The 72089-nt window shown below is 34.7% G+C and overlaps 1 long non-coding RNA gene across 2 annotated transcripts; it reads right to left on the bottom strand.

Moving 5' to 3' along the window:
- Window positions 1-34423: 34423 nt before the first annotated feature.
- Window positions 34424-52768, bottom strand: LOC121322786. 2 transcript variants are annotated; one of them, XR_005951091.1, is made up of 5 exons: window positions 52659-52768; window positions 43439-43545; window positions 42712-42825; window positions 36736-36755; window positions 34424-34464 (listed from the first exon to the last, which is right to left on the bottom strand). It is a non-coding gene; the product is annotated as an uncharacterized LOC121322786 (long non-coding RNA). The 2 variants fall into 2 exon arrangements; XR_005951092.1 differs by lacking the exon at window positions 52659-52768 and adding an exon at window positions 44874-45025.
- Between the last annotated feature and the right edge of the window lie 19321 nt (window positions 52769-72089).

Below are 72089 nucleotides of genomic sequence, written 5' to 3'. Positions count from 1 at the left end.
TATATATGTTAGATACAATTTGGGAATGATAACTGGGCTTTACTCAGCTTTCCACCCTCTCTGTGTTATTTGAATTTGGATGGAGAACTATGCTGGAGTCCATTGATCTTTTTAAATGTGCTTTGGGGATATATACACCAAACAAACCAAATAAAGTTTTTTTTTTAATCTTTGTACATCAGTAGGACACTTTGACCTCCCCACAACCACCCTGTTGTGAGTATATTTTTATTACGAAACAAATTACAGCATGAATACAAATCTTTAGGACATTATTCTGTCAGAACCTCATTGCAACATCTTGAGTAAAACTGCATGCTTTCTATATAGATACATACAATCTGAGTCTCTTTTTCACTACTGAACACTGCTGGCTGGGCTAATTTTGTTTCTTTTAGTTGTCAGTATCATAATCTCCAACACAATATTTGAAATATGAGGCCATTTTGGAGGCAGAAGCTTTCTAAAATTACTGGCCTAAAGTGGTACATTTACTTGTACAGTACTTGTACGATACCCCATTCTAAAGAATCATGTTATGTTATAATTAGAAGGGTCTTTTTTGTTTGTTTTTTTCTTGCTTACATGTGATGACAAGATAATAAAATACTTGATGTAGGCTGTCTTCAAGATTTGAGGTTTAAGCCTTCTGGACACATTATATAATTACCTAGACAACCTGTGCAAAATAGATAGTAAATGCCACAATGATTTGGGCCTTATATTTTGGCAAAAATAGTCTTGATGCTGCAGCAATAACAATGGAATTTTGTCTACTGCTGTTTTATCACTTATCTTATTATGATATAAATGTATGTTAATCATAAAACATAAGGAATTTCTCTAATCGGATTATAAGTCATGCAGTTGAACAGTTAAGGGGAATTCTTTAAAAATACAAAATGACACCTGAACTGCTGTTGCGAGCCTGTAAGACTGTACTACTCAATCCACTTCTTGATGCATACTGTAGACAATTCTGTAAACAGAAACACTGCAGGAATTTCCATAAAACCAAGGCTACCAACCAAGGTGATATTGTTAGAGCCAAGCTGTATCCTTTTTTTTTTTTTTTTTTTTTTTTTTTTTTTAAATAAGCTTAAGGAAGCTACTTCTAGAAATAATCATTCTGAACTGCTCCACCTACTTTTCAAAAACAGCTCCAACTTCATCCCGGAATACATTATTATTCTTTTGCTTTGCTTTGAAATCATTAACGAAAACTATCATAACATTTAAATGAGTTTCATTCTTTTTAATAATGGAATATTTTCAGATTGGTGAAAATGCTATTTAGAACTTCCTTGTACAAGATATTTTATTTTATAAAAAAAAAAGTTATGTCGAACTGGATTAAGAAAGACAGTTGCAAGTCAGTGCCTGTCATAAACATTTTAAGGTGACTTTTAAGTATTCGCTATTGGAGAAAGATGGCAGTTGTTGTGTAGTGATAATTTTAAAAGGACCTGAGGCAGAGAATTGAGCCTATTATGCAGCTGACTAGGCACTTGCGCTCTGACTAACTTAAAGGTCCAGTTAGGCGTGGAGTCGACTATTTGATCAATATAATCAGAAAGTCAAGGATCAGGCAGGGGTGTGAACTAAGGAAGTTCAAAAAGTGAGTTCAGTCTTTGATATTAAAATAAATTAGTTTAGATCTACAAGACACTGTAATTGTACCAAACAACATAATTCCATAGACCTTAACTTCTGTACACTTGTTATATTTTTCTGCTTATTCCATAGTAAAACATGATATCTGGTATTACAAATTGATGACACATACATGTATCTTACCACATTGTAACTACAAGGCATTAATATACAGTAGTAGCCTACACATATTGTTATGTAGCTACGGTTTATTTAGCTCCCTTATAAGGCTTATTATAGATGCTGGTTATGTATTTTCCAGATATTTTTGAACAAGTACAGTAAAAGATGGAGTAGATTAATGCATAATTTGTGTTACTGAATATTAAATCTGCTTTGGAACTGAAGCTGAAAAGTTTTAAGGCTCCTATAAATAAACATTGGGAGGTGTGATCGAAGGCAATTGATTATAAACCGGACGTTTTTCAGCTGAACGGAATGATTCATGTTGACTCCACATTTATTCCCTCGTTGTAACAGGTGTAGGCCTGATTTGAGCCGGCTCCACTTAATTAACCAGTTCTTTACAGAATTGATTGCCATATAATAGCAAATAATGATTTCTGCATAAATTAATAACCAGCCATCTGTTCAAGAAAATTGAGAATAAATTCAGATTTTTTTTTTAGACACTGTACTGTTTTATTTCTACATTTTAGTTGGACACCTTAAAATATACATTAGTGAGAATTCAATTTCCCTGCCAGTACACTGTCCAAGTACACTTTAGTGTTTCTCAGTAAGTGTATCATATACCACAGTGTGTGCCACATTGAAGCCCATAGGACTTGAAAGAATGCAACCTGTAACATTGTGCTGTTGTAGTTTGGACCAATGCTTTGTTACAGGACATTTACTTTGACAAACTAAACATAGTCATTATTACTGCTAAAATACTCTCCTAAATATTCATTTAGTCAGAATCTTGAAACTTGCTTTAAACAGAAACTTAAATTTCAAGCAGCCTAAAAGATCATGAAAACAAATATAACCTCAGAACTACAGCTAATTGATTAAGCGATTATTAATCGGAAAATTGCTTTTGTTTTGTGAGCCTCAATTAAAAATGTATGCATCTATTAATTGTGTTTATACATGTGCCTGTTTACACAATTGTTACTTCTTGCTGTTCTCATTGTAGAAATTATTGTGGGTTATTGCCTGTCTGATATCACTTGTTTGATTGCAGCACTAAACTGCTAACTGTCAAACAAACAAAAGTCAGACGAGGAGAGATTATGCGGGTAGTTTCTGATAGTGTATGTGGGAACAAGGCAAGGAAGACATTCGCAGGTGAGAGCCTTATCTTTTCCAATGTTTGTATAAAACCACAAACTTCAAAGTGTTGGCTATGATCAGAAGCAGACAGCCTTATAGTTCAATTATCTTGAACATATATGTTCTGAGTAGTCATTTTAAACAGGTTAATGACCAGCTACTGCAATGCCCATGTTATTTTTCAAATACATATTATTTTATAATGACAATATGTATTAACAACTCAATAGCAGAGGCATTGGTTTCTGTGACAGTATAATTCTCTATTTCAATCTAAAATTAATCTGACATTCAGCCAAGACTGGCCCTTGAGCAGTAGCTACGGTAAGAATGATTGATATGCCTGTTGCTGATACCCTTACTTTTTAAATAGAAAAATAATAAAAGAAAAAACTTTTTTTTTTTTAGAAATTTGATAAATGAAAGAGTTTAGCCAAAAGTGCACTAAGAAGGATGTTGCTCTTTGTTCTGTGCCATTGTTTCATTGTCTGTTGTCATACAAAGCTGGTAATAAAGCTTGTTATCTGCCAAAGCAGGTAGAACACTAATTCATAAATAAAGAGCAACCATTTCCCATCCTTAGTGCAACATCTGTTAGTTCATTAATTAGGTGCAGTAATTCAGGAAAGGCGTCTTTGTAAATCAGGACTTTTCACAGGTTCAGAAGAACAGTAGCAATCTGACAACTATGCATTGGAAGATGTGAAATGCAATAGAAAGGCTACTGCTACTAATAAATATAGTGTACATGTATTCTTTGGAAATAGCACTGAATATTTCTAAAACCACAGGTGAAAAATTGATGAAAAATATCCACAAAATACATGATTATAAGGAGCTATGGGACATTTCTGATTGTCCAGGCAAAATAACATATTTGTCTTTTTAGATACAGTACGTGTCTAATGATCAATTAAAGGAAGAATTATTTTCCCTCTAAAGGCCAGAGTTCTCCCAAGAGATTTTAAGAAGGAAAACAGAGACACATTTGCATTTGATTTAAATGTACATGACTGTACCTGTTCAAATAAAGTTTGAGGATTTGCTAACAATGGGGCTAAAATAAAAAAAACAAACAAACAAAAAAAAAACAATGTCATTTAACAATTAACCTTGAATAAATAAGTAATTAAGCTTACTAAAACAAACTATGTTACAGCTGCTAATTATGTAGTTCCCCAGACTGCAGTATAACAGCACACAAGCTTGCTTTGTTCTGGTAAAAAAAAGTGCAACATCAGGTCTAATTGACCTTTAGGGACCGTTTGGGGGAACTCTGCATAATGCAGATGCTTGAACAAACAAACTGACAATTAAGTTTGGTGTAGAGTGACACTGTTTATAACTAGAGCACACTGACAGATACTTAACCTTAAATTTGTTTAACACCACTAGGGAATTAGCCTCCTTGGACCCTCCTTTGCTTTAACTAAAGAAAGTCATTCCATCAGAGTCGAATACACACAGCAAATACAACAGTAAAGCATCAGCTGAGAGAAATATCATGCAAGTCTGTCATCTCATCTTGTCTAATGCCATGTCTTAAACTCTGTCATCTTGATTATAACTTTAAAGTAGGTCCAATTTAATTGTAGATATCTTACCAGCAGAAAAAAATGTGTATATATATATATATATATATATATATATATATATATATATATATATATATATATATTCTATATAATAATTTGGGTGTTTTCTCAGATCTACAGAACGTTTGCTGTTAGCGACTAGAAGATCTTTAAATTTTAAATATCGACAATACAGATCTTTAAAATTTTAAATATATAAATTTAAGGCAGAACAGATTTCAATATCAAACCCTTATAAACCTATAGACACACATTGGATTGTAGAGCATTGACATATTTTCACATTTTAACAAAAAATAAATTAAAAAAAAACATTAAGCCCCAGGTTTACATCATAAATAATTAAAGCAGTGATCAACACAGTGGAACTGACCCTCGAATCAATGGGATGCATAAATAATCCTGCTTCCTCTAACACCCTTAGTGACGGAGGGGCATTAGCAGTCATGGCCGGGGCATTGTGGTGTTGTAGACATAATATATTACAGCGTGATCTCATTGCTTTACATTTCGAATGGTTCCAAAGCCTTCTGAAACACGTGATACTTGACCTTGCCACCCCTTCACCGGTAGTTGTTTTTTATCCACTTTATTCATTTTTTTAACCTTTTCTCTCCTATCAACAACTTTGGGCATCCCAAGATAACAGCCCATAATGACCCCTTTGACAGCCTATCAATCAGCTAGCAATTACAACACTACAAAGCAGTATAGAGATGGCTTCTGCTTGCTCTTTTTTGTGGAACACACCTATTATATCTGACGGGAAGCCTCTTTTTGTTGTGAGGAGTCTCCAAGGCGAGAGTTCCATGACTCAGACAAGCTGACAACAAACGCAAACACAGCAAAACAAATGCTTCCAACGCCCATCCTGTTCCTATACCAAGCCCCAAGATACATGGAGAGTACTGGGTTTTTTTTTTTGTTGTTGGTTTTTTTTTTTACTGTCCAGCAGAGAAAGCATGTAGTTTGATGTGTGTGTGTGTTTCATATTTTTTAAAGGAATTTGACTAAATGTCTTTATTTAAGGGTTTGTGATTAAACATGTAATGGAAGGTTACTGGTTGGCCTTCATAAACTAATCAAAATTGAGTAATTGCAACAACTTTTTTTTTAAGAGAAATAATCAAACAAATAAATAAATAAATACATATATAGACACATAAATAATTAAATAAATAAACAGATTGACACATAGATAAATACAATGATACACGGCTGCATAACAAAATAAAAATATAAATCTTATAATTAAATACATGTGAAATTAGCTGCTTCTTGGTCATTATTTACATGTAAATAAAAGACCACTTCGACTACTAGTTGGTAGCATTTCGAGCAGATGTCCATAACCAGCTTTAGTAGAGTTCATATTATGTATAGGAAAAATAAGTCCCTAATCCCTAGAGATCAATCATATATCTTTTTCAGGTGGATATATTTGTAGATGATGCTTTAATGCTGTCCTTTTTGTTGCACAGTAGGAGTATGGTGCTGGCTGGAGCTACTCTTTCTCTGTATTCTTTTGGTAGACTAGCAGATAGATTGCATGACATCACTGGCATTGCTGTGAATATAATGCAAAGGTCATTCAGCACATTGATCTGAGGTCCTGATAGAACCTAAAGTATTATGGTCCATTCTTGGAGGGTTTTATACACACTGAGCCATAGAAACCATTTACAAATGCAGTCTTATTGTCTTCCTTTTCAGCTGCAGCAATCACCGGATTTACACTTTGATGTGAAGCTGACCAATAAAGCTCTCAGGAGTTGTGACCTTTATTAGAGGCAGATTAAATCTATACTTGCACTAGAGAGCTAAACTACAGTGCAGCTGAGTTTGTTTACCGCTCACAATTTACAAGACAGCTCAAGCCACTTTCAACAAGCATAACATTGTCATTTCCAAGGGAACAAAGAGATTTCGTTGAAAATGATGGACTGGAGTTTCTATAAGAAGATAATGAAAAAATAGCTAGTCCTTTAATAAAAAAAGCAGTCTGAAACAATACATCAGCTTTGCTGCAGCACTTTGTTAAAGATTTCAGCTTAAAGTATTAGAACCTGTAACTATATTACTGTACTCAACACACAGAAAAAGGAACAAAGAAAGAAAGGGTGTATATATTAGCCTGCATGTAAATAAATTCAAAATTATTCAACAGCAATACAACAGAATTTCAAATAAATTCACAAAAACCATATATTTATGTGGGGAAATGGGTTGACCTTAGATGGGCTCAAATCTTCTGTGAGTAGTTGTGGAATTTTTGTGCCATATCCTCCTTAATAGTCCTTGTATTTACAATATTAACAACTCCATGTTTGGGTAACCCAACCCCCCCCCCCTCCCCCCCCCCCCCCCCCACCCCCCCCACACCCCCCCCCCACCCCCACCCCCCCCACCCACCCCCCCCCCCCCCCCCCCCCCCCCCTCCCCCCCCCCCCCCCCAACCCTAACCCTAACCCTAACCCTAACACCCCCCCCCCCCCTCCCCCCCCCCCCCCCCCCCCCCCCCCCCCCCCCCCCCCCCCCCCCCCCCCCCCCCCCACACATAGATTTTACCACCTTTTAAATCTTCCACAATGGCCAGTTATGCATCAGTTGCCAATTCTTTTCAAATCTAAGCCTCAGTTCTGTCAGCTGTTGAAGAAAATAGGCCCACTCTACTAAAATATCAGGTCCATTGGTTTGATGGTTTATTTTCAGGTCCATTGGTTTGATGGTTTATTTTTGCTTTCTCAAAGAAAAAATCTAATAAACCAGTAAAGTACACTTACAACGAAGTAATGTCATGATACAATAACACTCTCCCGGCTGTTCCGTACTTTAAAAACCTCAAAGCTATACCCACTTAATTCAATAAATACCTTGGGGGAACCCACCTGAGATTACACAGGCTTCCTGTGGAGATCCCATCCACAACCGGCATAGGAAGCATTACTACACAACAAAGAACACTTTGCCCATTTCCTCAAGGAGACACCAACACTAGTGTAGTGCTTACAGCATCTTATTAAAGCTCATACTAAAAGAGAAAATAATCACTTTGATATTTATGTAGCATACTCTTTATTAATCTTAAAGACATGTTACAGAAAGTTTTCTCAGTGACACATTCGTTTTGATAAACCTTAGAAAGTTTTATATATATATATATATATATATATATATATATATATATATATATATATATATATATATATATATATATATATATATATTATTTTAAGAATTTTATTTGGGGGGCGATTTCTTGGCAATTTGACTTTTGTTAGACCAGGCATTTTAGTTCCAAATATGAATAGCTTCTTTTGATGGCCTTTATTGCCAATGATTACCCAAACACATTTATAGCCACAACTCGACATCAATGTATTTCTATTTTTGACATGTTTAAGAAGTGAACAGAATGAATTGGAGTATTGAATTTCAATGTGCTAAGAAAAATATCTGGCTTGAAAAAAAGTCCAGTGAGACGTCGGTCCAGTTAAATGACAGACGGAAGTGCATCGCAACAATAGAGGTTTGCAGTCAGGGTGTTTAGAAAGGAACTGTTTTTCTCTTTTTTTGTTTATCTGCCAAGTATAAAAAAGCATTTCATAGAAATAAAAAGCTACACTCTACTCATCACTAGGATTTAGTAAACTTGAATTTGAAAACCACTGAAAAGGATCCTGGGGTGCTATTCTGACTAGCTGGGCATCACTTCCTGCTTAGTTTAACCATCACTGAAGAAAACTAATACCTTCAGTCTTCAGATAAAATTACAGGAAGCAAGCACAAAATAAACCAGAGAAAAATATTGTATCAAGCATATCTTAAAAATATCCCAGCAGAAATTCTCATTGATATTTACAAATGGTCACAGACAAAGGAGAAAATAAATAACTGTTAAGCTGTGCAGCATTGCTTTTAACAAAACACCAAAATGCAGGATTTTACAATATATATATATATATATATATATATATATATATATATATATATATATATATATATATATATATATATATATATATATATATATATATATATATATATAGTTTTATTATATATTAATATTTTCATGCAATAGCACAGTTTTTGTTGTGTGAGACGAATAGACATTCATATTTCTGAGAACTGGAAACAGAAAGGCTGAAACATTCTTTTTAATTTTGCAATTTTTATTTTAAATATATTGTACCAAGCAAGAATAGCTGTGCTGTACATTAAATTAATGTTAGAAAATGTGCATTTAAAAGCAGCATGTATGTATCAGTAATGTATCTTCAAAATCTTTTACCCAACTATGTAACATATTTCTTTTCCACAGGAGGTAGTTATGACAAATTAGAAGTCTAAAAATGTTCTGATGGTGTAAAGACTCCAGCTGTCACTAGGGAGATACTGATCAGATTTCAGAGCTGCATGGTCCCGTGGCGCCACTAAGAGTTCCATATGGTCATCCAAATGTTTCACCTAAATCTGTTTACAATTTCCAGAGAGTTTCGGCTTTAGAAAACTGCTGCTGTATTTTTTACATTTTTTTTCATTCTCATTTTATCACATATGTGGTCAAAACTAAATTAATAACAGAAAGCTGGTGTGGGCAAAGAAAAAAAACAAAAAAACAGCAAGGATTTTTGTTTTGTTCCACAGCTGCTTAATTTGTGCACAATCACTTACACTGCACTGAATAAAGAAAGGTACGATCGATACATTTTTAATCTTAGTTTTTTACATATCATCTTCCACATTATTACCTAAAAACTCTCACTCCTGTCTTATCCTTCTCCCCTTCTGACTATCAAGTTTCAGTTCATTGAATTTACTACGGGCGTATTTATGCAAACTATGCAGGTATCCTAGAACTGCTTCTGCCCAGGTGTAGAAGACTCAATAGCATAAAGGTGAAGTAGCTTTCTGATGATTAAAATGAAAACAATTCAAACATACAAGCTCAATATCAATTCAATGTCCAGTATTCTGGCAATATCTTGTTAAATTTCAACAGTAAATTAAATACCTATATTCAGCTGTGCTGCTTACAATATGAAACTGATGCCATCTAGTTTACCCAAATCATTTTGTAAGGATGATGAATGTTGATGAAAAAGTAAAAGGTTAAATGCATACAATTTATCCTGCTAGAACTGAACAATACATTTCTGTCTTTGAAAACAGGCAAATTCTTTGCCCCTTGTTTAATAAATGCCTCTTACATGTACTTTGTTGTACTCTTTTCCTTTTATTTCATCAAAAATTCATACATCTCAATTTGCTTCCAATCTAAATGATGAGTTTTGAACTCCATATTTATTAAAAGTCTCTGTCATATATAAATTATTAAATTGGTTTGGTAGAGCTGGAGCACATTGCTTACTAATAACCTCAAAACTTGTTTAATGTTTATGCATGATAAGTATTTATTACATTGTACTTAGGAAATTCAAAATATTGGTATACATTTAGTAATATAAGCAAGGCCAATGTATTACTAGATTTAATATTTTTTAAATTAAGGTAATTCTAAATGTTAACATAATTGAGTGATCTGTATTCTCAGCAATGCTGGAAAAGAATACATCAGACCTATGTCAGAATTATGTAAATTCAGCTGCACTTTCTTATATGAAAGTGGAATTTATAAACCCTAGATTTACTGACTCGTTTTTAATTGAAACTTAGGTACAATAACACAAATATGCTTTCGATGCAAGTTCCAACTACCTCAGCAGCACACTCTCGCATACCATTATCTCTAAATAATAAATACTTCATATGAATAGTTATTCTAGTGTTTTCAGGGTAGATTCTTGTTGCTTTTCTTTTGATGTTTAAACTGAAATAATATAAGAAGGTGGTACAACATATATTGTATGAGGTGGGTCTTTTTTTATTAAAATGTTTTACTTCCATGTATTAGGAAATGTCACCTTAAATGTTCTTTTTACACAAGCGTACACTAAACCTTTAAAAAAAGCTAAATCCTCCTGGTTGTAATTAGCAATATATAAACACTGCCCACATTAATCTAAGCGACTGTGCAGACATTTACAAAGATGGTTGATTATTAAAGAATTAACAGAAGTAGTTTATAATTAAACTGAAGTATGAACTGATGTCATTGACTCAGTAAGAAGGTACAGTTTTTTTATGCCAAAGCACCTGTTGTTTTGGAGAGAAGCAGCTGATATCATTATCTACTCAGCCAGATAGCAGCGGTTCCTGCTGGTTCACGAACTGTCCAAAATCCGACCCAAACCTTGTTTCTAAACAATCCGACTTTGTCGTACATTATCACCTTAGAAGATGGCAATCCTTAATGCACTTCTTCAATTCACATGATCAATGACTGACTATATGCACCTCCAGGGACCAACCTTTTTATATAGCATTAGCTTAATCTAAAGTAGCCACAAATTAAATGAATCCTTTTTTTTTCTGGGAAACAATCCAAACTTTGAGCCCTTTTTTTGAAACATGAGCAAAGGCACATTTCCAGAGAGAAATAACAGTATAGAACTATAAAACTATTCAGAGGAATGCTTTAAAGTAGCTTGTTTTTTGCTCCTTTCAAAGCATTACAATTAGCTTCACCACTTGCATCTTTACAGGGTTAATTTGTTTTTAGAAACATGTTTCTTTTCTTTTCACTTTTTAATTGTGCTCTCTTTATGATAACATTTTAGATATACCCACAGATATTACCAGTTTACTATAGTTTCTGTTTACATTTGTAGTCATAACTTGGATTTGCGATGGTATTGCTATTTTTTTAAAGTATATAACTATTATGTATGTAACATTGGTTTTATTTCTATATTTTGTAATGCATACTAATGGCATGTTATATTTACTGCAGTGTGAGCCTTCTAATGAGAACTTGCTCTCTACTGTTTTTTTTTTTTTTTTTTACCTGGTTAAATTAAGGAACAGAAACTCGGGTGCATTTAATTGATATCTGCGAGGGAGCCTCTACAGTGCCTATCACATTCCCAGACTTACATGCACTGGTTGAGGTTTAGTTTTCATAAACTGTTCAATTATCTCAGTTCCAGTATTTATACTATTTCTGATCAGTTGAGCCCACCCCACTGTTTTGTATGCAATAGGGATTTTTGTAAAGCTGGCATAACATCAGAATTTTCACAGACTATTTCATATCTTGTTTGTAATACCACAGCATTACATAGCAAAAAATGAAAACATTTCAGTTTACACCTGATCTTATGTTCTTGTATACGAGATTATCCTAATTTGGAAGTAATAAAAAAAAAAAACACCATAAATTACTATAAACCTGTTCGCATTAGTCACAGCATTTTGAATGCCATTGAATAAAACATTGTATACAACTGAAAGTCTGCCACACATCACTTGACTTTTTAGTAGAATCAAATATTCAACAGTGGTTTAGTATAAGGCATTAACACAAAAAGGAGCAGATCCTTCTTTTGGAAATGGACCATGGAAAAGGAGGACAGCTAACCTTCATGGGGATAGTTTGCAGCTAATGCCCCATAATATATATCTATATATATATATATATATATATATATATATATATATATATATATATATATATATATGTGTGTGTGTGTGTTCAAGCCATGTGCATTAACGTTACCATAGATATAGAAAGGATTATAGACGGAGTGCATACAATGAAAGAAAATGAGCACATACACAAAAAGAGGCTTCATTTCCTTATATTGCAGTTCCCATGCAGGATCCAAGTCAACTGTTTTATGGCTTCTGAACATGCATTTGTTGATAATTAGATCCAGTAGGGATGCATTTTTCTTGCAGCACACAAAAAAGAGCTCAGATATGTAACTTTTTTTGTGTCAAACCTTTGCATGACATTTATATGTTTCGCGAAAGAGTTTACTCTATGTACAGAAACCTGAGAAGTCAGTTGTGCTGCTTTGCTCGTTATGGAACCCGTTCAAGATGTTTTGTAGCCAGAGGCTGAAGAAATATTGAAATTCACAACCACAAGTCAGACTTATGACTGGTCTAGAATTTATGTTAATGAAGACTATGATTCCGCATATCAGCTCCATCTTACAGTATTTATCAAGTACTCTAAAAGAACAAAATATTAGATTTACTAGCATGACTTCATATAGAGAGCTGGTTCACAATACATAGAACCAGATGTATCAAGGACTTTACACCAAAATGTTTAAATTGCTATATATATATATATATATATTAATATAGTATATATATATATAATAGTTCCATAGGTATATATAATATATATAGTAGGTGTGTGTTTTTTTCTACACACACACAAAAAAAGATCCACGTTTGAATTAAAACTACGTCTCACAAAACTGTTTAGTCCATAGTTAGTATTTTAATTATTATATTTATTTTTAATTTTTTTTTATGAATCTGTAATACATTTTGTTGAACCCAGATCATAACATCTATAACTGGAATATGCTTAAGTTACATGTCTTACAAGATATTAATGCTGCGTTTGAAATAAATGTCACAGTTTCAATATCAATTACAAAGTTATTCTTGTAGTTACTACTCTTTGTATAATGAGTCCCTTGAGCCTTTTTCATCGCAGGAGAATCAACATGTTCCTCACACATGGTCATTGGGATGTGGTTAATTTGAAATCACTTAAACTATCATATCTGTCAAGCACAGTTATTTTATTTTCAATTTACATACAATGTTTAGTATGCATGTTGGTTACAGGGTCAACTGTTGGTTTAGTTCCCCAACATTCAGCTATAAAGCTTTTCATCATTGTCCTTACCTACAGGTAGTCACTGAAAGTTAATAGCTTTCTATCAAATTACATTTCAAACAAAGCCACTGAGTAAAGGTGAAACAGAATAGGATAGTAATTTAATAGCCTGATAGCAATAATGAGAGAGTATAATATTTATATTGGGTATTTTTTTTTATTTTATTTTGTTGCTTTTGTGCTCAAGAGTGCCCTTGTCCCTTATGCTTTTGAATTAAGCTTAACCAACAAAACCCATTCAAAGGGCTGTACTGATATTTGTAAAGTACAGCCCATTGTTCCTGTTTCTGTGCTCGTAACTTAAATATAGTTGTAGTTTTTCATTCTTGATACAGGGGTATAATAAAAAATAAATGAAAATAAAAAATAAACACTATTGCCCCTAAGGTAAGAAAAACAATTGACCATGGAGAATATTATAACCCACCACCGGTCACTTCCCCTGTAACCCTGAATTGTAGTTTATATATTTTGCAGTTGCTTGGTAGACAGTGACAGAAAAGGTGAAGTGACCAAACCATTTTTTAAAAAATAAATAAATAAATGGCCCCATTGAGCCTTTATACAATGAGAGAGGCTCGGTTCTGCATGGAGACAATCCTACACGGCTATCTGGCTCCTAGTTTGACAGACTAATCTCTGAGAGACTGAAGCACATGGTGTAGCTGAGAAAGCCAAATCGATGTGAACATTATTTCAAGGATTTATAGGATTAAGTACCATGTTATTGTCTCTATCTGAGTCCAAACTTGCTATGATAATAACAGTTGTTTCTGGCCATTCGTGTGCTGTCACACAGACTGACAGACAGAAAGACAATTATCCCCTAGATTATGATACACTTAATAAACTGTTAATGTCCTTAGCAGTTTTCATAAGAATTTGACAAGTGTTTTTCTAGATATATGTTACAATTGTTAAGTTACAGATATACAGCCTCTAATTATCCCGAGATTATGATACAGTCAACAACCTAGGCCAGAACCTTCCATAACAATTGAACGAGATCTCTAGACTGTGACTTGCTTTGAAAATCAGACATAATGAAGACATGCATCCCCAGCCAGGAGGGATAAGATAAGAAATAATAAGAGACTTGAAAATATTTCACATTGTCTGCCTTGATTTGGAAAATAGTTGCACAATAAAAGGCATGCAGCTCTCTATTAAGTATAACACTGCATGGATTTGATTTGGAGTAAATCTACATTAACGCACCTAGTCCTTTTAATTTGACAATATGTATATAAAAACAAATATGCTCAGTATACTGACGTTTCTCCACCCGTCTATAGCACTGGTTTAATTATTGTTCCCAAAAAGGTCACATCTTTCGTTCGTCATTTAGTCTTTATTTTAAGAGCCTTTCATCATTGTCTACTTTTCTTGTGTCCAGTGCCAAGCTTGCAGGCATGAAGCTATGTCAGGTTGTGGGTTTAATAAGGGTAATTTATTAGTGTCATCTATGGTGACCTATTTGCATTTTGGAAAGAAAAGGTCACTGATGGAGAGATTTCAAGTTACTGCCACTTTTGTGCAGCCACAGCCTCAGCAGCATTTATTGATGTGACCCATTAAAGTGGCTTGAATCACTTCAGGAGACCTTGTGCTCTGTATAAATGTATACTCTGATTGAAATGATTAATTGGGGTCGGCTACATTGTTAATGCGTTTGTCAGTCATTGCTGACAGTAAATACCCTGAAAGGGTTTTAGGCACACTAATCTATCGACTATATGTAATGGTGTCTTTGGGGTGATATGAACAGGTAGGTCATATTTCAGTTTGTCATTTCTGGTAAGAAAAACATACATTTATTGAAAAATGTCAATAAGATGTTGACTGAAATATAAAACTGAAATAATGTGGTTTCATATTGGGCCAAGGTATTTTGTGGTACTGGGAAAGCAATTTTGTCAAAGTTTATAGGGAGATATGCTAATATTGTGCATATATTAACCATCTAATGTCTAATTTCTGTGAGCATTAGGTTGTACTGTAGTTATATATAACAGTTTCACATTCAGTAGAGATAGTAAAATATTCATATTATTTAAAAATAATATGTCTTTCATATTTATATTACTATCTTTTTTTTTTTTTAATTAATCATTTGAATAACAAACCTCAGGAACAAGTTCCACCCAAACCTATTTACATGGTAAATATATTTAAGGTTAACTTTTTTACTGTTCTAGAATAAAGTATATTTTATTAAACCAGAGACTATCGCATGGAAACAACATGTGAATGCAGTTGTGACCTTTACACATGTAAAAATATTTTATCAGCCACAAAATTACCACCCACCTAACCCAAATGTTATTTGCCTCTAAACCGCTTCCATCAAAATGCTTCTGTGCCCCTGAAAACAACATCAGTCAGGTACTTCTGGTTTCTAACTAAATAGGACAGAAAAGAAAATCCATCTAAATATAACCTTTACTGGGTTGATATATATGATTAGGCATATATAGGTTACTTGCATAAAGAGGTTTAGGGTAACAGGCAAGATGAACTACTACTCAGTGTTTTACTCTGCTGCTTCTCAGTCAAGTCTCTCAGGAAACTGTGTGTATACCAGGTACAGCAGCTCTGTCTATCAGACTGAACTCTAAACTCAGTTCAGTCTCAGTTGAAGACAGCCAGGGAAAAAGGTCAAAGGTTATCTCATAATCTACGACTGGTTAATGGCCTCCAATGGGAGGTCTCAGCCTTTCCAGTGAACACACATAAAAACACATGCTTATTCACACCCTAGGTGGCACTGTTTGATATGCAAAATTCACATAAGAGATGTGAGGGTAAAGTAAATATGTGTAAAAGAGAAACATTGAAACTGTCTATAAAAATGCTAGTGTTATTACAAAAAATGCTAGTGTTATTACCGTGGAAGACACCCTGGTACTTCAATAAATTAAAGGCTGTTTAGATAATTATAATGCCTTTATAAAGCCTTGGTATACACAGTAACTTGCTAAACAAACTAACCAATAAATAGATACTATTTAAGAACCGGTATGCCTCATTTATTGTTTGTTTATTTTTAAACCACAGTTGATGGAATTTACTGCCAAACAACAAAGCATGTAAAAATGATCATTTTCTATGTGTGAAAGAAGACGATTTCTGGACTGCTGCAAAAACCCAGGATTCCAAGCTGACATCAAAGGGAGGAATCCACTGAAACGACAGGAGCAGCTGCTGCATCCGCCTCTAAATTAGGTTGTGACTCAAAGACCGGACTCAGCTGCTAAGCAGCATAAAGACCCAGGAGAAATGCTCTGCAAGAAAAGAGTTAGCTTTCCAACATACACATCAAAGTGAGCACATAGGATACAGTATTAAATACAGAGCCTAAGTATTCGTATGCTGCCTAATTGCATTAGAGTCACATAACTCTTAGAAACCCTTGCTTTGTGTGTCATTTTTCTGTGAAGATTTATGATGTTTATGTTTGTTTTTTGTTTGTTTTTTGTTTAATGTCATTAGGCCCTCAGAGAACTGTGACTGTATTAGAACAGGAATGACAATCCTAAATTATTGACAGACTGAAATGAAACTTTGAACCAACATTTTAGCTTAATAATAATAATAATAATAATAATAATAATAATAATAATAAACACTGCTGTTTGGTAAATATTTGCAGTATATATTTTCAATTGGGATATTAAGGTAACATAATAGTTTTCTTAAAATGTTTACATTTGAAAAGCAATTGGCAGTGAGTTGGCATCACCAATGTTGTATCACTCTGTGTAGGCTTTATACTGATGAAAGCTATTTTCCCAGCAAGAATCCTGCATCGGTGCATTGATGCAGAACAACATGTATTGTAAAAACACCACCCTACCTTTTCTATCAGTATTACTTAGTAAATACATGTCTAAACCCATTAGAATTCCTGACTTTCAATGTTTAATCTTGTCATGTTTTACCCTATGTTCTTTATGAAACCTGTGAAGGCTTCTGATACCGCTGGCTGGCATTAGGCCTTTTGTTTGCTGGGTGAACAGCAAATACTGTGCAGTTAGACATGTGCCTGCTTAAAGGAAGAAGAATGAAAACAACAACAAAAAAAACACTTAAAAAGCTTGTCTTCACCAATGTTCACAAACAAAAACAACATGAAATGTAGGACAACACAGCTCTATAGAAATACGGAACCATAGTCACTGAGAGGACATATTCCTTTTTTGATTAAACAAATTGAGTGAAGGACACACATTTTAAAATGTGAAGATTTTTGGCTAGTCTTCTTGTCACGTTATTCATATGCATGAAATTAATTCTTCAATATAAAATACATATACAGCAGTATGTCTTTCCACCTCATTTAATGTTTTTCCCTTCAATTTGAAATGCAGAGAAACGTGGTTCAACTCACCACTGAAGGGACTGCACAGCTGTGTCCATTTAAAATAGATGGCTACTTACTCCAGGTGAGTTAAATGAGCTCTGGGGTTTACTAGCCAAGAAGAGTAGGTGACAGCTTAGTTTGGAAGGCAGTAAATGCATCTTTTACTGTTTATATTTGTTTTGTGTTCATACATATGACATAGTGAATTGAACAATTAATTTATTACATCTCCCTTTTCAGACCATGCTTTATTTTCCAATTGAGACCATTAGAGGGCATGCAAGAATAACAATAAATCAGTCAAATAACTCAGAATGCTAGTCCTCCATGGTTTTCCCACAGGAGTTAGGATTTAAGTGCCAATTTGCAATATATAAATATAAAAAATGTGTCAATTCCGAAAAAAAAAAAAAAATAGATGTTGCAAACATACTGTTATGCATTAAAAGAGAGTAAGGTATCACATTTAAATCTATATGGTAGGAAATTGCTGACAAAAAAAAAGTAAAAGAAATGGCTTGTTTATTATATATTGAGCAGATATAACTCATTATTTATACATTTTATACCATGTATTGTTTACTGAAATGCAACACCTTACAATCGCACACAATAATCCTTTAGCATGCTTCACCTAACTGGTGTTCATTAACATGATGATTGAGCCTGGATATTGCACAGTTCTTAAGCTACACCAGTTATATTTTTATTGTTTGTTCTATATATTTGTGCAGTTCACAACTAGTGAAAATGAGGGGTGTGCGGAAATTTTGCTTGTAAAGCTACGTCTTAGTTGGTGCTTATCTTGGTGAGAGCCGAGTTCAAATCGGCATGAAGTTTTAACATCTACTCTCATGTAATGGAAATCAACATTTGGTTTCATCCTGCCATACTTCTTTTTAAAGACAAAAATCCACTGTAGAGGCTCACACACACTGTTAGAGACAGTTACGCACTGACAACACATTCTTAGATACTGTATCTAGGATTTGTTTTAACTGTAATGCAAATTCTCCCCTGGTCCAGTGATGAATGATATACTGTACACTGCAATCCATCAATCTTGCAGTTAGCAACAAATTACTAAAACGTACACTTGAGTATTCTAATACAAAAAAAAAAAAAAACACTTTTGACAAATGTTAACTCAGTTCTAACTCTTAGATGGTTTTATAAACTATTCTGTTCCCATATGACATGATAAACATTATGTGCATATAAAATATCCCACATATTGACAGTGAAATCTATAACTAATAAATGCATATGTTACAGCAAACAGTTCATGCTGTTTTTAGATTGGGTCTATACAGTTTGCAAAAACACTGTTCAATATTGCCAACTGTGGCTTTAAATTATGTTAGATCTCCATCTACCAATATAAATATGGTTCTAACTGATATGTTTCTGGAGGCCCACTTAAGCATGGTAATATTGACCAACTGGATTGGTCTCTGTTCCAGATACAGAAAAGAGTGCTTGGTTATAAACAAACCTTGAGAACATTAATAATAATAATAACACTATGTAACACAGTTTTTGTTCCTGGGTAGTAAGTGTTATTTCCTAATTGCTTATACCTCGTTTAGATTTAGAAGTGAGTAGTTTTTCGAGATTTACGATTATACTGTATTTACAGTGTAATCGTAAATCTCGAAAAACTACTCGCTTCTAAATCTTTTGTAGTCATTTTTGTATTACTTTAGTATAAATACATGTTCATTTGGATTCATATGTTGTTTTTTTCTGACTTTGTGTGAACGAAAAGACACACATTTGCCCGTTTTCTCATTGGAAATAGTGATATTTTGAAATATCACTGTCTTGGTCACAAAAGCAAAGTCTGTGGGGAATAATAGCCATTTTCTATACTTTTGAGGCATAAGGAATTAGGAAATAACATTTACTACCCAGGAACAAAAAAAATAAATAAAAAAATTGTTACACAGTGTAATAATAATAATAATAATAATAATAATAATAATAATAATAATAATAATAAAATAAAAAAAAAAAAAAAAAACAACAAAAAAAACCCCTACCTACTGTAGAAATAACCCTTCATTGTGTTTCGATGTGAGGCTGTTATAAATTGTGTTATTAATATTGCTATATTGCTGGGAAGTTATCATCGTGAGCTGAACATCAACCTTGTCTCACATTTTTCTCTGACAGCATTAATGAGAAAGGGCCCCCTGCTTTTTGTCATTTTCCATCTAATTTTTATAGTAGCAATGCAATATACAAAATGATTAGATATTCCTCTTCAGCTAAAGAATCACACAGAACAAATAACGTCATTGGCTGGGTTAATTTAGCCTTTCAAATGTAACGCTTGGCACTACACAAATCTAGATCCATTTCACCTGCCTAAATATTCATGACTCACTTGCCAGCCTGAATGAAACTGATAATGCTTTTGATAGCAATCTAAAGAACTTGATTAACTACAGTCTAATCATCAGTGCTATTGACCTGATTGAAGCCGGTGTTAAGCTTACAGATCACAAATTACCAGACATGATTGCAAGGCCTCAGATTTTAGGTACAATAAAGCGCAACACTCTCTAAAAAGATGCCAATTTTTTAAAGGTAACTTGTTAACCTTTTGATTAATTTCAAGGAAAATACTGGATGGTCCATGGTAATCAGTTTACACAAGAATGTGATGTGCCAATGGTAAAGTGTTATGTTATCCATTAATTGGATTTTTGATTAATCTGCATAAATATTTAACCAAGGCATGACATTTTTATAGGCTGATTGTTCTGTTAAACCATTAAACAGACAGCTACCCATTTACAGACATATGTTTTAAATACACCTATCATTCATTTAAATTACCTGCATTTAGGAAACTAAAGAGATTTTATTTAAGATACAATTATACAATTAACAGTTGTTGACAGCAGGTTAGCACTGGAGAAGTCAAGCCTGAACACGGTGCAGTTCCGTTCCGGTCCTTTTTTTCTCTGTAGGCAGAACCTTGACTTAAGAATTAACTTAAAAATCTTTACCGATTTGTTATGAAAATGCTTACATTTTGCCCCACCAGTCTAATGTCGGTTACTGAGCACCAATGAAGCGATCTATTTTCCCTGGAGAAATCAAATGAATTTTTAAGCCACAAGGAACAAAAAAATCAGTGTCATGTTTCCTACATACCGGTTTTGATGGTACACTCTGAATCAGAGTCTCTGATAACTGGTGAATATTTAAATGTTTGCATTTGCATGCTGGGAGACAGTAATCAAGGGCAACACTGATAGATTTTTCTTTGCAACGCCCCACCTAATTTTGGAAGTAATCTGCCAAAAAGTAACCAAACTGTGTTATTTACTATCATTAATTAAAGAAGTTATTTACAAACCGCTAGCCAACATCACGAAACATTCTCTTGACACAGGGGTTGTACCGAATGGAAAATTGTAAACATAATACCGATCCACAAAAAGGGAAACAAAACCGAACCAGGTAACTACAGACCAAAAAATATTGTGTAAAGTGTTGAATTTTAATCAATGGAAGTAATGTTAAAACTGTACAATGCATTAGTAAGACCTCATCTTGAATATTGTGTTCAGTTCTGGTCACCTCACCACAAAAAGGATATTGCTGCTCTAGAAAGAGTGCAAAGAAGAGCGACCAGAATTATTCCGGATTTAAAAGGCATGTCATATGCAGACAGGTTAAAAGAATTTAATCTATTCAGTCTTGAACAAAGAAGACTACACGGCGACCTGATTCAAGCATTCAAAATTCTAAATGGTATTGTCAATGTCGACCCAAGGGACTTTTTCAACCTGAAAAAAGAAACAAGGACCAGGGGTCACAAATGGAGATTAGACAAAGGGGCATTCAAAACAGAAAATAGGAGGCACTTTTTTACACAGAGAACTGTCAGGGTCTGGAACCAAATCCCCAGTAATGTTGTTGAACTGACACCCTGGGATCCTTCAAGAAGCTGCTTGATGAGATTCCAGGATCAATAAGCTACTAACAACCAATTGTAAGCTAGTAACAAATGGCCTCCACTCGTTTGTAAACTTTCTTATGTTCTTATGTGTTTTTTAAACCAGCCAAAAACTACTACTACTACCACTACAAAAAATAAAACAGGTAAATAATGTTATAAACAATTTACAATACCAGAACCACTGTTTCTTTTTCTCTGATGAGATCAAATGAACTGTGACCAGATAGTCTTAAAAAAATTAATTTAAAAACAAAAACTACTCTATTTGTACTGATGCAATAATTCAATTGGTGACAAATAAAAAAAAATTACTGAGCATTTGTGTGATTTGTAATTTTATTGGATGCAGAGATCCAGAAAGAAAGATGGGGGGGGGGATGTGATATGCTACACAGGGCATCACAGTGATTGACGTTCTACCCTGGTGATGACCTCATAATCGAAAGGAATAGAAAAAGAACATGCACGATAAAAATAGCCAAAAAAATAACCAAATCACCAAAGACCACTTTTACCTGCTAGATTCTTTCAACAAATCAAATGTGGCTGGAAAACCAACAATCTGGCAGCAGTGATCAAGGGGAGTAACATAAAAGTTGCATGTGTGATGCATCACTTATTAAATATTATCTCAAGTTAATGTACAAATACAACTTGAATTTGTATAATTTGTTTGAGAAAAATCTATATTTTAGTTAACGTTCCAGTACTTTCAGATTTAGAACTACACCTCTGCAGGTTAGGACACAGTTAGGTTAGTATGGTTTAGTTTAGATAAGATTTGATATATACAGTTAGTATACCTCATACACAGCCTGTCTGTTTATTACTTTGCAATTTTCTCGACTGATGAATAATATTATACTTGGCACCTAAGCTTATAAGTGTGTTTCCGTGTCTCGAAGTAGGGTTGCTATGCCAAGATAATATTCAAAACAGCAGAATGCAGTATGGATGACATCCTTCAAGTTAGTTTCACAGAATATTATTGAATACTGATTTTTGAAAAACTTTTAATGTTAAAAAGTTAAGGTCAAATAGGCAATGGTAATAATGAACACAAAGAAAAGGCGAAGCAGGCAATTGTAGAAAATAATTCACTGGCTGATATGAAATCATCAGGGGTAAATGGAAACAGGGATGTAAATCAGTGTAGCAGTAACAGATGGGTATTTCCTTATCCCTTCCAGTCTATCTGCTGTAGTTTCTTCAATTACAAAGTTATTGTTCTGTTACAGTACAACTAGTCACCTGTCGCACTGGATGCTTAAATTAATCAAATAAAGAAACTATTTAAAATAAATTCATATATATATATATATATATATATATATATATATATATATATATATATATATATATATAATATATATATATATATATGGTGATGACCCTCAGATATGCTACTTTCCTGCCTTCTTCAAAGAAGCTAGCCTGTAGGGTTACTGCATTCTTCAATTCTATTTGAGTTCAACATGCAGACTGACTGGTCTGGAAAATACAACTGGGATTTATCATGTTATTTTTTTGGAGGAGGAATTATTGCCTTTGCAATATAAGTTCACAGTTGCATAATGCTACCAAATCAAATCCCAGTGTAATCACTGTTGCAAAAATTATTTTCCTTTCACTAAAAATGGGTTTCTCTACACTTACAATCAAACGTTGATTTAAGACATCTTTGCTTGCTACTTTTCTTACTTTTTTCACAAAGAAAATGTTACTATAATTACACTAAATTAATCGCCAAGCATTAGAACAGCATCAAGGCTCGGCCTAGGTCTTCATAAAGAGGTATTAGGAATCACAGTAGAAATATCACATATGATCTTTTTTTTCTTGTCCTCTTTTGATGTTACAGGTTGTTTTTTTTTTCAATTTCTTTGAAAAGCGACAAGCTTTGAAAAATTTTTTTTTACGGCTATATTCGTCAAAAGAAGTATGCATTCTGCTATCCTCACTAGAGAGGATTGTAGAGGCTTTCCAAGCTTCCTTTAATTTCCATTTCCAGATTGGCTCCAATCTACTTGTCAGACAGTAACCTTGCTGCAGCTCCAGCCAGTAGACCACTTGTGCCTTGATTACATCATTAACTATAATCAGAACCATCTCCCCAGGATGATTTGTGCTGTAGTAGGCATCGATTCCTGTGATCTCAGTGCCATCAAGGATGCTCATCATTCACAACATCAATAACCATAATATAAAAACATTGTTTTCTTTAGAAACATATCTTTAATAAACTGCTGTGTTTGACTTGCTTCAATCAAAAATAAGAATGTACTATTACATAAAGCATGCATTTCAAAGCATCTGTTTGTACTAATAAATACTATTAGAATAAATGTTGTTCTAATATGCTGATGACGATCTACATGGGGAATATACAATATCTTAAACTAGGAAAATAACCAAAGGAGTCCTTTTCTCTATTGCCCATATAGATCCATTTTTTCCTCCCCTGCCCCCAAAACATGCATTAATAGCATCTATTCATATAATACCAGCAAAGTAAATATCCATTTTTTCATCCCAATTTTTTTCTTTCCTATGTTACCCTTTCTGACTATAATGTCCATCATCTAGTTCCTGCTGTAACTTTTAAGACAAAGCTTTACTATTATGAATGATCACTCTTGCTTTCCCCTGTTTCTTCTTATCAATTTTGAATGATAATAATAACAACATGGCAAGAACATGGTTCATACTTGACTTCATTCAAATTCAATCCTAGTAAATGCATGTGATTAATTCCTGAAGCTGAATTAGATGTAAACCTTGGAACTGTCAAGGGACTTGCAGGGCTGGTCAGAGTGGTGTTAGTACAACAAAATCTGCTTGGCACATTGGAAGCATTTCTTGCATTCCATATGTTCTTTTGATACTTAAGCACTGTGACTGAATGGCTTTTACTTAGCGGGTTTCTACAATGAAGCACCAGTCAAGCTGAAAGAACTTTTTCAATCAACGTCTCGGTCCAATGCCGGGTCAAGTTTACCTCGTTTATCACTGGTTTTAGGTAGAGCCTCAAATGCAGTCATGTAATGCCATTTAAAAATTCTGTGACCCATATGTTGAAGAAACAGCCCTTATTGCCTAACTAGACTTCTTATATAATATATACCAAACCTACAGAACATGGGGTTAGTGACTACACAAGAGCCTTTGAACAGCCTCTTGGGAGTTCACTTAGTCTGCATAAATAAATGTGTAATTTGTTCAGATATAAAGAAGCATGCCATAGGATGGACTGCATCAAACAACAGAAAACAAAAGCACAGGCTAAATGAGTTGAACATTTGATGTTGCATTTAATTAATAATCTAATTTTCAAAATGACCTACATTTTATTTAAAACATATTTATGCATTTGTGGAGTATGCATGCTTGTACTGAGGGAGTCTATGCAGCTATCTATCTATTTATCTATCTATTCAGTCAAAATAGAGGTAAGTACTGCACTTTGATTGATAGGAAACACATAAACGACTGGACGATTTGAGTATAATAACCACTCAGTTCCTCATACAGCTCTGCATACTGCCCTGGCAGGGTTTTCAGTTAATAGAAAAGACAACAGGTATTTTACTTTCTTACAATTATGTTGTAGGGTTTTAAATGCATACATAGCAATAAAGACTTCACTCGCTTCCCCAGTCCTCAAGACTCAAGTGTTCATTATCACTTAAATACCACGGTTCTGAAGTTAAACCTTGTATTTCCAAAATTCCATCTGACATGTAAGTTTATTTTCAAGTGCACATCTTTTTGCACACAGACAAAGACAATACTATATTTCAGACAGGGTTTGTTTATAAGAGAGCAGAAATGGACCATAACCTCAGCAGTTTTACTACAGGTCATACGAAGGACATCACCAATAGCCTCATGATCCTTGAAGGCCTCCTAGGGTTCCATTGGGCAGAACATGTTTGATCCCACACCTGCTGAGAAGCCTTTACTTAGATACATTGTTTCCCTTAAACTTTTACCAGATTGTGCACTGGGTACGTATTTTAAAGACAACATAGTAACTGTAATGCACAGTCATTCACAGAGGCTCTTGTTAAGCGGCTGACCTACAGCAAAGTCTAAAATCTGTATATGTTCAAAAGCAGCCCCTAAATGCAACAGTAAGCAGCAAATACATTATAAAACAGCCCTCTAATTTAGATCATACATTTAACAAATCAATTTGTGCTATACTAGGTGTTCCTGACTTTTTTTTTTTCCTGACTTATGGCTTGATTAATGTGCCTTTTTGTATTTGGTTGTGTTTAGATTTGGGTCTGACCAAACAAAAGTGACTGAGAAAAAGCATTAACCCAGAAAGGGTTTTATTTTAAAAATATTGTGTTTTACATAAAACAATAATAATAATGACACGTGTTAATATAACATCTATATGTCTATTCATTTCAGCCTCTGCCAACTGATAAAATAAAAGTCTGGACAACAACAATTATTTCCATTTTCTGAAAACTTGTTTTTTCAATTTTTTTTTTTTTAAATCTTGGGTTAAACTGCAGGACGCCAGACCACAGTGGCCTCCAAAAACCATAGAGGAAGCTATCACTCACTGAACAGAAACCTAATATTACATCACACCAGGGACACAGCTGGATTTTTTGCCTCAGGAAGGATCCTTTGCATACAACCTACACATAACAGAGAAATGGGACTTACAACCCTAAAGTGGACAAATGAATTGAGTAAGACAAATAATGGGGCACTGAGTATAAGAAACTCATGTAACTCACCAACTATAGGAACGATGAGTGTCTTTGTCTAGCTCAGATATTACTTGTGCATGTGTGTGTTTATAATTGAAAACAATTGTACAGGGAAATAAATAATCTTCCGTGAAATTTTAATACATGTTAAGCCTGCAGATTATTATTCTTGGCCCATAGTAAATGTGTGCTAAGAAACAACGAATGTTGTGTCTTCCATGTACCTGGTCATGTGGCCAGGTAGTGTATATATTAATATTGCAATATAAATATTCCCAAAAAGACATTGATCCAAAGAGAGATGCTTTTTCGTGTTCTGTTTGATAGCTGGCAGTGGAGAGTAAGCACGCTGCTAGAAGGCCCTGGGCCAGGTCACTACACATCCTTCTTTCTTGCTTCTACTGCACCCATTGGCTTAACACTTCATTGATATACTTCTTTTGTTATTGTTCTGCTATCCTGCACAAACTGTTGTGTGTGCTTGTAGTTTTTGATAGCACTAAGGTGTTTTTAGTTTGATTTTGCTCCTTTAGACTGCAAAATGTAATACATTTAACCACTTGCTGTGTTCAGGTTTGGATGACACTGGGGAATGTGTGCCTTCAATATTCGAAGAGAATGTCACAGACTTGTGGCTCCAGGTGTGTGTACGCTGATAACTACAGTTTTGAAATACTAATGTGCTGTAACTGTTATTGGGTAGTAAGTTTCTGTTTACTAATTTATAAATGTACACTTTCTCTACTTTTCAATCTGATTTGATTTCAATCTGAAATGATAATTTCAGCTAAGATTAGGTCCACCTGTTTTTCAATTCTGAAACCTTGGTTAAATTGTTGAATATGCTATTCTTTATTACACTTGCCTTCTATGATTGATTTCCTGTGCTGTTAAAAATTAACCAACCAGGCATGAAGTGTTAAAAATCATTTACATATTATTATGGGTATTACTTGCATGACTACTTTTAACATGCAGGCATGCAGTGTCAATTTTTCTTGTAGATGCTGCTAATATACAGTTTGCAGTTGAGTGGGATGTAAAGAATCTGTTAGAGCATGTAAAACACATTTCTGATATTATAAAATCAGTGCTACTGTTCATAAAAAAATATTTCTGACACATTTTATATATATATATATATATATATATACACACACACACACACACACACACACACACACACACACACACACACACACACACTACTTATAATAAGTATAATAAAAAGAAAAAGAAGGTTAAAAGAGTACCATTAATAATATTCTAAATTATTATCCAACATTTCAAAAAAAGTTAGGAAGCATTTATGTAAACTTCATAAGTCAGAGAAAATGAAAAAAAAAAATTCTGAAAGCACTGACTGTGGCTTTTAGAAAGGATGCAAAGGTCAAGTAATTTATAAACTGCCAAATAAACCAAAGATGGAATTGTTTTCCTATAACTCACAGAAGAGGTAGTTTTTATATTGGATCATTACCAAGTATTAGATTATTGTGCTGTTATAATTTATTATATAATGGTTTCAGTCAATCAGAGCCAAGTTAGCTATGCATTTATTATACAAGAACAGCGCATATACCTCCACATACTGCTAAATATGTAATTATAGACACATAGTTACAATACAGCATGGTGAAACTTGGCAACTTCAGGAATGGTTTCATTTGGCCACTTTTGGCTCGTGTTTATTAATGCGGGCCACATATAAATATATCCTCAGTATCAGGTGCTGATACTTGATTAATACATATGTAATCCTTAATGAAGTCACTAATGGTTCTATTTATAACCCTTTGATTTTATACTGAATTTATTAAATGGAACCCTCTTTTGTTTTTCATGGTATGGCACTATACCAGTGTAACATGCATGTTGTGTGGTGCACTGCCATTATGGGTTCTGTTCCCTGGCTCTTTTGCATGTGGCTCGCTTGCAGTGAGGGGGTAACTGGTTTGCACCCAGCCCCTGCCCTGTTACACTAGGTTAAAGAAAATTCTCGATTTCAAGTATTCTCTGACACAACATTTGTACTTCTTAGGTTATTTCACATTAGTAGTGTCTTCGGGGTCAGAGAATGGGACTGGCTTCAAGTCAGTGGGAAGCCGCTGGTTTCTTAATGACAAGAAAGGAGGTATGGACGGGTTGGAGAGATATTCACTCTCCAGGTGAAATGACTTTAGGAAACAAACAGAAAGTAGGGCATAATGACTAAGATATAGTATGTATTTAACCTGTTATGGCACTGAATGTAAAAAATGTGTTTTGCTAAAAGTACACATATGAGACCAACGTAGTGAAAGGGAAAAGCATGCCTGGCAGGATTTATGGAATTATTACCCTTTCAAACTGAGGATTATTGGTTTTCAAATATTGTATGGGGAGGATATCTGGTTCCATTCCATGAGAATTACCACTGTGATGTAAATTGAACTGTGTGTGAAGGAAGCCAAAGCCATTCTAGTATGTCCCATATGCAGAGAATAGATAGTGTGGAAATAGTGAAGGGAAGGATGCATGCCATCATCAAGACAATGGGCAATTAGGTGGGGTCATAAGGGGTCATAAGGCTACCACAATCCCTTCAATATGCTCCTTCAAAATGCTAGCTATCTCAATGCTCTGAATGTATGACCATCCTCTTGCCTTTTTTCTTAATTAGTTAATCCTTCACAAATAATTTTCATCTTTACCAGTGAGACTGTTCTTCCAGATTAAGCATGCAGTCTACCCTCATGCAAGTGTAGCTTCTTCCTAAGACTTCATTGTTGTCCTTTTGTCCAGAACTTCTGACTTCCGGTTTTTCATTGCACACGGTGTAAAATCTGTACCGGTGGTGTTTGGGATTGAATAAGAAAGAGGCATTGTGGCAGAGCAAAGCAAAGCTCTGCCCTTTAAATTGGCAGGGATGGGGTTAACTTCCCCTACCTGCCTGGGTTTATTATGTTCAGGTGGCTGGGGTTGATTAGTTGATTAGGTTGATTAAGGATCAATCAGTGCCCAGCCACCTGATATAAAAGGAGGCCTTTGCTTCTCATTTGGAGAGAGGGAGCTGAGGAAGCAGGTTGGGGTTTTTTTGGTTGTTTGGAAAGTTTGAATCCAGTGAAGGCATTGCCCAGTCTGGAAATTGTTATTTTTGCAAGTTTTGCTTTTTGTCTTTCTTTGTGTTTAAATTGCTTTGTTTTGCCCTTGTGCACGTTTATTTTGTGTTTATTTATAATAAAAGTATATTTGTTTGAACTGAAGTCTGTCTCTGGGCCTCTATCCACTCGCCAGCCTGCCACAGGCATATATTACCTTGTCCAATGGCATTAGCATATATACAGTATAAGATTCCAATATCTAACCCATTATACAAATATTTAAAAAAAACACATAAAGACAGTTGTAGAATAACAGGGCAGCATGGAAACCTGAGCCAAGACCATTGTGGATGCACACAGAAACTCCTTGATGGAAAGTCCTTAACAATTGTTCAGGTACCTTGGATTTATTTTGGGTACTTCGCTTGTACATTCTCCCATATTGTAAGTAATCTAAAAGGGTAAAGACATTACCTAATTAGTATATAATGAAACCACGATTGTTCTTGTGCTTGATTATGGAAATGGGCTCACCATATATACAAGTGACGTTCAATATTTCACACTGAAGGATTATCCTCAATGCATTGTTTCTTTTATGTGAGCAGTAGGACTGAGAATTATTAGAACATGGCAAATGTCCACTGAGACAAGAAGTGTTGTTTGCACTTCAAGGAAAAGAGGATTACTGTATAGACACACAGGTATGTTTGCATATGCAACATATGCAAGACACAAGTTAAATCAATGACAGAAACACTAGAGGAAGACGCAGAGTTACAACAAAGAGCTCATCTAAATGCACCATTAGGTCTTTCTTCTCCTTTAGAGCGATGCAGGATGAATAACAGACTGATGATAGTCATATAATCAATGTTGCTTATTCTGAGTAAAATTTATAGGAATGATATTTCCATAACATGGATTTTATATACAAAAAACAATATCAGTCTTGGTAAAGATTTGAGCAAACTGTTTGACTAAACTATGAGCTGTTCAGTTGGAGGCAGTACTAAATACAGTTGCCATGTAAATAATAAAAATGTATATTGTAGTACTGTATGTATAGATGTAGCATGACAATTTACCTACCATATTCCTTCTAATTTAAGACGCCCTCAAGTTTAAGACATAGTCCAAATTTACCACCCTCGTTTTGAGGAAAAAATAAAACATCAAATAAATATGCATTTACAAAGACACAACTTCAATTATGCTGTTTATCGTACAAAACTGACACGAAACAGTGCTGTTGTAAATTAACCACAGAGTTTGGTTTGTTTTTCTCAGCAGTGTCATGTTTGTGCTACTTGTATATTTGGGCAGACATCTTTGTTGTCTTTTCTCGGCAGTCAGTCACGTTGCTGTTTGTGTACTCAGATAGTCACGTCTTTTGTTGACGATTTTAATATAAGCATCACTATATTGTACTCGAATTTAAGACGCAGACTTTTTGAGAAGCAAAAAAATGGTTAAAAAATGTGTTTTAAATTCGAAGGAATACGGTAATTTGTATTATCTTCGCTGAGTTAACTTAAAAAGTGTTTGATGACATAAATTACATTTTTTCAAAAAGGTACGTAAAACATTGAATTGACTTCATTATACTTCAAAGGTACTCTGGATGGGGCACCAGGACAGTATTCATATAATATATAATATAATAATATCATAAATGTCTTTAAAATGTTCTATTTGTAGTATCATTTTAGTATTTTAAAGTCTGTGATGTAATTATCACCGTGTCAACTCTAAAAAATGATGACTCTTAGGGGGTTAGTCTGGTTAAACTTTTTTTTTTTTTTAATGAGTAACACAATGGCAGGAATGACCTCAATAACCTGATGGCTCATTAAAACTGATTTTCCAAGTCCTCAAAACACTTTAATTAGTAGTATTCCACAGTGAGGAGTCAGCGTTACAAGAGGCTGTGACGTGTAATTTGTCAGACTATCTTTCTTTAATTACAAGAAGAAAAGTTATTTTATATACATTTCAACATTAAGTCAATTACATTTTTGCATAAAATAATTGCTGAGAAGAAAAAAAAAAACAAAGTAACAGGTTAATTGAATTAGGCTGGTAACCCCATTCTTCTATTCCTCCCCCCAAACACAAATATTTGTTCATATTGTAAACCAACTATATTCAAAGACTACTATATGTATCCTCCTTTATAAAGAGTTGCAACTGAATAGCATTCCTGCGACAATGGAAGTGATGACCATACTGTCTTATAGCCAGTTACAGTTTGCCTTATAACAGGGGAGCACTAAAAAAAGTATTGTGCTATTTTAAAAACAATTTGAAATATGTTTTTCATTACAATTCAGGGTTATACATCTGCAGCTTGTTTTCTTAGATTGAATGAGCAATGATCTTTGAACAGAGTTGGGTCTATGGGTGGTGATTTCATTCACATGGTCCTGCGTCGCTCTGAGGGAGAAAACAGTCCACAGCTGATAATCACAAAGATAGGAGTCCACTGAACTACACACCATCGATTTATTTACAAATATATGCTTTTTTAACCCTCCTATTATGTTCAGAATTTAGGTACATCTGTTATATATTTCAATTTCAAGTTAATTTAAACAGCCTTAAATTGATTAACTGTTTTTATTTGCAAAGGTTTTACTCTTTTATGCTCTTTTAGTCCAGCAGCTGTGATAAAACTTCTTTGACTGCCAACCTGGGAGCTCCTCATTTTGGAGTGTCTTTACCAGTGAGATGCTGTTGCAATACTGACAGTGAAAATTAGACTCTGCCTGTAGATATACATTGTTTTTTTTTTTTTTTGTTTATAAATATCTCCAGAGATAATAATAATAATAATAATAATAATAATAATAATAATAATAATAATAATAATAATAATAATAATAATAATAACAAATTAAGAAGTTTGTTTTATTCCTGCACACAAATCTACATAGATAAATGCCACGGGTCACAGTGACCTGAAACATCTTATTTGTATACATGACCTGTTCTAAAAAAAAATAAACATCTTAAAGGTTCTGTTTTCTGTTTATAAGTTCATGATCCCAACTTATGAAAAGTCATAAAATACTATACAGAAAATGAAAACAAAAATAGCATTTAAGTTAATTGGAAACTAGAGTAGGGTCAAATAGACCCAAAACCTAATAGGAGGGTTAACATTCTTATTAATGATCAAGTTTTACAAGACAACCCCAATGATTCATTATAGCAGTGAAGTGGTTAATATCACTGAATGCAATAAAAAGGTTTGTGACAGAACTGGTTATATACAGCTATGGCCAACAGTTATGCATAACCTAAAATTTTAGGATTGAGACAAAATTTAAAAAAATAAATAAATAAAACCATATATGAACATAATTTTGATCATTTATTTAACATTATGTAATCAAAGAAACTACAAAATTATATCACAAAAGCCTACCGAAAGCCATAATAGTAGCACAGTATTGCATGTTAGATTTTGAAAAGTCACATTTTTAAATTTTTGTCAGTTTTTTTTTTTTGTTAAGTATATGGAAGACTGCAAAGCGGTGTGTAATTCAATATTTTAATATAACTTTATTCAGTAGATTTCATTCGACTTTATGAAGCAAAATTAATTAATTCTACAGGGTGATGCAACATTTTTGACTATAGCTGTCTATTATACAAAATCTTCATTTTGCATGAATAAATCTAGCATTTTTTGACTTCGACTTGGCACTATTCCAAACAACCCCCACTGGATCATAAAAATAGGCATATGGCACTGAGTTTTTGCTATCTCCATACAATTATCTGTCATTATTTCTTTCAGGTAACATTATGCTCCTTGAGCCACACATTTTATACAACAAATATCCATGGTTATGATGTTTTACTAAACCAATAAAACTTCCTTAAAACAGAAAAACTGTCTAATTTCAACAAAAACTAATCACTTATCTTTGCTATACACTGACAGCAATTTTCTGTCACTGCATCATAGTCAAAACAGCATGCTATGAACTACCCTAAACAGCTTTGAAACAGTAAACTGACACTTTTTGAATATATCTTTTTTTAACAACTTGACAGGATACTTTCAAACACTACTATTTCATCCACACACATGACAGGGCATTGCATTAAAAAGACCTGTTACTATGAAGCAAGCTCATTTTATTACTTTTCTACTCAATCTTCCAAAGTGCTTTTTTTTCAAAAGAAGAATGCTGATTTAGACATACAGTTATAATACAGACACTTTAGTCAACTCTTCGTTTATGTGACAGAACGAGGGAGCAGCAATAGGTTTCCAGGCTGATGGATAATAAATTGGTGCTAATAAAGACTTTGTACTTACTGGCAATGAGCAAGTGTCAAGATGATTGTCACAACCTGTATGCCTACTAAATACAGTAGAAATGTGTAGATCTCAATGCTACTGTATATGATAAATCAAATACACACACACATTGCTCCATCGCTATAACGCGGGCCTAGGAGGACACAAAATATGAGTGTTATAACCGAAGAGCGTTAGAAATGGGGGAGCAGTGGGGGATGCCATAGGACACATAACACACCTTTGACTAAAATACTAAATAAAATAATTCCCTCTCTTTAATGCACATACAGTATAGGAAAAATGTAGCTTTCCGTGAATTAACGATGCATAAAGCACCATGTAATCACAAAAACAAAAACAAAAAAGGTAATCATTTTAATTAGCAGTTTTTAAACTATCAATAGCCTGGCTAAATGGCGGTCAGGAGTTCAGTTCGAAACGACAGACAAGCAAACCAAGTGTGAAAAGAAGAGCGGGTCTGGAGAGGGGAAGAGGAAATGATTCTGCTGCCGGAGCAGGGCTGAAGCGAAGCTGAAGCATCATCACCAGGAGAAATGTGCATCTCCTCTCACAGAAAAAAAGTAAATACATTAGGAAAGATAACCACATAATAGGCCTACTATTTATTTAGTTATAAAACAAATGCTGAATAAGATGTCTGTGTTATAAAGTGTCAGCGCAGCTTTTCTTCAGTTCAGATACTGTATCAAAAGGGAGAGACAAAAATTAAAGTTAGACTGAGAAGTTGTTTACAGTTTGAATAACACTGGTATTGTATTTACTGTAGAAATATTGCATGATTCACTAGTCTAAGGAATTGGGAGACATGCTGTAGGAGAGTTATATCCGAGGTGCATTATAATCAAGAGCCTTATAGCGAGGGAGCATATATATATATATATATATATATATATATATATATATATATATATATATATATATATATATATATATATACACACACTGTTGTGCAAATGACTTAGACATGTTGCATTTTTCTACTCTGATGCATTATAACATGAACAATTTACTCAAAGTCTCTACTAGTGTTTTCTACTATTATAACAACCTCAACTTGCATAAAAAAAAGGAAAAACATTGAGTGAAATAGCTTGCGTCACTTGATTTCAAGGTGTGTTATCTGAAGCATAATCAGCAAGTACAGAGAAACTTCATCTCTTAATTGACACAGGCACAGGTGTTGTCCATCCATCAACAGTCCTTTAACCATTGTTCCATAGTCCAATTTCTGTGTTCTTGTGCATATTTTAGCCTTTTAGTATTGTTACCCTTTGTTAACAGAGATATTCTTATTGCAACACATCTTTTAAGTCCTGATTTCAAGATTGACCTCTGTGCTGTTGATTTGATGGACAACGACACCTGTGCCTTCTGCCAGTTCTGTTGTCAATTCAACGCTTGTCTTCTTTCTATTCCTTAAGGATATTATCTTGAAGTATTGCTCATCCGTGTTAGACAGTTTTTTGGGTCTTCCAGTCTTGGGTTTGTCAATAGCAGATGGTGTTTCTCTGTACTTGTTGATTATACTTTGGATACCACACCTTGAAAAATCGAGTGATGCAAGCTATTTCACTCAATGTTTTTCCTTCTTTATAGAAGTCAAGGTTGTTATAATAGTAGAAAGCACTGGTGGAGGCTTTGAGTAAATTGTTGATGCTCATAATGCATCAGAGTAGAAATTATTATATATATATATATATATATATATATATATATATATATATATATAATCTCAAAGTATAAAGTACAAGCATTTAAGGTAGCTACCCACATACAGTAAATTTCAATTACACAAAGCCATTGTTCAATTTAATGATGGAATAAGTGATAATATTAAACAGGCTTTAAAGTTAAACACTTATGTCTTATTTCATAGACCCTGTTTCACTAATCTAAACAACAGTACTTTAGCTTAGCATTAGGTAGTCCACAATTAGTGCTAATTGAGGTACTAATTGGAGTCTGGGAAACCACACATTTATATAGCAATAGTAACATTCATTTAGGTTACATATTATTTCTTACTATTGTAAACTTTGATAAAAGCCCATTATCTTGTAGTCACACAGATTATGGATTAAAACATCAGCACAGCTATTGAGTTACTAAATGACCTTGGTCAAATCACATGGCCTCTTTGTGCTGCATTGTCTATATTTTTAATGCTAGATAGAACGCGCTATCCTGATTAATGAAACCCACCAATTCAATCAATCAGGTCATGAAGATGTAATACAACATAATGATGCTGTTTAGCGTGTGTTGCTGAACACAATCACAACGACAAAATGCCAAACCTGCTTTTTAAAATAATATTTTCCATGGATGGTGCTCTGGAGCGGGGGTGGCATGCATTAAGAAAACTGCACGGCACTTAAAAGTGTAGAGAATATTGTTTTGCAGAATCTGGCAAAAAACAAAAGCTACATGCTATTTGTCATGGCTAATGAAAGAACTCTAAACCCTGGCTTTGGTGAGAGGGAAAAAATACATTAGTGGTTCCAACCAGCTGCCAAATTATGCCCTTGATTGCCTCCCTTCTCTTGACAGAAACAGAAGGTGCTAGTGGTGATTAGAGGAGCTATATCCCTGATGAACAGATGTTGATAACAAAGAACATATTCATTCTGTTTAATAGCCAAGTACAAGAGACTAGTTATTGATGCCAATGGAAATCATACATACATAGTCCATTTATTTTTTTGTAGAGCATACAAATATACCATCTATTAACAAAAAATACAGCAGCAGGAATTTAAATGAAGACAAGTCATGTAGTAATATGTCATCACATATATACACTAATTGATTTTTAATACATGCAAAGCACCAAAGGAAATGTAAACTTGTTGGGATAGCTATCAAAATAGAAATTGCTTAATTACTGTTTCAAGATAAAGAACTACATTTGAGAGCACACAAGATGGATAGATAGATAGATAGATAGATACCTGGTTTTGGTTTTAACAACCTAGAGGAAGAAAAAGAAAGAAGAAGAATGTAAACATTTTTTATAGACAAATAGAGTATATTTTCATGTTTGTTCTAATAAAATGACAAAGTGTTATCTTTTTTAAAGTAGTGAAAGGGGTGTTATGACCCTTATATTATACAGCATTGATAAACTGAAGAAAAGGTTAACAAATGATGTGTTTGTTTTTTGTTTTTTTTTAACAGGAAAAAATAATTGCAGTTCTGTGTTCCATTGTATAAGTAATTTACTTATAAAACATTAAAAGACACAAAAATGTTTTGAATTATTTAAGCAGCAGAGATGGCACAAAGTGAATTGGTTTGCTATATTTCTCCTGGAAACCATACCATTTATCATACAAGTATTTCAGCCCTTTTCTACTCAGAAACACAGCATGAAGAAAGTTCATTTCAGAATGAAACCTTGCTGTATGGAACAATATGATGAAATAAAACACAGGAGGAGAGTTATTTTTATTCCCTTGTAAATAGTTAGTCTATAGGAAAGATATCATTTTATGTTAAGACTGATATATAAACAATGCATTTTCTTAAAACAGGAGACACAATCATAATGAATGTACTTTATGCATGTAAAAAATATAAAGATAATGTGTTGGGCTCCTCTAAAGCAAATTGTATCATACCATAAGAAATATGGTCTGTGAGGTTAATGTTAATGACAGAATAACTGGTGTCCTGTATAATAGTTTTTTCAGGATAAAAGCATAGCAAACTGTAGTATATTGAAAGCATGATAAACATAGTAAAGCACTGTAAATGCATATTGTAAACATGGGTTTCTTAATTGCCTGTATTAGTACTGAAAACAAAAAAGAAGCAGTGATGTATTTCATGAGTTGTACGTTTAGTACAACCAACACATGTTTGATGTTCAGACTCAAAATATATTTTTGTCAGCAAAACTGTTGCAAGGGACTGTAACCAGTCGTTTGAAGTTTCAAACCAGTGTCAATGTAGGAACATTTTTCAATAGAGCATTCATATGAACAGTGTTAGCAATAGGCCTACCTCCACATACACATACTTGTGTGTAAGTTCACACGGCGCATATGAGGGCTGAGTGCTAGAAGACAGACAGGACAGAAATAACTCTCACTACTCGGTCGACCTAGTGGAGCTTTCTCACTCGGTCTGGGAAACAAATACCTATGAGAGCACAGAGGTACTATGTGGTTGGAACCGAAAACATATAGGACGGGAAGAGCTCCAACAGCTTGGAGGACCACGTTCTAGTGGCCAGGGTAGACTCGGCTTCCTTATGAACAGAAACAGAAAAAGTTAGACAGGGCCGACACAGGGTGGTGTCCTTGGGTCTGAGGTCATACCAGGCGTCGAGTGCCGGGTCGTGAGCCTTGAAGGGACCTGAGAATAAGAAGACAGTTAGGGGCTAGTGTGACAAGAGTTGAGCTTGGCTAGTAGAGACAGGATTAGGATAGAGCCTATGCAGAGTCAAAGCGCATGAGCTGCGAAAGTACAGGTGTGTCGGGGGTCCCCTCTGGCTTCCCGTGAGAGCCTCCAGCAAGGATGATGATTTTTGATGAGGTGGGAGTGAGTGAATCTGCTGTGGCCATGAGACAAAGAACCATTGGGACTCAAAGAGACTGAAGATTCTGGTGTGCGAAGAGTGAAGTCAGGAGCTGCTATGATGTCACCGTAAAATAGTGATAGAACGTTCCAGTTTTCAAGCAGTGTTATAAACATCTCTATGTCCCTCCTGGCTTCTGTGGGGATATGGATGGAGGCGTTGAGATTTTGTGTGGTTGTCAAGGGCTAGGAGACATGAAATGGAGGTCCTGCCTTGGGGGTTGATGACTATCGCATAATTGAAGTGTCCGAGCAGAGAGAGGAGTTCTCCCTTTTTGATTGTTTTTGCTTTTTGGAAAGTTTTGATGAGCTGGCGCAAACGCTCCAATTTGTTGGGGGGGGGGGGGGGGGGGGGGGGGGGGGGGGGGGGGGGGGGGGGGGGGGGGGGTGGGGGGGGGGGTGGGGGGGGGGGGGGGATGGGGGGGGGGTGGGGGGGGGGGGGGGGGGTGGGTGGGGGGGGGGGGGGGGGGGGGGGGGGGGGGGGGGGGGGGGGGGGGGGGGGGGGGGGGGGGGGCGTGCCTCGAACTTGATTGTGTTGAGGTGTAATTCCAAGGAATTCAAGGCAGTTGGTCGGTCCAATGGTTTTATCCTTTGAGAGTGGTAAGCCCCAGGTGAAGAACAGCATTTTTAGTTGTGAGTTAGCTTGAGCTGGAAGTTGTGATACTAGAGCTATGAGGAGGAAATCATCCAGGATGTGCAAGACAAATGGTATGTGGTATTCGTAATTTCCATTACATGAGAGTAGATGTTGAACTTCATGCTGATTTGAACTCAGCTCTCGCCAACTAAGATGTAGCTTTGCAGTAAACTGATGTGATCCATCTGCATCTCCATCGATTTGCGTTGTTTTCCATCTGATGATGTAGAGATCCTTCTGTCTGGTGTTGATTGCTAAAGTGTAATGCTGGCTCCAGGGATCAGCTCATTTTGCCTCCCCAGCACATCAGCACACACAACGGCTGCGATGCTGGCTCTGGGAATCAACCCAGTGCGGTCTCCCCAGCGCATCAGCATGGGGATTGAGGGGATTGAGACAACCATCTGGATTGAGCTAAGTAGGGTACATCTCTGGGGTCTTCAAGAGGGCACCTTCCATCCTTGGTGTTTCTTTGACTAGCCCACAACACCTCAAGATGGCTCAACAGTGATTCTGGCGTCCCAGCATCAACCCCCTCCATTCCCCACTCAGCTCAGCCCAGCTTACTTACCTGTACATTAGCGTTGCTTTCTTTCTATTGTGCTTGAGATCCCCATCCAGAATCTTTCCATCTCAACCACAGCCAGTTGCTGCTCCTTTCTGCTGTTTCAGATAAGTTCCTCACTGTGTGACGCAACTCTTGACCACTGAACCCAACGTCTCTGAGAAACCGGGTTGTAGAGTGTGCCACAAATCATCGACAACCCACCTCCACTGGGTAAACTCAGACTCTCCATCCTCGCTGTTCCGCTTCAGCAGCTAGTTGAGCATACCGAAGTTTCTTCCTCTCATACGCCTCATCCACAGTATCTTCCCATGGCACTGTTAACTCTACCAGATGAACAAGATGTGCTGATCCAGACCACAAGACAATGTCTGGTCGAAGGTTAGTGGTGGCAATCTCAGGTGGAAAAATAAGCCGTTGACCAATCCTTGCCAGCATCTTCCAGTCTCTAGCAGCTTCCAGTTGTCCTGGGCGAGGCTTGGTTTTAACACCTTTTCTTGGTGGTTGCTACCCTGGACGGAGGAATATTTTCTTTTGTGTGTAATGCTTTGATGGAACTGGTGGCAACTTACTGGTCAGGTTACGCTTGTCTTCCAATGCTAAGGCCAAACATAGCAGCACCTGGTCATGGCGCCAAGTAAACCTTTTAACAGAATCCAGCAGAGTGCTTCCGAAAGTAAATCAAATAATTTTAGGCTGCTTCGGCAGCCGAAGGTTAATTGTGTTGAAAAGTAATTTGCGCCTGTGGCAAAGTGCCCGCCCATGAGTGTATTTTGTGTTGTATGTTGTGTGTGTATAGTCATTGGTACACGGGATATAAACGGATCTGTGTAATTTGTATTTAGGCACAAGGATTGCACAACACTTCACGTGCAAGTAAAAAGTAATAATATGTGAGCACAGGGAATTGCACTTGTGTTTTTGTTGTTACAACCTTTTTATTTACTGTTCTGTTAATTCATTAAATGCTGAGCACAAGCAAGCGCTCAGCTTCCCCAAAACTCCACCTCTTTTTTTATTTCCTGTTTTTCCTGTTTCTGGTCTGACGTCCCCCACTCCAGCTGTCTTTATGACAGCGCCTTACCAGACAATTCCGAATAGTGTCTTAGAGAGGGATGGATAGGCATCATTTTAAATGTGTCTGTGATATCGGCTTTTGCCAGCCATGCGCCGTGCCCTGCCGTTTTTATGAATTTAATGATGTCTGATAGAGTGATGTATTGTAGAGAGAACTGATCGTGGGGGATTAGTGCATTAATGCTGCAGGTGGATTGACCGTGAGGAGCTGAGAGATCAATTATCAGGTGCTTCTTCCCGGATATTTTTCGTGAAACTATGCCAATTGGGTTGATTCTGTATTCTGGGAATGGTAGGGAGGGGAAGGAGCCAGTCATAAAACCCTTTGATTTATTTTTGAATGAGGGTGGAGATGGCTGGTCATACCTAAGTGGAAGTCATGTTGTAGCCCTTTTATTAGGGGCTGTGTGAACTACTGGTCAGGGTGTGAGTGGAGAGCTTCAGTGTGATCATCTGTGTTGATGGGTGTGGAAACTGTCAGAGCAGATTGTCATTTTTTCCTTTGCAGAGGGCAGATGATCCTGGAGTGCAAGGAATCTGCAGTAGGAGTTAAAACAGTAGGAGTTAAAACAGTTTACCTGTTATGAAGATGGAAATGTATTACAAATCTGTCTTTCTCCAGCAAACTTAACAGGTTGTCCATATTTGTCCCTGTTATATGAGGCGGTGGGGGGTGCAGATGCTTGGATTGGATTTGCGGCTGACAGTCTGTTACTGAAGTGGGGGGGGGGGCTAGGAGGTTGGGTAGTGCTGGTGTCGGTTGCAATGGCTGTTTTTGGGCAGAGGTTAGTAGAGTGTGCTGTAGATGTGCAGACCCTGCATGAGTGAGCACGTAAACAACCAAAGATCCGGTAGAATAAATCGTGATCAGGTGCACCCCAGTTGATGATGTTGTTGTCCGATGCAAAGAAGGTGGTGGTCAATGAATTTGGATGTTGCAATGAGAATTGATACAAGGTTAATATCCTTACCATTGGTAATTTGACGACGGGAGGGAGCAGACAGGTTGTGGTGCCTGGTAGCAGAGCTTAACTGAAATCCTGCAGCAGTTGTAGATGACAAGCTGAACACTGGTGTAATCTCTAGTAAGCTGGTAGATGAGGAAGGAGTGCTCCTGGAGAGTAGGAGGGAGCTGAACTGATAAGTTTGCTGATAAGATATGTTGAGTTCTGCTGAATTGGCTGGAGGTGGAATCTGTGTCTGGAGGTTTGAATCTGAGTCGGACAGGTTGATTTGTAGTTGAGTTGGTGCTGTACTAGCCTCCATTGCTGGACCTGGGGCAGAGGCGGCTACTGAAGCATAGCTGACATGTTGGCCTATGGGAGTTGCATGGCAGCGCTTGGATGGATGTGGGTAGATGGACTCTGCCTCAATGCTTTTGCAGAGCATCAGGAATAGAGCCTCGAGTACTGAGTTCGTGGGATTTGAATCCCGGAGTCAAAGAGGGCTTTCAAGATCCTGGCGACTGGCCAGTCTTTATACATGAGTTGTTTTTGCGCTGGAGCCGTTCTTTGCCTGGAATCCCATCGTTTTGGACGGGACAGAACCAGATTGGGGCTTGGTATTGCAGGTGAAAGATTGTATTTGTGCTTGGAGATGGTTGCTCGGGTTGGATAATCTCGTATTCTGCCGAGGATAGATCAAACAGGTTGTCCATATCAATGTCTGGATATTCCAGGTGTTATTCGATAGGAGATGTTGTTTCCGCTTATTTTACAATTGCTTAGCCGGTCAAGGCAAAATAAATTGCTGAATGCTAGCCAAAACCTGGTAGTTGTGATCAAGCTTAGATTGAGCGATGAGATAGCCAAAGAGAGACCTAAACTACTTGGTATAACCCTGCATCATCCACTGAGGTGTCAGGCACATTGCTGACACTCTGTTATTTAATGAAGATAATAAACAACAACTTGATCTAAAATCCTTTCCAGTGCCCAAAATAGGCAGATCCAGTATCATAAAATGGTTAAAGCTAATGAAATGATTCCATAAATTTTTCATTCACTATGTGGGTCTCACATATGCTGTTTTGAAAGAAGTAGATTAAAGAAATATCTTTTCACATACCTTACTATTAGGTAGCCTTTTAGTTCCTTGGTCTTTTCACCTGGAGACTTATCCCCAGACGAGATATGTCCAGTCATTATGGCTGTCATGCTTTCCAGTCAGTGAATTACACTACTGCCAAGAAATATGATAAGACATATGATATAATATTAGAAACTTTAGAAGTAACAATACCAGAATATGATGCATGCAAACTGAAAGATTTTCATTGGTATAGTATAACATGTGCTTCTTTCAAAACTACAAGTGAGCTATGTAAGTTTAATGGAATTATTTTGTTAGCTAAAATTGAAAGTCAACATCTCAAGCATCTGTCTCTTTATCTATCTATCTATTTATACATACATTGCTATACACTTAACAATACACAAGAAATTGAATAATGAAGTTTACAGCATTAGTATCCACAGCATCTGAAACATCAACGGGCCACATCAATGCAGACAGCACTTCATCTACGATTAAACATTCCCATCTAAACAAAATGAAACGATAACCTAGGAAGCTGTATTTTAAATTGAAAGAATATGAAGATAGTTAAGAATTATATTCCCAGAGGAATACTTGATGTCACAAGCTATCAACACTGCTGTTTAATGTACACTCATGCTCCATCTACCTCCTTTTCCATTATTCGGTTCTCCTAACCAGTTCCTCATGCACACTTTTCAGACCCATGCTGTGTTTTCTATTTATTGAATACATTTTTACTATAACATTTTTCCACCTGAGTTAGCAGTTGCAACTTTTATGGCTGTACAGCATGCCGGCCCCTTTCAGATTACGAACTTCATATTTTCTCATTTGCCTCATGCTTCAGTTGTCTTGGTTGACCTAGCATAGAAGGTACAAACACGGAGGTGTTTTTAAAGGACACGTTAACATTCTAGGCCAGTGAAGTGTTGTCAATTTGATTAAAACACACGTTTACAGAAAAATAATGTTTCAATTTCACTTCATAAAAAATAAAAACAGACTGAAGAGAAACCCAGCTGGGCTAAGATATAAAATTGCTTTAAATGAGTAAGCAAACATCTTCTGGACAAGACAACAATCTATTATTCGGGGCCATTTTACTCGATCAGTTTGAAAATACTATGAATTTATATAGCGAAACCAAGTGGAAAAAACACAAAGACAGATGAGTGACCAAAGTATCAGTAAGCAAAGCAATTGCACTGTGAGCCACTGATTACAAATACATTACCATCTTCATATTTCCGAATGTAGTATTTTGTCCGATACCATTGAGAGTAATGTACACTTTGTAAGCACTGTCACTGTCCACATCAAACTAAATTATGAATGAAAGAGGAGATATATAATTTTAAAAAATGACAGTTACAAAGTACTTCAAATTATATCTTCAAAATCACACAGGAATTGTTTATTTACTTGTAATCATTTGGGACAGATTATAGTGTTTACTTAAAAAATATGAATAAATGGTTTGAAAGATTAAATGGTAAAATGAACAAAACAGACTTTAACTGCATCATTGTTTTATTATTTTGTTTGCGTTGAGTGGTAGTGGCTTTAGAAGGCATGCAGCCACTTTGATCGGCATTGAAATGCTTGTTTCAGAATGTATTTGTTATATGTGACATGCAAATACAATGTTCCCTCTTTCTTTTTCTACCGGATAAAACAAAAAACTGAGTTATTGAAAACAGTGCATTAGTTTAGGACTCTTCTATAGTAAAATAGAATCTAACCATGAATTAACCAAGTCTAACCATGCATTATGGGATCATGATATATCGAAGGAAAATCTACAGTATGGATTAGTCATCTTGCAAAAATGTAACTAAAGGAAGGACCAAAAAGCTTTTTTTTTTTTTTTTTGCTTCGCAACTTGTCAATTTACAAATGTATATATCAGTACCATGATTTAATGTAGTTTTCAGTTTTGTTTACATAATCTAAGTGGCAGAGAGTACAAAAAGAAGTAGATCTTTCAAGAGCTGTCTAACCCTATCAAATTCAGGTCAACATTGTTAAAGCAGCCATCTGAAATTCCCTCCACTAGAGCTGGTGCAGCTTTGTAATCATAGAAAATTGTGGATTTTAAGCAGAATTACACCAGCTTTGTGTAAATAATCAAGCAGTGACCTGTGGGGTTAAAACAGATAATTGAAGTGATACTTTAAAGCAATGACTACCTTTTCTGTGCTCTAGTGTAGAAAGAAAATTGGCAAGATGACTTGTTGGGATTTCATTGGATTGTAACTGTGCTGCAAAAGTGACATTTTCACCAGCTGCTGCTTCATTTGGTTGCTGGCAAACTAGTGGCTAAAACAGAACATAGAGAACCCCAAATTAATGCAAAAAGCTAATAATCTGATGTCATCTACTTGTTTTGCATTAATAATACAGAATGTGTGCTTTGTTTGGCATCTTACATCTCATTAGCTTCCACAACAGTAGCTTCAGGATTTGCATTAAAATACTCTTTGGGTTAAACAAGTAAAAGCAGAACATTTTAAAGATCAGAGAAGTTTGTCCTTCCACACATTTTTTAAATAGCTACGAAATGAACATTTCTTCCATTCTTGTTTGTATGCAACCTTGACAGTATTTTTTACATCAATATTTTCATTGTTAAAAAAAAAAAACTGTATTGTGCTTTAAAATACTGTTTAAAATATACTTGGTATATACACTGGTACCATATACACAGCACATGCATGTTCATTCCTGGTGAGGATGGGCACAGAACCCAGATGCTGCTGTTCAAAATCGTTTCAATCCTGCTAGTTATCTCATAGCAGTTATTACAACTGCACAATGCTCTCGCTAATGCATTTCAATTAGTGTTGGAGAAAAATACTGGAATTCTAATTGAATATTAATTAGTCAAGTGGGGGTGCAAGTCTGTGAAGGAAGCAATGTGTGTGTGTGTGTGTGTGTGTGTGTGTGTGTGTGTGTGCAACATCATAATTATTCATTTAGAACAGTGATCACACGCCTGGTCCCGAAACTACACATTTTAAAAAATAACACTCCTGTACATCAAGTAAACAGTACCACTGTTTAAAAACTGTGGATTAATCCTGGTTATGCATTACTAGATACCTCCCTCCCTCATTAATTTTACTGATGTCTCCAGATGGGAAACAAAATATTAATTTTATTCAGCCTAAGGCACTGTAGACTTTTAAGGTACTCGTTAAGTCACTGGTCTTAAAAAGCATTAATATTAGATTTTTGCTATAAAAATGTAAGACCCATGGGTAAAAGGTTCAGTTTGTCATAAGTGTAATTAATTGTACATAAGAATGATTAATTTGTTGAAATGGCATAATATACTGTGCAGACAAGAATGTTGAGCAGACTAGCCTACCTTAAAGTCATGGTAACTCTCGCTGAATTATGCAAATTAATTGACTCTTTCAATGTTGCATAAAATGCTGGTACTACTACAGTGCATGGTACATTAGTCTGTTCATCCAATAAAAACTGTATTCTTTACAAGTGAATCCTTAAGTCTGAAGGCTCGTGGATACAATCGATTTTTCTAAACAGATGTAGGATGTTGGCAGCTTGAAAGTTTTTGATTTTCAAATGATACATGTGATGAAACAAAATGGAAAGTTTTTTTTTGTAATATAAGGTTAGTTGATAAAAAGTAGGCCGTGTACATAACGTTCATTATATGCCATGGTTAATGATGAGTAATGCATTTCTATTTTCAGATAAAATAGATGTTTTTTTTTTTTTTTTTTTTTTTTTTCTACTGATGAACATGAAGACAACACAGGCAAATGTTTCCAATACTTGGGACTAGTTGTGTCAGGGAGGCTGTGACCACATGTGGAGATGATGCTAAAATTGCTATATAAAAAAAGTCCCACACTGAAACATCTCTTAAAACAGTTGTTTACACTGCATTTAAAGTATATAAAAAACACATCTACATGATAACCCTGTATGATAATTCCCTTTCAATATTAAACATCAATGTTATTTAACATTTTGGATCTGCGATGAATTATTCACTGTTATGAAATAATGTAAATCAATGCATTATGATACTTTGTGAAATTGTGTCATTATGCATTTCATATATCAAAAACAATTGGAACAGAGAACACAAACATTAACTACATCAGACAACAAAACAGTAACAGTCTATTCAATTCTGATACCAAGGTTAATACAAATCAAAGTGTTTCAGAGTCTGTTTAAAAAAAGAAAAAAGTCAAACTGCAGAAAAGGATCCTGTTTTAATTATTTAAAATAAAGCAATGTTTATATTAATAGAATAGGCCCAGTTATTCTAAAATACAGGGTCATACACATACATAGGTGCCAAGGTAGGGATGATATCTATGAACATCACAAGATTAATGATGACTATACTTCATAAATGAGGATTGAAAACTGTTTATTTCACAAATACAGTACACAGGAGAATGCTTTAGAAATATCCTTTGTGTGTCACTGGACATGTTTGTAGAGGATGAGTACACATTTTCCATGACAAACAAGATACATGTTTTGATAATTTTGCATTATTCCATTGGAGGATCCCTCATATTAGAAGAAACAAAGCATAATAATCTTGACTGATGCCATGGCAACTTGCTGACAAAGCACATTTCTCCATCAATGTTTAGGTTCCTGACGGCCGACACAAAATTACCAGTGCTTTTGCTCTTTAAGTTGACAGCTGTATCCATTTCTACCACAAACATGGAAGAACCGGGCATAATAAGACAGAATATGTAATAATGAAGAGATACATAACTGAGTGTTTAAATCACTTGAACATGTTGTTTATGGGAGCATTGCTTGGATTTTATTATGCTTATTCTGCACCATCAAATGGATTACTAAATATGCACCTTTCAGTTCTAACTAGGCTTCTGTCTAAATACTACCACTAGTTAGCAGCCTAAAGGGAACCAACGCATCAGTAACACATTGCATGCACTGTCGAGTCCCAGCTTGAGCGTGACACACTCTGGGGCATTTTAAAATTGTTAAAGCCAATCAAATATGGGGCAGCTTCTCTGTTGTGTGGCTGGAGATCTGTACCTTTGCATCAAATAACATTTTAAGCATTTTTGATATCCATGTGTCACGGCAACGTGACAAATAGCACATATTAATTAGGCACTATACTTGGTGAGATTGCTGTTATTAACTGAGAGAGGATGGGTCGAATTTAATTGTGTGTGACATCAAAGTCAAGTGACTGATATTTCAAGCATCATTTAAAATGTTTGATATTGAAGTCATTGTATTCACATAAAGACTGTCTAAAAATATAAAGGAGACTGATGAGGAGGAAACACTCAGATGCATTTCCACACTCTCTCTCTGCAGAATCGAATGCAATATCATTTAGCTCAACTCTTGGTAGTGACAAATTGACTACATTCTATAGTGAAATGCATTATACTGCTTTCAGTCTACTCTACTTACACACCTCATTCTGAGAATATGTTCACTCACTTTAAGAACATATTTTTCTTAGTTGGATCTTTTCACAATCAAATGATCCTGTTTTTTGAACATACAGTTTGAGAAAATAGATTTGTAAGAGCTTTTGTACCACACTTTTACAGCACTAGTGAATGAATGAATGCAAAGGGACCAAGGAGGTTTACCACAAACAGACCCCTTTGATTATTAAATACTCAATGTATAATGTCCCTTTCAAATACATGCAAAAGATTGTAATAAGTCATCCATCCCACAACTGCACTGGTACCTCAAATATTATTAAATCACTACCAATGCAGGTCGACTGGGTGGGACATTTGTTCTTTATCTGACCTCAATGGCAGCTGCCAAAGACAACCTAAAACCTACTCTTAATACTCAACTCACTCCCAAAGTCAAATCACTCTATTTACATTTTTGCAACATTACTAGTTTCAAAATCCCAAACCGATGCAGAGATTTTAAGTTTTCTTTAAAGCCTAACAAATTGCAAACCAGGGTATTTTTCCATTGACTTTTAACCTTGGCCATTCTGATTTAAAACACCATAGGAGTTTAACATCCCTTTACAGGATCCTTAATAACTTTACCATCTACTTGTTACAATTGTCACTTTTATTATCAAACATATGACAACAAAACAGTTCCTGAAGGCTTTCAGTCATCCATCAACCATCCATTATCATAAATAGTCTTGGGCCTACCAAAAATAATTTGACATTTGTGCAGCAATACAGTTTTACAATGTCTTGGCAATATACATTTTTGTTTATGGGACTCGACATTTGTACTTAAGTGGTATAGCATTTGCTACCTGCAGTCTACTATGTTTGGGGTCATTATCATGCTGGAAATAAATGTCTCACACTAGTTGGGGCATGTTGGACCTAGATATTGAAGATGAAGGATGGCTGCTTTTGTATAGCCAAGGAGTACCTGAAGCAACAAAACACTACAAAAAATAAGTAGGTTGGTGGTTTTTGTGTGTGGGGGGGGGGGGGGGGGGGGATTTCCCCACAAAGATAGTAACTCCTGAAAAAGCGATGTTGTGGGGACGTCCCCACTTTGTAAAACACCTTTTTAAGAACTAAAAAAACCTGAAAGTGTAAAAATATTTTGTTTTTTGTCGACTTTGTTGACCCTGTGTGAAATTTTGTCTGACTGGAGTTAGAAATAGTAAATAAAAATATAGTGAGAGTCAATGAGAAGTCCCCTCAAGTATAGGAATACCAATGTGTGTGTGTCCTTGTGTGTGTGTGTGTGTGTGTGCGTGTGACACACCCCACTGACATTTAAGTGCTCACAATTTACTGTGAAAATGGAGAGGCTTTGAATGAAATATACTGTATTTGAGACATGTCTCATTTACTTGACATTTTCATATCAAAATGTCAAATAAATGGGACATATTTCAGTGACAAAACAATACATTTCAAATTGAATATGTATCCTCTTAATGATGTTATCACAGCAACAAACCTACTATGCACAGAAACAGAAGGATTTCTGTAGACCAATGACTTCATTAATAGAATATAGTGATATATAAAAGCGGAGGAGCTTTCGGGTGGTTTGGGTATAATCCTGAAAGGCAGACCAAGCAAGTACAGTACGTTCTTCAGACAAGTTCATACAACCATATACACCAGTGTAGTGTTCAGGATGGCCGTGGGATGGTGGCAGATAAACACAAAACTTGAAAATGTACAGTCGGAGCCACCTAATCGGGATCCTGATAATCAGGATTTCTGCTTAAATGGGATACTCCAATGAAACTCCAATGCTATTTATGTCGTTTAACTGGGACATCACTTCATTTTATAGGGATACGGTATTTCCAAACGGTATTTCCAAATGATAAATGCAGATCACTTTTCAGAGCAAGACAGGCCGCGTTGCACAGTGCCGGGAGTATGTGATTACGCTGTGACTTGAGTAAGCCATGTTGAACTCTTGAAGAAGGAGGAGTCTCCTGTGGTTTCTCAGGCTGTTGTTGCAAAGAAAGTTGGCATGTCAACATCACTGGTGCAATTAATTTTGTTTAGGAATAAAAATTAAAAAAAAAAAAAAACATGGACTTATATTTGAAGTATTTAACATTTAATCATAATGTGATGTGCTTTCATTGTTTTCATTAAGAATCAAAAAAAGTGTGACGGAGGTCGTCTCAACTGCCTCTCGTTTAATTGGGACGAACATATTCAACAAACACTATTTAAAGAGAAAAGACAGGGGTTTACAACAGCCTTCAAGAATCCAGAAACAAATCCTACAGTGTGCTTATATTAGCACTTTAACCCTGTTTATTTCATCTTAATTAAATACAAGTATCATGCAGGTTCTGCATACGTTGTACAGAAATTAGTTTCATCTTAGTTGCTCGAAAAAAGCCTTGGTTATTAGAACTAACTCATTATAAGTTAACCCATTTTCACTGACATGAATCACACGGAGTTGGCTATCATTAATGGTCAACTGTGGGAGATCACCAATGTTTTTTTGCTCTTTTTTAATAAGTGTTATCAATAAGCAGCATCCATAACACTGAGATGCCTGCCAGCACTGAAGACAGACAACAGGTGGTGTCAACAATGTGACAGCCAGTAAGAAACACAGTTCCTACTGATGTGCTGGGATTGGCCAATAAAAACAAGGTGCTTACAACAACAGCTAACAAACACTTCAATCTGTGAGAAGTAATAACATTCTACTATGAACTGCATAATGTATAGGTAAGAAACGGACATTGTAATTCATTATAAAATAATACGCCAATTTTTCCTGGGTATATATAGTAATGTCATAAAACCCATAAAAAGTCATAGATCTCAAACCCAAGGTTTGATACTGTGATCAGACCTTCATTGAAAGGGAAAAGGAATATATGGCAACAGGAACAGCAAGTCCAGTTTTAAATTACAACATTAACAATCATATCTTTTTAATTATCACATTCTTTTTTTTAATCTAAATCTGTCACAGGTTTCCCAACCCTAACCAACCAAGCAGAACAGTATCTACCGCTTATTAAACGTCCCAGTCTGAAGTTATTTTGACGTTGCATCAAAAAGCCCTTTATTACCGTGACAGGAAGTCCTAATAAATAATGCCTGCCATCACTGCATGACGTAACACAATTTCCATTCTTTAGTAGACAAAGACATTTTAATGTCAGGGGTTAGTGGCACGGCTGGAGAAATTACTTCATTCAGTATCTCAGTGTGACAGGTTAAAGTTATCATGTGAAGGTAATATTTATTAATGAGAACATATTCATCACTGATTTTTTTTTTTTTCAATTCTGAATAATTTTCAGTTCTGAATTTATCTCCTACAATTCAAAGTAACTTTTTTTCCCCATGCACATTTTCTGCAATACACTCAATGCAGTTTATCATAGGTATGAAATTTGTATCATATTACTACCAATGCTCGTCAATTGTTACCAGAGCATTTCAGCACTTCCCTTATAAAAGTAACCACAGTAAAAGCATAGCAAAGTGTAATGAATCAAAGTGATAGCACAGTAAAGCATAGGTTAGCATTGTAAAGAACAGAGCGGTATGACAAGGCATATTAATAAACATGGCAAACCAGGGTAAACTATTGTAAATGCAAAGTATAACCGTGGGAAAAGCATGATCAAACTGCAAAAATACCATGGTAAACTTTCAGACGGGTTTGTACTTTGCTATCTTCGTGTGCCGCAGTTGGTACAATAATATAAAAAGACACGTTTTTTCCATCACTAGATTTGGAAGATAAAAGTTTGGCACCCACATGACTTAGCCTCACACGGTCACACCTTTAACAGTCATTTTCACATCCATCTAGAGAATAGATAGTATGTAACTAATTTTCACTGGATTTTTTGCACTACCTATTTCTTTAAAATAAAACCTTTGTTAAAATCCAGCCCAGAGAGGTCACAAGTAAAGTGACTTTGTTGAAGATAACCTAGCCCAGTAGGCATTAAAACAAGCCAACAACAGTCTGTAACAAGTGCTCAATATACATTGTTCAATGCTAATCAAAGGGTTCTGTGAGTAATAAATCATATTTGATGTTTGTCAGTGATTTATGAATGTACTTGAACTGACATATGCACAAGTTATTATATACACAAATATACTGAGCAAATACTGTAAAAAGATCAAAAGTGATGGTGGATTTCTGTCCTCTGCAGTAATCAAACTAACAGTCTAAATGACATTGTATTATCATTTAACAATAAAGGGGCTACAAAGAGTTATTTGACGCTGAATATTTTGAAATTAAATAAAATTAGAACTTTAATATACGGAAATGTACAGTAATTAAAAATATATATCGACAACGGATTAGCTAATGAGATTTGTTCAACACAATTAGTTTTGTTTTTAATGTCTACAAAAAAAAAAAAAAACTTTGACAAACATATGACACACACTTTGTTTAAGAAGCATTAGTGGGATGAATTACTCGAATGGCTACTAGAAAGAGTAAAGAACACTTACTTCACGTGCGTGTTTACACATTCAAACTTTTTCTTAAAGTCTTGATTTGTGCAGCTCTGCTGTCTCATTCAGTCCATTGTGTGTGTGTGTGTGTGTGTGTGTGTGTGTGTGTGTGTGTGTGTGTGCGCGCGCGTGCGGTTTTTTTTTTTTTTTTTTAAAGAAACTCGAAGCATGAAACACAAATGTTTTTCATCACTTCTATGAGTCTCAGACTCAAATGCTGTACTGTGTAACACATTCCGAATTATAAACAATAGAATCCCCACAGAAATTACAAACACGTTGAGGTATTTGTGTTATCTGAGAAGGGCATCTGAATAAAAACCGACTTTAGCACTGCCCCGCATTAATTGCTGGTCTTAAAAAAAAAAAAAAAAAAGCGGAAAACATCTGCGGATTAACATACCTAAAAGAGGTTAGGCTATTATAATAAAAATGCACATTTTCATAAAACATCACTTTATATTTGTAACTGATTGATTGCACTTGTTTTCCACGAGTCTGTAAATAACGTATGAGTACGCCTCGATAATACCCTGTGCCCTATCTACAATTTACAGACACAGTGTTGTTGCTGTGAAGAGATACTCTTTAGCATGGTATGGCCATGTAGTTACTTGCTTCTTTGTTGGCATTATTGTCTACAGGGCTAGGTTATATCGAGCTGGGGGACGTCTGAGTAATTTTACGTGGGCTTTATCATCAGGTGGTACCTTTCCAGCTCTACACAAGCATTAAGGGGTGGGGCTCCTGCAACGTTATGTTGCCGCCACCTGCTGGTAAGTGGCCTTTGATGCTTTCTTCTCTCACCATAAGTAGTGTTTCCCAACCCCCTCAACCCAATATAAGAATGGCATGTATTTTATCTCAACATTATTATTTTCTTTGTGTTCTCTCCATATCATTTTGAAGTAGTCTTTTATTATACATTCCTGCGACTTAGTTTAGAATGATTGAATTGCAGCTTTCTTTAGAACAAATGCATGTTTAAACGTTTTATACATTTATTTATTTATTTATTTATTTATTTATTTATTTATTTATGTATTTTCTCTCAGTTTGTATTGGTTCATGCAAAGATTCTAATTTAAATGCAAAAAAATTCCACACTTAATTTGCTTAATTAAAACCAAAAATATCATAGTAGCTTATTGCATGAATAGAATACTGCATTTTGAAATGACATTTGCAAAACTGTTCTCCTATATAAGTGTGTTGTTTTGAAAGGTTTTTTTTTTAATGGTTAGGTAATGTCCGAACAATAGGGAATAGAAAATAGATGGTGGGTTATATGCATAATGTGCTATTTTGTGTTTTTTTATCGTTTTTCAATGAACCGGCATTCCCAAAAGACTTACGAGGAGACATCTGTCAGCACCCCAGGTTGCTAAGTAGTTGTCAGAAACTGGTAGAGGTGGCATCGGTGCCCTAACTGATTAGGCCACCTGGGGAACATCGTTATAGACAAGCCATTTGGGGTACTTTTATTTTACTTGCAGGGTATTTAAACACTTTCCCCACGACAACGGATTGTTGACTTATTGAGTTCACTCTTGGCTCTGTAATACAAATATGTTGATTTAGTCTAGTGGTATTTGATTAATTAGGATCTATACGTGGATGCATTTAATTGAGTTAAAGAATAGTGGACTGTAAACTGGAACCGCCTGTAGATAGAGATTTAGGAGAACTGTCACTCAAAAGTTCGACACTTTGAATGTCGTCGCGGGGTGTTCGGTTCTGATAACACCTTGCCCTCACACATAGTTATCTGTTAACATTCTGTACTGACCACAAGACATGGAAAGTATTACACTGATCTCAGATTATATTGAAATATTCTGTTTTTTTTTTTTTTTTTTAATCTGGGGTGTCACGTATTATTATTATTATTATTATTATTATTAATAATAATTATTAATAATAATAATAATAATATCCTCTGCATATATTATTGCATTTTAATGTGCTCTAAAGTATCACTGGACATTTCAGTTCTTGGAACAAATCTAATCCAGTGTATAAAAATATTAACAGGAGAAACAGAACTGTACATATATTGTAAAAATCCTTACAACACAAAGTGTATGCTACATAAACAATAAGCATTTTTTAATGCATCTGTCTTTCTTCTGTAAAATTAGTTAAATTCAGAACTTGTTGTATTTTTTAGCACAGTGGACTTTCTCTCCATGTGTATTTATTCATGTATGAATGTTTGAATGCATGCATTGGCAATACAATGTATGTATACGCGTACGCATGCGTGCACAAGCGGGTGGCTGGATCACGCACGTGACTTTTTGTTAGGATGGGGTCTCAGAAAATCTGACAATACCAATAAATCTCTTTCTCTTGATGATATTTAACTAACTTTGATTTGAGGGTTGGGTTGGGACCGTCCCTTGGCTGAAGAAAGGTAACACGGTATCCAGGTATAGGTCGAACACGAGTTTGTAGTTAAGGTTTGGGTTAGGGTGAGCTATAAACTTCTTTTTTTTTCATGTGCATGGACTTTGCCGTTAACAAGATCATAGAAATTTATTTATGAAACAAAATATGAATGAAACAAACAATGCTTACATTTTGTTCTCGTGTTTTCAGAATACGACTGTGATATAATGCATAACATTAATGAATATGATTTAAAAATAACTACCGTGTACACGCAACGTCTGGAGTGTTGCATTTAGTGCAGTCAATATTTAATCCGATGGCCCTGTATGTACTTTTCATATGGATCCATTGGGTTTGTGAAGGCGAATTTTAAAAAAAGCGCTGCTGTTGTTAAAAATAAGAGTATTCTAGTGTATTATTTAATAGGCATCCTAACTCAAGCCCACAGGAGGTAAGGCTAACAAAATGAATATGCAAAGAAGCTGAGCTCTGGAGACCTATCATTTTCTTGCAAATTATTTCCGTTTTAGGATGAAACAAAACAAGACAATGCTATTTTTTTCTGTCTCCCGAAAGAAGCTGAAACATTTAAATAACTTAACCCAGGACAGCGGGTGGCGAAATTTAAACAAGTAAATATGCAAAGTGGAAGGAATCAAGACTGCACTTGTCTAATATTTCATTGATCAGATTGGGTTGAGTATATTGGAGCCAGACTGTATACATTTGATTAAGAGAAAAGTCTGTGGATTGAATGTGCGACAGCCAAGAAATGCTTTCATTTGTTGTTTACGCATTGTTATACAGACAGGGGTCAATGAAAAAGTGTCATGCCGAGAGCCCTTCTCTTTATTAATTCATTTAAATAAAAATATATACGATACATGTTACTATCTAAACACAGGGAAAGTTAGGATCAGACTCTTACTCGGTAGCTAGGCTGTTCTCGAGGAACGCAGAATGTTCTTTTTGTCTTTTTCAGGGCAAGTCAACGTTTTTTTCCTAAAGAAAACTATAATTGGGCAAAGCTTTTTTATTTGTTTATTTATTATTTTATTTTATTGTGTGTGTTGTTTAAACTGACCCAACGAAAATATACAAGAAACAAACATAAAACATGGAGTTTTTATTTTGTTATTGTATTTATTAATTTATTAATGTTGTATGTAGGGGCCTACAATACTGTAGGAAAACTATAATAATAATAATAATAATAATAATAATAATAATAATAATAATAATAATAATAATAATAATAATAATAATAATAATAATATTTATTTTATTTTAGGATTTCTTTTAACAGCCTGTACAATTGTTTACTCGTGTATAGTGAAAAGCCTAATGCCTAAACTTATACATACATACATACATACATACATACATACATACATACATACAAATGTTAGCTATTTGGAAGAAACTTTTTTTTTTCAAACCCAAATTAAAAGAAACTAACAGCTGTGAATACGAACTATTTATTTATTTTTGTACAATTCAGTTTGAATATTCTGTCTGTTAAAATGTTTAGCTTCATTTTAATATCCAACACTTGTTCCGTAGTAGGTCTTTCATACAATAAATCATGTTTCCAACGAGCATTCTAAGTACACCGTAACTCAGTAAGAGAGAATAGTGCCCTTAGTTCTAATACCAACTTCTCAAAATTGACACTGTTATAATAGCTCTTTTAATATATAGTATTATCAAAATATATATATATCATATATATATATAAGCATATATATATATATATATATATATATATATATTATATATATATATATATATATATATATATATATATATATATATATATATATATATATAATATATTTATATATATATCATAAAGTTATATAATATATATTTTAATTTTGGATCATAAAGTTCTTGAATCTCCTGGGTCTACTTGAAGCGGCAGAATTTGAATGTTTTTACTCTTGCGTAGACTTTCGGCCTGAAAACAACGCATATTATATGCAATTTAAATTTAAATGAGCAAAAATTGCTGCAAGTTGATGAACAATGTAATAATAACAGTTAAAGTTAACTGTGCAGCTGAGCAATACTAGGTATTTGCCTTGATTGATTTCTTCACATTGGATTTTGTTGCTAAGTGACACTGTGACGTTCTTGGGGCTCGTGTACAAAGTTTGCAATTGTTGTTTATGAAACGTCTGCTTTACCGAAAAGCATTAGAGTGTTATTGTTGGTATAGTTTGAACAATGTAACTGCAGTAATAACAGACTTTTCCCAAAAAATAAAAAATAAAAAAATAAAAAAGCAGTAATACTGCATTATGTTGCGGTTTTATGTAGTAGCTAATTCTTCAGCGGGCTTATTTGTTGCTATAACACATTTATTTCTGATACAAACGTTTATTTACACAATTGGGTATAGGTACAATTCTGACGAACAGTTCCATACATAAATATTTTACTTCATCTTAAAAAGATACACACCTCGTACATTTCTTGAATTTCGTTTCGTATTTTTTTTTTTTATTATTATTATTTTTTAAAGATGTTCCATATTTAGTAAATGTAGCAATATATTGTGAATGTTAACTAAGTAGTGGCACATAACTGAATTTGAATTACAAATGTATTTTTTTCTTTTAGTATATGTGCTTTTTCAATGGCCCGTGCATAATAGACACAATCTTAATCTTCATGTCAGTCATGCCACCGAACTGTACATCATCCAGGGAATACTTCAGCGCCCCATTTATGTCAAAGATACTTGAAGCCCTTTTTAGTATATAATAATAAAACAAAGACTTAAAAGAAAGAGGCTACTTAACTGCTGTCATATGTACAAGAACAGTTTGTAGATTGCATGAATGCCTTGAGTGTAATTTGAGCCGTTCGACCAAGATCCCCAACAAGCTGCGGGATGCACTTCTCCGAATGAAAAGCACGTCATGATCTGTGAAGCCAGACTGACGAGGCACGGACAGTGCTAACCACTTATTAATGTGCTTTGTTGTAAGATTTCTGTGAATGGTTAAAACAATCAGGGCCATATTCACAAAACATTTTCAACAGTGTTAGAGTTGCACCATTTTTTAAATGTTATGTTTATATATATATATATATATATATATATATATATATATATATATATATATATATATATATATATATATATATATATTTGGTTAAGTGAAAACTGCTTATGCTACAAAAACGAGCAAGAAAAAACTAAGATGAACTGAAATGGTAAATATGGCCTCAGTGACTTAATCTTCCAGATCAATCTTGTGCCAACGTTTTCTGGAAAGTGCTGTTTTGAAAATATGTTTTCTGATTACACGAGGCACATATTAGATTAGTAACAATATTCATATATTTGTACATAACTTTTGAAATCATAGTTTACTAAAACAAGAGGAAATCCTACTTGCATGTACACTATCCACACTGAATGTATGTGCATCATATTCATTATATTTTTAATATTCATAACAGTAAGAACTGAAAATATCACAAATATTAAACTCCAGATATTTGAACAACTTTTTAAAGTCAGTTATTAGATTTGTATGTGAAAAGTCATTGTTTAAAAAAAACAAACAAAAAAAACTTTTCTGTTATAAAACAAATGTGCATTATAATACTGAGTATCAAACCACTGCTATTTCAAAAATGTACTGGAGCAATTTTCGAACGAATGGGATATGAAACTCCTTGCAAAAGTGTGTGCAAGTATTACAAGTGTGGCACAGTTGCCCTTTGGGCATACATTTTTCACTATGAGCGTCAAATGCAAACCAGATTATTTTGTTTACTGCCTGATATTATTGAAAGCAGCAATATACTTACATTTTTTTCAGCATCTGCTTCTAATTTTAAATTGGTATCCATTTTTTTTTTCAGCACATACTACATTCCAACAACAATTTCCATCAAATTGGAGCTTGAAAAAAAAATCAGGTTATCGTTGTTAACCGAAAAAAAAAGTAATTTTACTTTTTTCAGGAAAGCCCAGCTTTTAATAACAATACACATACAGTATATTCATAAAGACATGACTTACTTTCCCATTACTTTGTGTTTGAAATATTCACGAATAAGTGTATGAGTACCAGTTTTTGAGGTGTTCGGAAGTGTTAATCTATATGCTACTACAGTTTAGTCTAAATAATCCTTGTGAACAATAATGCCCTAATATGGGTCCTCTAAAAGGTCATGCCATTCAAAGATCTAATACATACCTCTCCCTTTGCTTGATGGCTTATGGCTGAACACGTATGGTAGTATCATCTTCCTATGAGGGCATCTTTCTACAAGACCATCCCCAGTAGCAGGTGGATTTGTTAATTGCTTTTTGATCTGTGTGGGGATGAGCACCTTTTCATTTACTTGACACATTGCAGAATCTTTTTTTTTTTTTTTTTTTTTTAAACAATGACTATGATCGATCTGAAAGCAAAAATATGTCAGTTAAAATAGACTGTAAATTAACTAGCTTGCTTCCTCCATTACACTTCCAGCTGTTCCACATGTCTCTTTCGTTATCTGCATTTTTTATGATGTCCCCGAAAGGAGGTTGTTCATTGCTAATTGCTGGCATATGGTCATTTGATGTACTTCTGAAGACCCAAATCATTTGGATGAAAGAGACATCACAACAGAACAGTAAATGTCTTGTTTTTTCATTATTAGGCAATCCAACAAGTGCATTTGATTGCTTCAGATGTGTCCTCTGTACTCTGCTAATCCCATTGACAAGGTATTGCTGCCACTCCAAAATTGGATACAAGAGTGGGGATCACCTTATAGAAAACAATTATACATTAATTATAGTTTAAGGTTTTATAGAGGTAAAACTGTTTCCAGAAATACCTCTTAAATATTTGTAGTAATGGGTTATCTACAATGTATGTAAAGTTAAGCATTGTAGCATCATTTGTGGCATAAAATTTGAAACTCATATATTGAACATCCATGTTCATATAATTTCTTAGAATGATACACAATCCTATTTCTATGCTATTACAGTTATTGCCTTATTAAATCATGTCAACACTCTAATGTTTTTTATCACTACTGGTCTTGTACGGTATGATGTTAAGGTATAATTATAAAGAATGTGAACCAAAACTAATAACATTAAAAAAAAAAAAAAAACATCTGAAAAATCTGTAACTTCTCAGTGGCTAGAAAGGAAGATGTGCCAAACAGTTGTGACAGATCAGTCTTTGATTTATTCATAAATGCAAGTATTTTCTGAACTAATAGTAATTGTATGATTAGTGGTTTGATTTAATGTCTTTCTGTCATACTTGTTGTCCAACCATTAATTGATCAATGAGTATACAACACTGACACAAGGTCATCTTTAGTGCTCAAGTTCAAAAAATGCCTCATTGCAAAAATTTATGTTACTGTAATAAAACGAATGTTACCGTTACATTACCGTAGCAATCAAGATACAATTATGCATATAATACGTTTCTATACTGGCATTTGGGGAATAGTGAGCTATGGGGAAAACAATGAGAAAACCATAGCTATAGAGAGCACTAATGAAGCCCAACTACCAAATCATTTAAATATTACCTGTCCTGGCAATACATCTAAAGACACTAACATCCACTTTTGGATGTTAGGATTTATTGATTATTTATACAGTGGATATATTTAGATTAACTGCATTTTAGATCTGAATATGCTCTATTGTTTTTACATCATAGACTTCTGAGCTACAACTGAAAGGATATGATAGTCAATTGAGGATCTTACTCAAACAAGCTATAATGTAGTCAGTACAAAAGCATGCTGTAAGCAGGAGTGCCACTTCAAGATATCTGTGTGCATATGATATAAACTAGATTGAATAGATTATCGGTTGCCTCCCAATCTGAGCTGAAGTTTACTACAACCTCAACACTTGTGATTTAAGTGCTAACTTTTACTCCTTCAACATTGCTCACAGCAGGAGAGCCTTGCTATATTTCAACACATTTTGGTACAGTATGGCTTAAATAAAAATGACACATTTGCACATTCACTGTGCTGCCCAAACCCAATCCCCTGACAACATTAGTTCTGCTAATGTGAGTTAATTTTTACAAATAGTACTTTGGAAAATTGTTCTCCCAAACTGCTACATCATTTATGGAAGGAGTTCTGTGAACTTTGAAAAATGAATGCCTTTAATTTTGGTTGATGGCAACATCAGCAGAGCTCTGTAAATGGCACTTTAATGAGATTTTGCTACAGGGGATAATCTGCTACTGACAGAAAAACATCTTGAAAACATCTGTAGACCTATAATTTCACTCCAACGATTAAAACCCACCACAAGACTCCAAACACATATAAGGGAAAAAAAGAAAAACCTGAAAGTGCTAAATAAGTAGGAAACCTGTTCTCTGGTGAAAATAAAAGCGAGAAAGAAAGTTTTCATGTACCAAAGATAAATCAGTTTGTCTGACTGATTAACATTTAACTGTATTTAATTAAGAAGGACTATTACTCTGTACACTGCTGTGTGTGCCTGTACATAATGAAACAAGCAGCAGTAGGTATAAGACACCAAGAAGGATATGCCCAAGTAACCCAACCCTATAGGTGCAAAGCCAGGGTCGTTATTGTTAAGTGACTGACTAGTTAATAGAGATTTTCTTCCAAATAATACTATCATAAATAAAAGAAAAACTCTGTGCAGCAACACTTGCATGTGTTTCCACTGCAGTGATGCACAAAGTTGATTTAGGTGTCAAACCTAAATATTTTCTGTAGATGTCTGAATGCTTTTTATCAAACAGAAACATCTATACTGGATCAAAGCACCCAGTTGCATGCCTTATAAAGACATTTTGTTATTAAGGAGTAGTTATTCATGTTTTATGAAAAAATAAAATAAAAATGTAAAGAATGTATAATTATAATTGCACTACTATTAGTAAATTCTACAAGCACTGCACTTACAGACAAAGCTCCTAAGCGGAATATCCCAAATAAAAATTATTTCAGATCTGCAAATTGTTAAAAAAAAAAAAAAAACTTGTATTATATTCTTCTTTATCGTTGAAGTAAGGACTTCTTGAAAGTTTTAGCCAGGATCCAAATAATGAAAGTTATTATACAACTTTTCTGCTGTGTAGACTTCTTCCTAAACAACACTTTCATTCTTTTTCTTTGAGGCTCAAGAGCCAAAATGTTGACTGCTAACACATTTCCTGCATGGAAAAGCATGGGTGATCCAGTCTACATAGATAATAATATATTGAAAATTAAATCTTTTCGTACTGGCACTGATAAAATACTTTTTTATTACATGTTTTTCTTAACTTGCTTGACAAAATGCATGAAACAATATGCATGGTGTATAGAGAATTTAGTTACGTTTTCCAAGTTTAGATTTCATGGCATTTATTGGCTTATTCTTTTTCAGTGTTAGAATGGCTGCTAATGTTTTCCATGTGCATGCCTACTACTTTTCACCAAAAGAAGATTTGCTTCAAATAGATTCATGGTGAGGATTCCTGCTTTATGAGAAACAGCATGCCCTTTATTGTAAGACAAAAAGACGAATGAAGAACGACTATACATTCCAAATGGTGTCATCATTTTCTTGCTAAGGTGAAATGTTCTAAACGATTCGAGAACTTTGCCTTTACTGTGAATCTTCACTTTGTAGTCTGCAAAGATTCCAGTGTCGCTTAATTAGCCTTGCTTAGTTATTTAAAAATAAATGCAATTTAACTGTCTTTTGATAGCAAATAGGGCGACATTTCAAACATCCCTTTGGAGGTGATTACATTTGGTTGAAACAGCAATGTAAAAGCATGTATTTAACACTTCTGCTGCTATTGCTGTTGGGTGGTCTTTTAATCAGCTGAAAGCTAAACTACAGAAATAGAAAACATTATTTAAAAGTACACAGTAATTGCAAATGTGGTTGCATAGTAGTTACATTGTAATTACACAACAGCATGGATGCTTGCAACTTCTTCAAACATAAATTTGTAATTAAACTTGTAATGACAAGGAACATATAAAACCCTTCATGTAATTATTATGTTATTACACTATAATAGGGTATAATAGGTACACTTAAAGTAAAACCCAACCATATTATTTATTGTCATGTTTTTTTTTTTTTTTTTTTTTAAATTAATGACATAATTAAAACACATAATTGGCTATTTTATCATTCATTTGAGAGCTGAAACTGGCTCTATTAATACATTAGTAAATGCACAAGTTCCTCTAGGAAAATATATACATCAAGCTAGTTGGAGGATTACAAAGCTGACATTGACATAGAGTGTAAAGACAACATAATTTAATTTAGTTGAATATGTCAAAATACACAGATGTGCACAATTGATCCAGGGAAGTCTGCACATGTGAGTTAGAAAGGATCTGTTTAAAGGCATCAAGAATGACAAGAAATAAGGTAATATTTTGGTGTCTCTTATTACAAATATATCAGACAAGGCACAACTATTGTCAACCACTGCTGGAAAGTATACGATTGCTCAGATTATGAATTTAATCAGTATTTTTCATCATTAGCCAGAGGAAAAATATCCTGCTAGGGTGCAACCCTTTCCTGAACATGTGAAGGGCGCTGCCTGCATCACTGAAGTAATCCTATGGCACCTGATAAACATTTACCCCTAAAAGTGTTTGCAGAGTGACATGTCCAGTAAGTCACTGTGAACGGTGCCATCAGCAGTGCCAAGAAGAAATCTTGTGCCTAGCAGGGGCTGCATCTTCAATAGTGTGTATGACCAGACCTTGTTTGAATAAATGTCTGGCACTGCCAATGCATGCTGTCGGGAAGATGCTGGATGTCTCATTGAGGTTGGTTCTGCCACCCCTCCTGCAGGGCTTGAAAAAGGCCATCCAGAGAATTTCGTACCACATGCAGGCATTGTACAGTAACTGCCTCTGCAGCATGTCCCATACATATTAGATGGGGAAACTTTTTCAGGGAAAAAGCAACAGTGGAGATTTTTTTTTCAAGCATCAGTGGAGATTGTCATCTGTTATCACAAAGAGTGGGTCTCTATTACCCCAGTTAGCGATTGCATTAGAATTGGACGTGTTATGGGGCATGACAAGATCATTTGTGCACCCATTGTACGAGATGCTTTCCCTTCCCCCATCTCCCCGCTGACTACAATGCTCTACAATTCACCAGAATGTTAATCTCCACATGGGAACCACATGGGATGGCTTGGAGGTAGCAGAATCTGGTGTCATCTGTGAAGAGTACTGTTCACCATTGCCGTTTTGTTCAAAGGATATGATCATTGGCCCATAACTGTGACACTGCACTCTGGTCAATAGAGACTGCAAGGTGGATCATCTTCTGGTGTGAGACCACACAGTAAACAAAGGCAACTGATGCTGCAGCTGTGTGGAGTCAGGGTGTAATTATATTTTAAATATCATTCTATGCATGGTGTATAGCAGTTGATATGAGAATTTGGTAAATGGTAAATCAGAATGGGTTTAAGGTTTTACCACAATAATACCAAAGAGTTGAAACAGCTTACCAAAAAGGATAAAAATGTAACTGTTTCTTCTGTAACTAATGCCTTGTTTCCCTCTGTCACGGGGTTAGGTTGATCAATTGAATCTTAGCTTGATCTGTGGTCATAGTCAGGCTGCAAATGTTTCCACCAGCAGGGGAGAATGCAGCCAGCTCCCAGACATTTACAGCAAAGGTCATGTGACTGTATTCTTGATACAAACTCATATATTTACTGTCACTCAATGGTTTTGTCAAACAAAGACATAATGCAATTGTTTTAAAAAAAAAACATTTTGTCAGTTTTGTATTTCTTATTTTGGATCCCACTGAGTTTTGTCAGTGTGTGCCATTTATATGGAAGCCTGTTATGTCCCTTCATCTATCAGAGGGATTGGGCTGTAATGACTTCTATCAGGCCTTCTTCTAAACTAGTATTGTTCCAGATCCAGTTCACCTTGCAAATTAACAAAACCGATGTTAAACCATTTTCAACTCGAAACAGAAATGGTTCCTTATTTTATACTGTTGTATTCCTCTTACAAAATTGGTGTTGTCCACCAGGATATGTAACTAGACATGTCTTTTTTTCTTTGGACCAAGATGATTTTTGATGACAAACTAATGGAGAGCCTGAATTTTCTAGTTTCCCCGAAAGGCAATGAAAGCCATACTGTGCTGACACCTTCAAAGTTGCGTTTACAACATTTGTAAAAAGCCTTTCAGGTTTTACATCATTAGGTTTTTACAACATTACACTGTTTTCCTTTTTTTCATAAAGAATCTTTCAGATCTAGTTTAAGGGAACCAGTTGTGATCACAGCAGGTCAGTCCTGTGACTTAAGCACAAGGAATCCTTGTAAAGTCCATACTCATCACATCACTGCTATTTTATTCTTTGAGCTACACTGTAGAAGTTAGATCATTTATTTTATCATTGCCTGCTTTTGAATTAAGGAGTTTTTGACATAGAGGTACCATCATTTTAAATGCAGTTGAAAGCAGCAAAGACCCCATTTTCCACTGTTCTCTAATGATATGGCCCTTATAATGAAACATTTCATTTGAATGGTATGAAGTGGAAAACCCAGGCACCGGTTCTCTCGACCCATGTTGTTTCAATATAGACATGAAGTCATGGACTGCAGCTCACTCAGCTGAAATTCATATTTAAAATATTGTATACAACCGACTCCAATTAATAAGTGGACACTGGGAAATAATGGAAAGGTCCATTAAAGAGGTCCTAACCACATTTTTTAAAATGCATTATTTTTACCTCGTAATAACAACAGCAGTATAATCACTGGACTTCCTTTTCATTTGTTGGAGATGTTTGGGTTATGTGGTTATATTTTATGCTCACATTTGGAATTATGCAGATATTTCAGATCACACTATAGCTGAAAATCTGTTGCTGTTTCCTGGGACTTAATTATTTCACGTGTGGTAGTTGAAATTCATGTCAATAGTAATTAGACCTTGTGATTCACAGCATCCAAGGTTCCTAGATGAAGCAGTTTTTCTATAGTGTTGTATTTGCAGCAAACAGTAAAAGGGACAAAAAACAAGCAAAGTAACAAATGAGGGGAATAACAATTAATACTAAAATTATGTCTGTATTCTGTGTGTCAACCTAGTGACTCTGAATATAACTTCATTTTATATATATATATATATATATATATATATATATATATATATATATATAATATATATATATATATATATATATATTATATATATCTGAACTTCATACTGAGTCCCAATGACTCTAAACAACTTGGATATATATTGCTTTATATAAAGAAAAGCTGCTTCTTCTAGAAGACCTCAAATAATGTGTTCTATTTATACAATATGGTAAATATTAATCTTTAAAAGAATATATATATATATATATATATATATATATATATATATATATATATATATATATATATATATAATATATGCATAAACAGATCTTCTTGGTATATACCCCATAGCTGGGTGTAGTAAATACAAATATTTATAATGGAAAAAAAAGTATGTAATGAGAATATTGATAATAGTACACAATACATTTTATATGACATACAGGTTTATATATTTTATTGATTACAATATTTACATATGTATATATAAAGTTTATAATAAAGTTTGTCTATATATATATATATATATATATATATATATATATATATATATATATATTATATATAATATATATATATATATCCCAATGAACTTTGAAGTATGATCAGGGTTACTTGGATTTGTTGCTATACCTAAAGAACGATCTATTTCTTCTAGAAGACCTCAAATAATGTGTTCTATTTACACAAGATAAATATTATTATATAATAGAAATTCTATATATATATAATATATATATATATATATATATATATATATATATATATATAGATATCTATATATCTAATATAGTATCTTGTTATTGGTCTAAATAACTTATATAGCTGGGTGTAGTAAATACAAATATTTATAATGGAAAAAAAAGTATGTAATGAGAATATTGATAATAGTACACAATACATTTTATATGACATACAGGTTTATATATTTTATTGATTACAATCACAATTTACATATGTATATACAAATAAAGTTTACCATAATAAAGTTTGTCTAATAATGAACATAATGAATGGCTATCACAGGGTGTCTGTTTATTATTAATACACAATTAGCATATAATGCAAACCAATTAGGACACAAGTTCCATTAAAAAACACTTCTCTCCTTTTCCACACCCAGAAACAAAATTCCTCTAACAGACATTATTAACAATATTAAAATTATATTGTAACTTTATTTTTCTCTATAAATGACATCACAAATACATTTTGCATTGGCTTATCAAATGATCGTTTCTTATCTAGTCTTACGTTTGACGTGCATATGATTTACACTAGGTTTAATTATTCACTTGTTTATTATGCTGTTCACAATGAAATTTAGAGCCTCATATTTTCTTCCTATAGTTGAGTGCATATTGCAATTATAGCTGCATATATGTTTATTTGATGAATTCTGTTTCTTCTGCATAGTTTGATAAATAAGGAAATAAGTCAAAACCTACTTTATATACAGTAATTAAAGTGAAAAATCTAGTCATGATGCAAATCCTTAATTGGACTCCAAGAGAGATATTCACAATTTCTCTTTAATAATACGAGATGACTAGAGATGGAAAAAACAAGCACACTAAAATATGGTTTAGAAGTTCAATTAATCACAAAACAGAAAACAACCAATTTAGCATAGCTCATTCAGTGACTCTCAAAGCTTAGGTAACATTCTTTTAATCATCTGGCTGCAGTATTTGCCTCCCTGTATCATAACAGTGAAATAATACCGTCAACACATCCTCTCAGGACAAAGTTCCTCTGGATCTACCAGAATAGCTCTTTTAATAAGACAATATTAATGATACGCAGGTAAATCAAACCAACGATCTTAAGAAGCTGCTCTATTAGCATACAAGTGCATAATGGATAGAACGGAGCAACTAGATTGAACCAGTAATTTAATCGCAAATAGACGGATTAGAGAGGGTGTGTGCATTAGTATTAGTGACAGGCTGTTTTTAAGTCCACTAATAAAATAAATAATTAAAAAAAAAAACATGTTAGCAATTGATAAGCAAGCTCAATTAGATTGCCAAGATAGATATTTACTGTGTGTAATAAATGCAATCAAATTAATTTACACAAGAAAGACATTTCAAATGTATTAATGAGTGAGCCTTTTTAAAATGTACTAATATATTTTTTATTGGTGATGTTATTTTCACATCAAAACTGTCAAACACATGCAATTTCTGGCACAGGCAAAATCAGTAATATATCTTTGTACTGTCACACTGGTTTCTCTCAATGATTTCACTCTTTTGACTGTTTGTAATATATAATGTGAAATGACCTGGTATAGTTAAACAGTTTTTTGAGTAATCTGACTAAATATATACTGCTTTGTCTTAAAGTGACAATTCATTTATAAGAAGAATTCATTATTATTATTATTGTTGTTGTTGTTGTTGTAATTTTCAGGACTCACTTCTGAAGAAGTGTAGGGGATGCTAACTCTGGTGTCCTGTTCAACTCAAAATTGTGGCTTGGCTAAATTTCCCTTACCCAGGCTAATTCTCCAACACACCCTCAAATCCTTTACCCCTGAAAAATCTGAAGATGGTTCTGAGTGGCCCCCCTCCAGCTCTATATTCAACATTTAATTTCACATTTTAAATGTTTTTGTTTATCATTTAAACATTTGTACTATTGAGCTTATATGAGTAAGTGTATTCAATGCCAACTACCCACACATGGCTGGAAAGATGGTCACCAGACTCCTCTTTCACCCAGATGTATGTGTTTCTTTGAGGGCAGGACACTGGCACCCCTTCATGCTGAGAGCTTTTGAAACCAGAGACACTTGATGTGATGTCTGGTACGTCAAATCTGTGTTAAACTTCTTTCAGATCTGGGATTCCTAACATCTTCTGACGATTAAAGAAACTTAGGACAGCCTGGTCTAACAACAACCTTCACTGGACCACCCTGAGAAGGTCTGGAACCCCTACATACACCTGCCATAAAACTTAAAATCTACTGTGGTTTCCTTCTTTGAAGTGTTCAAAGGACAGCTCACTGACCTTTGTTGATACTTTGTGCAACATATGCTTGTACCACATATAAAGAGTGTTTTTCCTACAAACAACATGGGGCTGTTTACATATACATCTGAGATGCACCAATCTATAAAAACAATTCATTGCTTTATTAGTTCACTTTTTGTATTTGATTTGATGAAGGCAACTGTTTACCCTGTTTTTCCCACTTTATCAAATTACATTATCAAGAAGGGGGGTGGGGGTGGTGGTCAGTTATAAATATAAATAAATAAATAAATAAATAAACCAATCACGCCGAAAGCATGATAAGTGAGCAAGACTGTGAACAAAATGTTACAATGCTGTGCTCTGTGCTATGAGTAGTGTGTTTAGTTGTTAGGTTTTCATTTTGGAAAAAAAAAGAACAGGTGTTTTTATCCTTTTAAAAGAGGAGTTAAAGATAACTGTGGTAAAGAGTATTATTTTAAATAAATGCACACAGGTGTCATAGTTTTAAGTACCTTCTAAACACTGCTATAAGAACAGAGCCATGGTTAACCCCAATTGTTTTTTTGTTTTTTGTTTTTGTTTTTTTGTATATTTTACATTTTTACATGACTGTCTTGGGTATGTAGTTTGATTTTGTAATCAGAATCCTGGAAGCTGCATAGTACTGTAGTTACTCATGTACCTGAGTGTTCAGTTGCCCACAATACTTGCCATGGTATGCATTGTAATATACTGAACACTATGTCTAACATAGCAGTCCTGCTTAATTTACAATTCAAAGCAGGTTGATATTAAGTTATAACTGTAGATATCAGGTTGGTAATAAAAATGAGCCAGAAAACATGCTTCAGGGCTATTGTTAATGTTTGCATTGGATCATACATGTAGCCTATTCCTATACCCTGAAAAGTCAAGTTGGGGATATAGCTGATATAGCTATAGATATAGCTTGAAAAGTATAATCATTCAAGTTAAGGGGCAGAGAACCAATGACTATGTAAACTGGATCTTTGCAGTAAACTTTATAATATGTTACTCCCAGAATAATAGTGGAGTACAAGACCAGCATCTTGATATTGAAACGAACTTCAGACAATGTCAAAACACATTTATGGCAAACATAAAAAGCTAATCTAATTATGTTTTGTTAAAAAGTTTAGACTTTTAAAGCTAAGCATTAAAAAAATGTATTTACTGTGGCAAGGCAAGAAGCCTAAGCATTGGTAAAATATTGTCTGTCGAAATGTTCCATTCATTTCTACTCAATGTTTGGTTTATTAGTAAAAAAAATGCCATGATCCTGATTAATTTGCATAAAACAAGCCATTAATTCTCAGTCAATTGCAAATAAAATATCTTGTGTACTGCATGAGGATGTGGACAAGGGTGGAAACAAAACAAGCAGACAGGCCTAGTTTGCTTCAGGCAGCTATTTATTCATTTGTTTTTATTTTTATTTTTGGATATAAGGCCCAGACAAAGGCTAACTATGGTAACTATGGAACTCTTTAGAATTTGGCTGGTGAATAGAATGCTGTCTTTCAAAACTGAAGGGCAGTAAGAGCCTGTCAGTGTATCATTTCTAAATTTTTCTAGGTCATTAGGCCAAACGATACACACTGGAATTTTGAATTTACAAGGAACATTGTAAAAGTCGAGACATGCCAATATATTGATATATGCCCTGTTCACAAAATGTTTTTTTTAAGGATTGTTTTTCTGAGTGTTTTTTTTTTATTATAAATACACTTCTAAAGAGTTTATAAAAGTTTCATGCAGTTTTGTATGGTGGCCAAAAAAATGGGGAGGCTGAAAAAAGGCAGAGGGCTAGGGATGTGCTTAAATCCCCAGCAGCAGTAAAATCTTCTTATTGTATTCTGACTGACTTTTCATGTGTTCATAAATATGAAGGTTTCAATGGTGTCTTGAGACGATATCTGCAATTTATTTAGACAATTGCAGCATACATAAAACTTGTAATAGTCGGTGAGGGCTACAGTACTTTTTTTAGAAGTGGAACTACATAATTCCTTCTTCAACAAAAAGCACCTAGAGACTGCTTGCTGCTTTACTTCAGGACCAGATCCAATTTGCTTCATCACTTAAATTGAAGGTAGCACTAAAGCATTGCAGTCTGGCGCATCTGAGAAGCTAATAGACTTCTTCTGCTGCTGCAAACTGCTCAAGAGGATGAGGTGAGTGCATGAAGGAAGAGGTAGCATTTCAATTTCCCATAATGACCTCTCTTGATAAAGAATGGTAGTCCTGCAATTTTGGCTCAAAGGTGTGCTTTTATATGGAAAGATACAGTTGCCTTGAAGAACCACTCAACAGAGTGCACTAGGAATTAATATTCTATTACTCCTTCCCTAAATTCTTCCAAGAATAAACTTTTTCCTTTGCTTTAAACTTGTAATAACTTTTATGTTAACATACTTTACAAAACATATGGTACAAGTTACTTGACATGTTTAAGTGTATAAATATTAGCAAACACCTTTATATAGGCAGCTTATTAAAACATTATACAGATATTAGTGGCAGTGTATACAATTCCATAGACCTGGCATCCTGTTGACAACATGTGACAGTCTATAATTACTAGATTTAATTGATATCAAACCAATGAAACATTAGTAGGCATCATCATCCCATTTGAAAGGACCAGTATTACCCACAAGTAGGTTATTATCAGTGATTAAAATGGGCTTATTAAATTATCTTATCCTTGCTTTAAGAATAATTACATTGTAAATAACGCTTTAAAGAAAAAACATGCCCTATTTTATTGTACTAAGAATCATAAATAAAGTAGAAGTACTTTGTCACTGACATTATACAGTGCCTTTGGTTAACTGAATGTATTGACTATGGCTGTAATATGAATTGGCCTGGATCTTAGTTTGATCAC

The sequence above is a fragment of the Polyodon spathula genome, chromosome 11 (genome assembly GCF_017654505.1).
Source record: "Polyodon spathula isolate WHYD16114869_AA chromosome 11, ASM1765450v1, whole genome shotgun sequence".
Classification (NCBI taxonomy): domain Eukaryota; kingdom Metazoa; phylum Chordata; class Actinopteri; order Acipenseriformes; family Polyodontidae; genus Polyodon; species Polyodon spathula.
Note: the sequence above shows the minus strand (reverse complement) of the source record. Positions and strands in the feature narration are given on the sequence as shown.